General features: G+C 43.1%; 1 long non-coding RNA gene across 1 annotated transcript; it reads right to left on the bottom strand.

Annotated features, from left to right (window-relative positions):
- Positions 1 to 44,278: 44,278 nt before the first annotated feature.
- Positions 44,279 to 68,292, bottom strand: LOC117509199. Its single transcript, XR_004560305.1, has 3 exons — positions 68,119 to 68,292; positions 60,625 to 60,629; positions 44,279 to 44,292 (listed from the first exon to the last, which is right to left on the bottom strand). It is a non-coding gene; the product is annotated as an uncharacterized LOC117509199 (long non-coding RNA).
- Between the last annotated feature and the right edge of the window lie 2,683 nt (positions 68,293 to 70,975).

Genomic DNA, 70,975 nt, shown 5'->3' with positions numbered 1-70,975 from the left:
ACAATTTGCAAAATATAAATTTTACCTGAGGGTCAGCAGAGGGTCACCCCTTTGAGTCTGGTCTGCTTGAGTTTTCTTCCTCAGAGGGAGTTTTTCCTTACCACTGTTGCTCTGGGGGTTGGTAAGGTTACCTGTGTGACGCGCTTTGAGGCAACTCTGTTGTGATTTGGCGCTATATAAATTAAATAAATTGAAAACATTTTGGTATTCAGACTGGGAAATGCATGTTTATAGATTACGACATCACCAAAGTTTTGGGTGAGTAGTAATTCAACTCCACACCTCATGTACGGTGGGTGAGAAAGGGCACAGCACTTCCAAATTAAAAAGACCAGATTGTGCACAAAACACATACTATAGATACTGTGCATCCAGAAAGTATTCACAGCACTGTACTTTTTCCACATTTTATGTTACAGACTTATTCCAAAATGGAGGAAATTCATTTTCAATGAAAATTCTACACACATTACCCCATAATGATAATGTTAGATATTCTTTTAGATTTTTGCAAATTTGTAATAAAAGAAAAAAAGAAGAAGTAGGAGAAATGACATGCACATAAGTATTCACAGGCATTGCCATGAAGCGCACAATTGAGCTCAGGTGCATCCTGTTTCCACTGATCATCCTTAAAATGTTTCTGCAGCTTAATCTACAGCTTAGTTGGAGTCAACCTGTGGTAAATTCAGTTGATATGGCATCATTTGGAAAAGCACACACCTGTCTACATGATAATAAAAAAAAAGACTTAAAAGTTCAGCTACAATTTTACTGAAGTCACATCTATGAGTAGTGACGCAAAAACTCAAAACTTGCATAATGCATAATTTATCCAGTTGCAGCCACATAAGCCTATAACTTGTTCAGGGTTGTCTGGGTTGTTGGTGACTTTTCTTACTTGTCTCCTTCTTGCACAGTCCCTTAAATGGACTGTATTTATATAGCACTTTTCCATCTACATCAGACCCTCAAAGCATCAGACCTTCAAAGGGCTTTACAAATAATGCCTCACATTCACACCGATGTGAGGGTGCTGCCATACAAGGCGCTCACTATACACCGGGAGCAATAGGGGATTAAAGACCTTGCCCAAGGGCCCTTAATGATTTTCCAGTCAGGCTGGGATTTGAACAGAGACTCTTCTGGTCTCAAGCACAGCGCCTTCACCACAAGACCACCATCCCTTGGTTTTTGAGAACTGTCTGCTCCACACAGATTTAGCATAGAGTGCCAAACTGTTTGTATTTGTACATAATTGATGTAATTAAATTCCAAGCTGTATTCAGTGTCTTAGAAATGTTGATTTTTCCATCCCCTGACTTGTCTGAAGAAGATTGGATGTCAAAGTAATGGTTTTGTATGTGTAATACTAAAGGAGGCACTTACTTATTCACACCATCATTTTGGCTTTTACATTTTTATATCTTTTAATTCATGATGTAGAGATTACTTTTCACTGTGAGTTTAATGTTGGGAAGGTGTCGTGACACGGACCCACAAAAGGGGGCGTTAATGAACGGACAATGGATAAGCCAAAAAGTAACAATTTAATGTTGTGAAGCGCACAACGAAGTACAGACAATAACAATAGTGCGGAATGTCAATCATACACAAGGTGGCGTGTGGCAGGCTCGAAGATAGAAAACATCTGGTGATAGAAGAACCGGAACCCACACAGCTTCTGCCACCAACGGATCTGAAGAACACCGGAGCCGCCAAGCCCTGCTCCCCAGGTGGCCACTGTCTTCAGCAGTCAGACCCGGTACTGCTGGCAGAGAACAGAAACAGTTTGATGAGTGTGAGTACGCACACTCAGTAATCCCACAGTCTGTGTTCAGTTAGGAGGGAGAACCTCCACCTCCAATCACACACTCATACAGCTCTTTGTGAAAACACTTATCTGTATGGTAGATGATTTCTCAGCGAGGAGGTGGAGTTGCAGTCCGGCCTTTATGGTGATGGTGATGGGTTGAATGAGTGACAGCTGGTGCTGATGAAGAGCGACAGCTGTCACTCCCAGTGGCTCCGGCGCCCTCTCGTGCTTGAAGCCCGCACTCCAAGCAGGGCGCCATCTGGTGGTGGTGGGCCAGCAGTACCTCCTCTTCAGCGGCCCACACAACAGGACCCCCCCCCCCCCGCCTCCTGGCGCCCGACCAGGCTTGTCCGGGTGCCGCCGGTAGAAGTCGTTCAGGAGAGCCGGGTCCAGGATGAAGCTCCTCTTCACCCAGGAGTGTTCTTCGGGTCCATACCCCTCCCAGTCCACCAAATACTGGAACCCCCTGGCCCTTCCGACGGACGTCCAGGAGCCGGCGCACGGTCCAAGCCGGCTCCCCGTCGATGATCCGGGTAGGAGGCGGCGCCAGTCCGGAGGTACAGAGGGGTGAAATATGGTGAGGTTTGATGCGCGACACATGGAAGACAGGATGGATCCGCAGTGAAGCCGGCAGCTTCAGCTTCACCGCGGCAGGACTGAGGACTTTGAGGATCGTAAATGGTCCGATGAAGCGGTCCTTCAGTTTCTGAGACTCGACCTGGAGTGGTATGTCCTTGGTTGAAAGCCACACCTCCTGCCCGGGCTGGTATGCAGGGGCCGGGGAACGCCGGCAGTCTGCATGGGCCTTGGCCCTCGTCCGGGCCTTCAACAGGGCAGAACAGGTGGTCCGCCACACCCGGCGGCACCTCCTGAGGTGGGCCTGGACCGAGGGCACACCGACCTCTCCCTCCACAAGTGGAAACAATGGGGGCTGGTACCCCAAACACACCTCAAACGAGGAGAGGCCGGTGGCTGACGACACTTGGCTGTTGTGGGCGTACTCAATCCAGGCCAGATGGGTGCTCCAGGCCGTCGGGTGCGCGGAGGTAACGCAACAGAGGGCCTGCTCCAGCTCCTGGTTGGCCCGCTCTGCCTGTCCATTTGTCTGAGGGTGATACCCGGATGAGAGACTCACGGTGGCCCCCAGTTCCCTGCAGAAACTCCTCCAGACCTGAGAGGAGAACTGAGGGCCACGGTCTGACACGATGTCCGCTGGTATCCCATGCAGACGCACGACGTGGTGGACCAGGAGGTCTGCTGTCTCCTGGGCCATTGGGAGCTTCGGGAGGGCCACGAAGTGGGCCGCCTTGAGAACCAGTCCACTATCGTGAGGATGGTGGTGTTGCCCTGGGACGGCGGGAGGCCCGTGACAAAGTCCAGGCTGATGTGGGACCAGGGGCGGTGAGGTACCGGTAGGGGCTGGAGGAGGCCTTGGGCCTTGTGGTGGTCGGCTTTGCCCATGGCACAGGTGGTACAGGCCTGGACGTAGTCCCGGACGTCGGCCTCCATGGACGCCCACCAGAAGCGCTGCTGTACCCCTGCCATGGTTCTGCGCACCCCGGGATGACAGGAGAGCTTGGAACCATGACAGAAGTCCAAAACCGCAGCTCTGGCCTCTGGTGGGACGTACAGTTTGTCCTTCGGGCCGGTCCCCAGGTCCGGCTTCCGTGTCAGGGCCTCCCGGACGGTCTTCTCCACGTCCCAGGTGAGAGTGGCCACGACAGTGGACTCAGGGATGATGGTCTCTATGGGGTCTGACAACTTGGCCTTGGCCTCCTCTTCATGCACCCGGGACAGGGCAGCCGACCGTTGGGTCTTGGTCCCGGGGCGGTATGTAATCTGGAAGTCAAAGCGCCCGAAGAACAGTGACCAGCGGGCTTGCCTGGGGTTCAGCCGCTTGGTGGTCCGGATGTACTCCAGGTTCCGATGGTCCGTGAAAACCGTGAAGGGCACCGTCGCTCCCTCCAACAGGTGTCTCCACTCTTCAAGAGCCTCCTTCACCGCAAGGAGTTCCCGATTGCCGACGTCATAATTCCTCTCAGCCGGGGTCAACCTGCGGGAAAAATAGGCACAAGGGTGGAGAACCTTATCGGACTCCCTGCTCTGGGACAGCACGGCTCCTATCCCTGAGTCAGAGGCATCCACCTCCACTGTGAACTGGCGAGTAGGATCAGGCTGCACCAGAACTGGTGCAGACGAAAACCGGCGCTTGAACTCCATAAACGCGGCTTCGCACCTATCCGACCAGGTGAAGGGGACCTTAGTGGAGGTCAGGGCTGTCAGGGGGCTAACTACGTGACTGTAGGCCTTAATGAACCTCCTGTAGAAATTCGCAAAGCCGAGGAACTGTTGCAGTTTCCTACGGTTTGTTGGTTGGGGCCAATCTCTCACCGCCGCAACCTTGGCCGGATCAGGGGCGACGGAGTTGGAGGAGATTATGAATCCCAGGAAGGACAAAGAAGAGCGGTGAAACTCGCACTTCTCGCCCTTCACAAACAGCCGGTTCTCCAACAACCGCTGTAGGACCTGACGTACATGCTTGACATGGGTCTCAGGATCCAGAGAAAAGATGAGTATATCGTCTAGAGATACGAAGACAAACCGATGCAGGAAGTCCCGCAAGACGTCATTAACCAACGCTTGGAACGTCGCGGGCTCACTGGTGAGGCCAAACGGCATGACCAAGTACTCAAAGTGACCTAACGGGGTGTTAAATGCTGTCTTCCACTCGTCTCCCTCCCGGATCCGAACCAGGTGATAAGCATTCCTAAGATCCAATTTTGTAAAATTTGGGCTCCATGCAAGGGCGTAAACACTGAATCCAACAGAGGTAACATGTATCGGTTGCGAACCGTGATCTCGTTCAGCCATCTGTAATCAATGCATGGACGGAGTCCGCCGTCCTTCTTGCCCACAAAAAAGAAACCAGCACCCATCGGGGAGGAGGAGTTCCGGATCAACCCGGCAGCTAACGAGTCCCGGATGTAGGTCTCCATTGATTCGCGTTCCGGACGTGAGAGGTTGTACAGCCTGCTGGACGGGTACTCAGCGCCCGGCATCAAATCAATGGCACAATCGTACGGACGGTGTGGGGGCAGCGTGAGTGCCAGATCCTTGCTGAAGACGTCAGCAAGGTCATGGTACTCGGCTGGCACCGCCGCCAGATTGGGGGGGACTAAAACCTCCTCCTTAGCTGTCACACTGGGTGGAACCGAGGATCCTAAACACTCCCGGTGGCAGGTTTCGCTCCACTGAACCACAACCCCAGACGGCCAATCAATCCGGGGATTGTGTTTCAACACCCATGGAAAACCCCAAATCACTCGGGACGTAGAAGGTGTTACATAAAACACAATCTCCTCCCTGTGATTCCCAGAAACAACCAAAGTCACGGGCTGTGTCTGGTGTGTGATTAGTGGAAGAAGGGTGCCATCTAGTGCCCGCACCGACAATGGTGACGGTAAGGCCACTAGAGGGAGCCCAACCTCCTTTGCCCATCTGCTGTCCAGCAGATTCCCCTCCGACTCCGTGTCCACCAGTGCTGGGGCGTGAAGGGTTAGATCCCCACTCAGGATCGTGACTGGGATACGTGCAGATTTTCTGGGTTTCCCCGCGTGGGTATTGTGACCCACCCTTAGCCCAGTCTCTAGGTTCAAGGTTCAAAGTTTCAAAAGGTTTATTGTCATATGTACAGTAAGAAACGTATTTCCCTGTGCAATGAAATTCTCTTCTTTGCTGCTCTCACCGGGTGTCTATAATAATAGTCAAAATAGGCATTAAAAAAAAAAAAAAAAAAGCATTAAAAGCATTAAGCATTAAAAAGTAAAGTAACAATAAAGGTGCAGTTACAGTATGAAGTGAAATGAAATAATGTGCAAATAGCAAGATTCAAGTATTAACAGTTAACAGTAAAGTAACAGTAAGGTGCAGTAACAGTGTGAAGTGACCCCAGGGGGTCTGCTCAATCCTTAGCAGCATTCAGCAGTCTGATGGCAGTGGGGTAGAAAGAGTTTTTGAAGCGGGTGGTTTTGCATTTCACACTCCTGAACCTCCGTCCTGAAGGCAGCAGTGTGAACAGTCCGTATTGGGGATGTGTAGGGTCTTTTATGATGGCGGCAGCTCTATTGTGGACTCTCCGATGGTAGATGCTCTGCAGAGATGGTAGTGGCGTCCTCGTGATCTTTGATGCGGTCTTCACTACTTTCTGCAGGCGTTTGCGGTCATTCACCGTTGAGCTGCCATACCACGCAGTAATCGAGGTGGTGAGAATGGACTCAATGATGCAGCTGTAGAAGTTGCTGAGAATCTTGGGTGACATGCCAAATTTCCTCAGCCTCCTCAGGAAGTATAGCCGCTGCTGAGCCTTCTTTACCACCTGTGTGGTGTTAAGTGTCCAAGTGAGGTCACTACTGATGTGGACCCCCAGATATTTAAAGCTGCTCACTCTCTCCACCTTGCGGCCTTGGATAGACAGTGGCTGATGAGGTTCCCTCTCCCTCCTCATGTCCACTATCATTTCCTTGGTTTTATCTGTGTTCAGGGTGAGGTTGTTGACTCCACACCATGTCACCAGGCCTTCCACCTCCCTCCTGTAAGGACGAGTGCTGCTGTTTTGACCGTTTGGGGCACTCTCTCTGTATGTGCTCGGTGGAGCTGCAGAGAAAACACTCTCCACGGATCAGCCTCCTTTGTCTCTGATCTGATCGCTCTTTGGCCCTGCTCGTTTCCATAGCAACGTCAGCAGGGGGAGCTGTCGTCACGTAGAGAGCCCTGGCTGTGGAGCGTGGGGAAGTCGGCTCCCTTTCGGACCCGGGAGGAAGAGAGATGGCTTGTGCCTGACCACGCCCTTCGTCTCGCTCCCGTCGGTGTTCTGTTAATCAGTTGTCTAACCGTATAACCAGGTCGATAAGCCCGTCTAAATCCCGCGGCTCGTCCTTCGCCACCAGGTGCTCCTTAAGGACCAGAGACAGTCCGTTTACAAAGGCGGCGCGGAGCGCAACAGCATTCCAGCCGGCTCGCGCTGCCGCGATGCGGAAGTCGACTGCATACTTCGCTGCGCTCCGAGACCCCTGTCGTATCGACAGCAGCACGCTTGAAGCGGTCTCGCCTCTATGAGGGTGGTTGAACACCTGTCGGAACTCCCTCACAAACTCAGTGTAAATCGTTAGGAGCCGTGAATTCTGCTCCCAGAGCGCCGTAGCCCAGGCGCGTGCCTCTCCTCGAAGCAGATTTATAACGTAAGCCACCCGGCTAGCGTCTGACGCGTACATGATAGTAGGCTGCGAAAAGATGAGCGAACACTGCATCAAGAAGTCCGCGCACGTCTCCACACAGCCTCCGTACGGCTCCGGAGGGCTTATGTATGCTTCAGGGGAAGGTGGGGGGGTTCGTTGAATGACCAGTGGAATGTCTGTCTCTGGCATTCGGTCAGCAGGAGGAGGTGCTGCAGCAGCGCCCTGAGCATGCGCTTCCACCTGGGCGGTGAGAGCCTCCATCCTTCGATTGAGAATAATGCTCTGCTCGGTAACTAAGTCCAACCGAGCAGTAAAGGCGGTTAAGATGTGCTGCAGCTCACCTAACACGCCTCCTGCTGGCGCCTGTGCACCTCGCTCTTCCATTGGCTGTTCAAGCGCTGGTTGACGCCCCTCGGGATCCATGACGCTGGCCGAGAAATCCTGTTGGGAAGGTGTCGTGACACGGACCCACAACAGGGGGCGTTAATGAACGGACAATGGATAAGCCAAAAAGTAACAATTTAATGTTGTGAAGCGCACAACGAAGTACAGACAATAACAATAGTGCAGAATGTCAATCATACACAAGGTGGCGTGTGGCAGGCTCAAAGATAGAAGACATCTGGTGATAGAAGAGCCGGAACCCACACAGCTTCCGCCACCAACGGATCTGAAGAACACTGGAGCCGCCAAGCCCTGCGCCCCAGGTGGCCACTGTCTTCAGCAGTCAGACCCGGTACTGCTGGCAGAGAACAGAAACAGTTTGATGAGTGTGAGTACGCACACTCAGTAATCCCACAGTCTGTGTTCAGTTAGGAGGGAGAACCTCCACCTCCAATCATACACTCGTACAGCTCCTTGTGAAAACACTTATCTGTATGGTAGATGATTTCTCGGCGAGGAGGTGGAGTTGCAGTCCGGCCTTTATGGTGATGGTGATGGGTTGAATGAGTGACAGCTGGTGCTGATGAAGAGCGACAGCTGTCACTCCCAGTGGCTCCGGCGCCCTCTCGTGAGTGAAGCCCGCACTCCAAGCAGGGCGCCATCTGGTGGTGGTGGGCCAGCAGTACCTCCTCTTCAGCAGCCCACACAACATTTAAAGGACAGAATTTTAGAAATTTTAACATAAAAAGCCTGATGTTTTCTTTTTTTTGAATTCTAAAAAAATTCAAACATACAGTGGGGAAAAGAAGTATTTGACCCCCTGTCAGTTTTGCAGGTTTTCCACCTACAAAGAATGGAGAGGTCTGTAATTTTTATCATAGGTACACTTCAACTGTGAGAATCTAAAAAAAAAAAAAAAAAATCCAGTAAATCACATTGTATGATTTTTAAATAATTAATTTGCATTTTATTGCATAAAATAAGTATTTGACCCCCGAGAAAAACAGAGCTCAACAATTGGTACAGAAACATTTGTCTACCAGTACAGAGGTCAGATGTTTCCTGTAGATCACACACTGCAACATGAATTTTGATCCACTCCTCCATACAGATCTTCTCCAAATCTTTCAGGATTGGAGTTTCAGCTCCCTCCAAAGATTTTCTATTGAGTTCAGGTCTGGAGACTGGCCAGGCCACTCCAGGACCTTGAAATGCTTCTTATGGAGCCCCTTCTTACTTGCCCTGGCTGTGTGTTTGGGGTCATTGTCATGCTGGAAGACCCAGCCATGACCCCTCTTCAATTCTCTTACTGAGAGAAGGAGGTTGTTTGCCAAAATCTCGCAATACATGACCCCATCCATCCTCCCTTCAATACGGTGCAGTCGTCCTGTCCCCTTTGCAGAAGAGCACCCACAGAGTATGATGTTTCCATCCCCATGCTTCACGGTTGGGATGATTTTCTTAGGGTTGTTCTCATCCTCTAAACATGGTAAGTGGAGTTGATTCCAAAAAGCTCTATTTTGGTCTCATATGACCACATGACCTTCTCCCATGCCCCCTCTGGATCATCCAGATGGTCACTGGTGAACTTCAAACGGGCCTGGACATGTGCTGGCTTGAGCAGGGGGACCTTGCTGCCCTGCAGGATTTTAAACCATGACAGCATCATGTGTTACTAATGTAATCTTTGTGACTGTGGTCCCAGCTCTCTTCAGGTCATTGACCATGTCCTCCTCCATAGTTCTGAGCTTTCTCAGAATCATCCTTACCCACAAAGTGAGATCTTTCATGGAATCCCAGACCAAGGGAGATTGACAATCATCTTGTGTTTCTTCCACTTTCTAATAAATAATCATAACAGTTGTTGTCTTCTACCAAGCTGATTGCCTGTTGTCCTGTAGTCCATCCCAGCCTTGTGCAGGTCTACAGTTTTGTCCCTGGTGTCCTTCGACAGCTCTTTGGAGTGTGATTGATTTGAGTGTGTGAACAGGTGTCTTTTATACAGGTAACAAGTTCAAACAGGTGCAATTAATACAGGTAAAGAGTGCAGAATAAGAGGGCTTCTTAAAGAAAAAATTAACAGGTCTGTGAGAGCCAGAATTCTTGCTGGTTGGTAGGGGGTCAAATACTTATTCCATGCAATAAAATGCAAATTAATTATTTAAAAATCATACAACGTGATTTTCTGGATTTTGTGGGTTTTTTTTTTTTTAGATTCTGTCTCTCACAGTTGAAGTGTACCTACGATAAAAATTACAGATGTCTCCATTCTTTGTAGGTGGGAAAACCTTTAAAACTGACAGGGGGTCAAATACTTATTTTCCCCACTGTAGATAGATAGATAGATCATATTTTGAGCAGTGTGTGTTATATATATATATATATATATATATATATATATATATATGTATACACAGTGCTTCACTTTAGAATAAAAATAACATCAAATAAAATTGATCTTATTCTTATTCTTAACCAAGAACCCAATAGTCACTCTGTCAGAGCTCCAGCAGTCCACTGTGGAGAGAAAAGAACCTTCCAGAAGGACAACCTCTTCAAGAAACAGGTGGAAAATGCTGGAAAGCATCGCATGTTGGCAATGCACAAATAGACGAAGAAAAAGAGAACAATTCCTTCCATACATAAGCAGTTGTGGTTGTTGTTGTTACTTTTTTCTGTGACTTTTGGTCAATAACCTGGTGTAAAGCATCATGCCTGTGTACCAAATCTGAGGACTTAGAAACCACCTGGAATTTTATTCAAAGCTGAATTTATTCAGTACTGTGCAAAATTGATTTAATTAATGTGGACTATGTGGAATGAATTAATGCATCTCTTGTGTGCCCAGTCTGGATTGTGTGATATTGTGCCTTCATGTCTGCAACATTTGGATGCTGGAACATATCAAATCTGTGTAAACTTTCAACAGAAATAAAATAAAATAAAACAATAATTTCATAGCTAATTGTCAGGGTTTAAATATTTGTCTGGTTTTCTGTTTTATTTTCTTTGGTTTGTTTTGTTACTTTTCCGTTTTGCTGTGTTTTGTTTTTCTGTGTGTTCTCTCTCTTGCTGGGTTTTTCTGCTTGGGGCTGTCTGTCAGTATCTCTCTTTTCTGTGTCTTGGTGATGGGTGTTTCACTTTCTCTGACCACACCCTTGTTCTGGTGCTTTCTATGCACACCTGTTCCTGATTTGCTGATTATCACCTGGGGTTACATAAGCTCACTGGGTGTGTTTGCTAGTTGCCAGTTTGTTGTACCTTGTACCTGCATTCCAGCTCTCGTCCTGTGTTCCTAGTCATGCCTGCCTCATTGCATGTACCTGACCTCTAGCCTGTTGCCTTGACAATGCCGATTGCCTGATGATTTTTGTACTGCTGTTTTTTTCCAGAGTTGTCTGTTCGAGCCATGCATTTGTGTCCAGCAATTCCTGACCATCCAGCCTGATACCAATGACGCATTCGCTTTCAGAACTTGCCTGATGAAACCATTCGCTCATAAAATCAGAAATTGTTTACAGCTGCAGGTTGTCTCCTCCACATTGCGCAGTGGTGAACGCATTTGGAATCCTCCCAAAGGTAATTATTTATAATATATATATACATTGTAATGGATTGATGAGCCATGCTGCACAGAATGCAGCAGCAACCTCAGCTCAGCTGGTAATTTATTGCAGCTGGAAGAGATCGGATCCCTGTAAACTTTCAACATTACGACTTTGTAATGTGTGGGTGTCAGGGTAAATTTAATACTTTCCTTAAATAAATTAATGGAAACCAATTTTACTGGCTCGATATCCAGGTAAGAATGGTATTTTATTTTTATTTTGCAAGCTTTTTTCTGTGTGTGTTCATTCGCATATTGACATTGAATATGCACATGAAACATTTCACATCCTGGCACTTCAGTCTTTTGCCCAATTAGGAAATGGCATGTTGATCTCCATGAAGGGACAGTCATGTTAAGTAGGCAGCATTGGGAGTGAGTTCTCTCGTTCTCATATATCGCTCAAGTCAACTCAACTCAAGTGTCATTGTCATATGCACAGTAAAGAAACATGTTTCCATGCACAATGAAATTGTTACTTTGCCACCCTACACTGAATGCCAAAAAGAAAGAAAAGCAATATCAATAAAATAAATCTCAGTATAAATCTCAGGATAAAAACATGAAAGATAAATAAGCAATGTACATAAATGTGCAGTACACTGCATTTGTTAATTATAAACCTGTGCAAAGTATGCTGTGCAGTGGAATAAAATAATCATAATCAGGAAATTTCACTATATCAATAGTGCTCATTTATTAATGTGTGTGTGTGTGTGGGGGGGGGGGGCTCTCAGAACAACTGTTTAGCAGTCTGATAGCCACGGGGAAAAAAAAAAGAGTTCTTGAATCTGGTGGTCCTGCATCTCACACTCCTGTATCTCTGGCCTGATGGGAGAAGTGAGAACAGTACATGCTGGGGGTGTGTAGAGTCTCTGATAATGGAGGCAGCTCTGTGGTCCTGGTGCTGCCCCGCCCAATTGTTGTTAGAGGGTAGCTTGGCCAAAGAGCAGCTCTCTGCTCTGGATACACAATATTCTGTTTCACTACGCCGGCTGCAATTAATATGAGGGAAATGGAGTTTGTGACTGAGCAAATATGAAAGTAGAAATGTCCAAAGTGAATGAAAACATCTGTTTCTTCTCTGTTAAAGATTTGGTTTGGGTGCTCTTGCTTATTCACACTGTGGCTTTTGGGCAGTATGAAACAAACCAGTCAATTTGCTTTTCCTTCATAGTAGTGCAGCAGATAAGTGAAACAATCATGCAAATGGTGATAAAAAGCATCAAATTCAGCAGAAATACTCCTTAGACACTCCTCTTTTGAAAAAACGATTGGCCACTTGACTTTTCAATCGGTGGTCAGGTAGGGGTCAATTAAGGAATTACACAGAGGTCAAAATAAAAAGATGCTCCAATCATATTGAAAAATATTCCACATTATTTGCCTGATCATAAAGATTCCAAAAAGGTATAGCATAGAGATTAAGGTGATTACAAGCATGTGGTGCTGCCAATATTTTAAGTAACCCAAAAATTCAGTATGAACCAACAAGGAGCCAAGTAAAACAAATCTTCTAAGTGGATGTTTCATTCAAACCTTGCTCAGTAAACTGGATATGTAAAACTAAAACCCAAGGTAGCAGATCAAGAAATAAAGATCACACAAATTAATTTGTTTTTGAAGAATTTGGATTATATTTCAACAAATTTTCATCTGTCAGTCTGATCCTGCATCACGTCATAATGGCTCACCCAATCACTGTGATTTTCATTCTGTGACATCTATGTACCGTGCATCCAGAAAGTATTCACAGCACTTCACTTTTTCCACATTTTAATCTTTCCACATCCACTGTGTAAGAGCTCCAGCATTCACCTGTGGAAAGAGGATAACCTTCCAGAAGGACAACCATCTCTGTAGCAATCCACCAATCAGGCATGTATGGTAGAGTGGCCAGACAGAAGCCACACCTTAGTAAAAGGCACATAGCAGCCCATCGGGAGTTTGCCAAAAGGCACCTGAAGAACTCTCAGACCATGAGAAATAAAATTCTCTGCTCTGATGAGACACAAATTGAACTCTTTGGCATGAATGCCAGGTGTCATGTTTGAAGGAAATCCATCCCTATAGTGAAGCATTGTGGTGGCAGCATCATGCTGTGGGGATGTTTTTCAGCAGCAGGAACTTGGAGACGAGTCAGGATTGATGGAAAGATGAATGCAGCAATGTACAGAGACATCCTGAATGAAAACCTTCTCCAGAACGCTGTTGACCTCAGACAACCCAGTCTCACGGCATGTCTTGATTCAGCAGCACAAAATATAACATTAATCTATTGGTTTGTGATATTGTGATGAAAAGCACCTCATTTTCATCATGGCAGCACAAATTCATTCTAATATATTACATCATGGCTGCACAAAATTAAAAGTGAAGCAGGGGGTGGGGTTGGTTATGGTTAGGGTTGAGGGTAGGAGTAGGGTTAGTAATAATGAGTTAAAAACCCTGTCATGAAAATTTGACTCCTTTTGTGACGGGAGCCCCCCCCCCCCCAAAAAAAAAGTGAGACTGGGCTGCCTCAGATGGGGTGATGGTGCATCTTTCAGCAGGACAATGGGCCTAAGCACACAGCCAAGATAAAAAAGGAGTGGCTTCAGGACAACTCTGTGAATGTCCATGAGTGGCCCAGCCAGAGCCCAGACCTGAGTCTGATTGAACGTCTCTGGAGAGATCTGATAATGGCTGTGCACTGACTCTCGCCATCCAACCTAATGCAGCTTGGGAGGTGCTGCAAAGAGGAATGGGCAAAACGGTCCAAAGATAGGTGCACCAAGTTTGTGGCATCATTTTCCTGAAGACTTCAGGCTGTAATTGCTGCTAAAGGTGCATCAACAAAGTATTGAGTGAAGGGTGTGAATACTTACGGACATGTGACTTTTTTTTTTTTTTTAAATAAATTTTCCAAAAAAAACCCCAAAAAAAAACGTTTTTGTCATGTTGCCTTTATGGGGTGAGTAGAATTGAGAGGGGAAAACATGAATTTACTCAATTTGGGAATAACGGTGTAACATAACAAAATGTGGAAAAAGTGATGTGCTGTGAATAATTCCTAGATACTACACTGTAGACGTTGGAGTAACATGGGGGGGGGGGGGTGATTTTTGCATGCCCCTCATAGGTATAAAGAATTAAGTACTATTCTCACAGTCGGCGTGATGTCACAACTCACGTGATTCATGGACGGCATCTTTTGGTGAAACATGACTTCTGCAAAGTTTGTTGTCTTGCTACTTCCAAGTTTATTTTTGATAATGTCGTATCAGCATGAAGAGAATTTGCCTGATCAGGCACTGAATCGATACAGAAAGAAGATGGAGTTGGCAGGAATACGTAAATGCCCATATAAGATTATTACCAACGACTGGTTAGACGATCCTAAGGGCCCCTTCACACATAACACAATGATGGGTGAAAGACACAGACATGGGAAGAAAATCCACAAACAAAAAACAAAATGGGGAACCACAAAATATTCCACCTGCTGTTGGGAGGGACAGGTGTGCACGATACCGCAGCGACGGTTTCATATACACTTGTGTTCACACGCACGAACACAGTGCAAGCATATGGAAAGTCACGCACACAACAGTGGAGCAAAAACTTAAAAAAAAAAAACAAAAACCACAATTTATAATTCTTAATTCCTGCTATAAAGAGCAGACTTACCCTCTGCCTAGAGCAGGGGTGGGCGTCGAGGGCCGAGACACTGCAGGTTTTCCGTGTAACCAAGCACCTCAGCAGGTGGGTTGCTGATGAGCTTCTGCTCTGAACATAAACACCTGGTTGTCAATGAAATCACCTGCTGAAACAACTGATCTTTAATGAAATCACCTGCTGAGGCGATTGGTTGCATGGAAAACCTGCAGTGTCTCGGCCCTTTATGGCACATGATTGCCCACCCCTGGCCTAGAGCCACACCAGGAAGTAATGAAATGACGTGGTTTACTGTTCTCCCTTTTATGTTTTACATGGATTACCTGATGCGCTTATCTCATGAAGACATCAGCCAAGCTCTCGTTTCATGAAGAGCCAGCCTCTTCTCTCATGAAGAGGTGGCTCCGGTGTCATGAATGCATCAGCTGGCATGACGTGTCCAGTGCGCAGTAATCCACTGGTGACCATGTTGCAAATGTGATATGTGTTTTAACCCTCCTGGGTCCGAGGGCATTTTTTGGCCAGTTCACTCGCCTGTCATAAATGTTTTATTATTGTTGTTACAAGCTCACCCTGCATCCCGCAATCAAGAGATATGTCTCTTTTTTTCAGGACAAAGAATATATATACTATAGTGGTGTTTTATAAATGTAATAAAGGTTTACAATCAGAAATAAGAAATGAAAAAATAAAGCAGAAAATAAATTTCACACACATTTATGGGTGATTCTTAGACTATGGGCACTTATGTCCTTTGATCATATTGTATGAAAAACAGAAAAAAGGGGAAATTTCACACTTTTATAGTTATCTTTACAATGAAAGTGTGTTAAGAAATTTGTTCTAGTAGTCTATGATGACTTTTTCACTTTTTTTCAGCATCATTATATGCAAATATTGCCGTCTTGTGCTTGTCCCACACCCAGACTTTTGATCTTCAATGATAAAAATGAATGGTAAAGAAACGTTTTTTCTAATGTTTTAAAATATCTCTGAATAAAATATCAGTAAAATAATCAAAACATAATTGGGGTATTCAGTGTCATACAACTGTTGTGATTTTTTTAAACAAAATGTAGTTGTCCCACACTATTGCCGTAATTTCCACCACAACACTGTAATGTCCCTTTAAACAGTTTGTATGAAAGATTGTTTGGGTAGTTTCTATGGAGATAAACAGTGAAATCAGAGCATATGTATATAGCGCCAAATCACAACAAACAGTTGCCCCAAGGCGCTTTATATTGTAAGGCAATGGTGTGGTGGAAATTACATTTACAAGGCCAATAGTGCCCGTAGTTAAAGAATCATCCTTATTCAAAACACACAGCAAACTATAATAAAAAACTATTTTGACATTTTATGAATGTAGTTTGGGCTCTTGTACAAAAGAATGTACAAAATAAAGGTTCTAACAATACACAAATGCACATTTTGAACAATATATACAAAATGGTCTATGTGTTGTGTTTGTCTTTATGCCACATCTCAAAGCAATTTCTGTCTGCTATTACACAAAGGCTTACAACACAAACATTTTGGCTTCCATGGAGTTTGACTCCCTCTTGGAATGTGTCCCTGCACTGTAAACAACCTATCTTCATAGTTTGAGGCCCTGTTAACACCCCCATTCATATGCGCAAACAGCACGTCACGAGTGAGAGCGAGAGAGGCTTATTCAACAGTATTCACTGGGCAAGTAGTGAATCATTCATTCCACTGACACTCTTTGGTCGACCGCGTGAGGTTGTATGAGGCCCTCTTACGCTGATCACCTCCATTCATATGTTTAATGTTGTGCTTTTACGCATGGAGCCAGCAGCCAGAGGGCTATTCAAACAGCATCCACATTCACAAGAGTAACACTTTGCTGCTCCTAATAATCTTTGGCCTACCATGTGAGACTGCTCTGCCCTATGACTGGATATTGGAAAACCATGTGATGGTGAACCAATTCCGATTGGACACTCACATTGCGCACGTCATCACACAGCTTAAGACCCAAACCACAACTAAATCTTGTAATGAAAAATACAGTTGTTAAACAAGTGGAAGAAGTCAAACTCCTTGGAGTCTGTATTGACAGCCAACTGTCCTGGGACAAACAAATAAATAATGTAGTCTCTAAAATGGGACGGACTTTGGCAGTGATAAGATGTTCAAGATATTTAACTAAACCAGTGATACCATATGTCATTCAAAGTTTGGTGTTGTCTCAGTTGGATTATTGTGCAGTTGTCTGGTCAAATACTTCACTAAATAATGTAAAAAAATGACAGCTTGTGCAAAATAAAGCTGCACGTGTGGTGTTAAAATGGCTTTAGGACGAGTGTGGATACAATGCATAAGCGCCTCTCTTGGCTTTTGGTGAGGGACAGGTGGCTATATGCAAAAGCAAACTTTTTAAGAAATATTATTACAACTCAGATACCGTCTGTCCTTTACCAACAACTGCCTTTTAGTAAGGATACTCATTTTTATCCAACCAGGCATGCCAAAGGACTGCGTTTCATTTTGCCTAAATGTAAAACAAACCAGAGTCAACGGACAGTGATGTTTCGAGCCATGAGAGAATGGAATCATTTACCACTAAAGTTAAGGGAATTGAGCAGTAGTATTATCTGAGGCAAATGGTTGAAGTATTGTGATGTATTATGAATTGATTATGAATGAATTTATTCTGAATGTATTATGAATTTTCATTATGATTTACAGGCCTTAATGGAAATCTATTATGTTATTGTACTGAAACTGTGATTAAAACATGAATGGACCCCAGGAAGAGTAGCTGATGCAGTTATACTGCAGATGCTAATGGGGATCCAAATAAATAAACAAATAAACACAGCTTCTTCATCACGGAGACATGGCTTCACCCGCAGATCCCCAATGCTGCAGTCGAGCTAGCAGGCCGCACGCTACACCGCCAGGACAGAACCAGTGATTCGGGTAAGTGCAGAGGTGGAGGGCTCTGTTTATGTGAACCGCGAGTGGTGCTGTAGCAGCAGGGTCATTGACTCTCACTGTATCCTGATTTAGAGGTGCTGGCAGTCTCATGCAGACCTTTTTTATCTCCCAAGGGAGTTCACAGTAATCATTGTGTTTGCTGTTTACATCCCACCTGATGCTAATGTTAGCACAGCCCTTAGCCTCTTGCTTGCCTGTGTAAATAAACAGCAGCTGGCCCACCCGGATGGCATTTGTATTGTTGCTGGTGACTTCAACCAAGCGTGTTTAAAGACTGTGCTCCCTAAGTTCGTCCAGTACGTGAAGTGTACCACCAGAGAGGAAAATACTTTGGACCATGTCTACTCAAACATAAAACATGCATACAAATTCACTCCCCTCCCCCATCTCGCTGGATCAGACCATCTCTTCCTGTCCCTCACCTCCACCTACACCCCCCTGCTGAGGCGAACAAAGCCACAATGAAAGACTATCCAAACCTGGCCTGAGGGAGCACTCTCCCAGCTACAGGACTGCTTCTCATGAACTGTATGGGATTTATTTTCCAGCCACAACCTGCAGAAGTACACCAACACCGTACTCTCTTACATTAAGAACTGTGCTGACACTGTCACCATCAACAAAAGGGTAAGGGTTTTTCCAAACCAGAAGCCCTGGATGAACAGTGCAGTCCAGTCCCTATTAAAAAGCCGCAACACCGCCTTTAAATCAGGGGACAGGGCCCTGTACAGCGTGGTCAGGTCCGATCTGAAAAGAGGCATCAGAGAGGCCAAGACTGTCTACAAGAAAAAGATAGAGGACCACTTCGCTGTAAATGACCCCAGAAGGATGTGGCAAGGAATAAATCATATAACCAACTACAGAAGCAGCAACCCAGGAAATGCTAGGTCTGACGCCTCGCTGGGAGAGGAGCTGAACCGCTTCGAAGCAGACAGACCAGCAGCAACTCCACACCCACCACCCTCCAGCACTGGCATGCTAACACTTCAGGAACATGAAGTGAGACATGTGCTGAAGGCAGTGAACCCTAGGAAGGCAGCTGGCCCCGATGGTGTACCTGGAAAGGCACTCAAAGCATGTGCTGACCAACTGGCTGGAGTTTTCACCTGCATCTTCAACCTGTCCCTGTCACAGGCCATACATCCACTCTGCCTCAAATCCTCCACCATCATTCCAGTCCCAAAGAAGTCAGCAGTGGAGTGCAGACATGACGACAGGCCTGTTGCACTTACACCTGTGGTCATGAAGTACTTTGAAAGACTGGTCTCTCAGCACATCAGAGCCTGTCTGCCTCCCACTCTGGACCCCCACCAGATTGCCTACAGGTCAAACCACTCCACAGAGGACGCTATCACCACAGCAATCCTCACCGCGCTGAGCCACCTGGAGCACCAGGGGAGCTATGTGAGGATGCTCTTCCTGGACTTCAGCTCAGCCTTCAACCACATCATCCCAGAGATCCTGGTCCAGAAACAGACACATCTGGACATCTCCACCCCCATCTACCAGTGGATCAAGGACTTCCTCACAAACCGCCCACAGTCCGTGAAACTTGGCCCCCACTTTTCCTCCACCATCACACTCAGCACCGGTTCCCCTCAAGGCTGTGTACTGAGCCCCCTCCTGTTCACCCTTTACACACATGACTGTTCTCCGACCCATCCCACAAACACCATGATAAAGTTTACGGATGATACTACCGTGATTGGGCTCATCTCAGGGGGGATGAGACCAACTACAGAGACAAGGTAAACGGCCCAGGGGATCACTGGTTGCTCTCTGCCCAGGCTGGAAGACATTGCCAGCTTTCGCTACCTCAGCAGAGCTGCCAGCATCAGCAAAGACACATCCCACACCAGCAACCACCTGTTTGACCTACTACCCTCCGGCCAACGGTATAGGTCAATCAAAACTAGGACAAACAGACTCAGGGACAGCTTTCTCCCCAGAGTGATCACTGCACTGAACAATAACAAATCACTCTAATCCACACCTTTCAAGTTTCTTGTGCAATATCTGTAAACCATGTGCAATATTACCATGTGCAATATTCCCGTGCAATATGATTCCACAGTTGTATATAATTGTCATTTTACATTTTACTTGGTCCACATTTTATTTTACCTTATGTTTATATACTCAACAAAAATATAAACGCAACACTTTTGGTTTTGCTCCCATTTTGTATGAGATGAACTCAAAGATCTAAAACTTTTACCACATACACAATATCACCATTTCCCTCAAATATTGTTCACAAACCAGTCGAAATCTGTGATAGTGAGCACTTCTCCTTTGCTGTGATAATCCATCCCACCTCACAGGTGTGCCATATCAAGATACTGATTAGACACCATGATTAGTGCACAGGTGTGCCTTAGACTGTCCACAATAAAAGGCCACTCTGAAAGGTGCAGTTTTGTTTTACTGGGGGGGGATACCAGTCAGTATCTGGTGGGACCACCATTTGCCTCATGCAGTGCAACACATCTCCTTCGCATAGAGTTGATCAGGTTGTCAATTGTGGCCTGTGGAATGTTGGTCCACTCCTCTTCAATGGCTGTGCGAAGTTGCTGGATATTGGCAGGAACTGGTACATGCTGTCGTATACGCCGGTCCAGAGCATCCCAAACATGCTCAATGGCTGACATGTCCGGTGAGTATGCCGGCCATGCAAGAACTGGGACATTTTCAGCTTCCAAGAATTGTGTACAGATCCTTGCAAAATGGGGCTCTGCATTATCCTGCTGCAACATGAGGTGATGTTCTTGGATGTATGGCACAACAATGGGCCTCAGGATCTCGTCACGGTATCTCTGTGTATTCAAAATGCCATCAATAAAATGCACCTGTGTTCTTCGTCCATAACAGACACCTGCCCATACCATAACCCCACCGCCACCATGGGCCACTCGATCCACAACATTGACATCAGAAAACCGCTCACCCACATGACGCCACACACGCTGTCTGCCATCTGCCCTGAACAGTGTGAACCGGGATTCATCCGTGAAGAGAACACCTCTCCAACATGCCAAACGCCAGCAAATGTGAGCATTTGCCCACTCAAGTCGGTTACGACGACGAACTGGAGTCAGGTCGAGACCCCGATGAGGATGACGAGCATGCAGATGAGCTTCCCTGAGACGGTTTCTGACAGTTTGTGCAGAAAGTCTTTGGTTATGCAAACCGATTGTTTCAGCAGCTGTCCCAGTGGCTGATCTCAGACGATCTTGGAGGTGAACATGCTGGATGTGGAGGTCCTGGGCTGGTGTGGTTACACGTGGTCTGCGGTTGTGAGGCTGGTTGGATGTACTGCCAAATTCTCTGATACGCCTTTGGAGATGGCTTATAGTAGAGAAATGAACATTCAATACACGAGCAACAGCTCTGGTTGACATTCCTGCTGTCAGCATGCCAATTGCACGCTCCCTCAAATCTTGCGACATCTGTGGCATTGTGCTGTGTGATAAAACTGCACCTTTCAGAGTGGCCTTTTATTGTGGGCAGTCTAAGGCACACCTGTGCACTAATCATGGTGTCTAATCAATATCTTGATATGGCACACCTGTGAGGTGGGATGGATTATCTCAGCAAAGGAGAAGTGCTCACTATCACAGATTTAGACTGGTTTGTGAACAATATTTGAGGGAAATGGTGATATTGTGTATGTGGAAAAAGTTTTAGATCTTTGAGTTCATCTCATACAAAATGGGAGCAAAACCAAAAGTGTTGCGTTTATATTTTTGTTGAGTACATATATATATATACATACATATATATATATATATACATACAACCCCTGGCAAAAATTATGGAATCACTGGCCTCGGATGATGTTCATTCAGTTCTTTAATTTTGTAGAAAAAAAGCAGATCACAGACATGACACAAAACTAAAGTCATTTCAAATGACAACTTTCTGGCTTTAAGAAACTCTATAAGAAATCAAGAAAAAAGATTGTGACAGTCAGTAATGGTTACTTTTTAGACCAAGCAGAGGAAAAAAATAAGGAATCACTCAATTCTGAGGAATAAATTATGGAATCACCCCTAAATTTTCATCCCCCAAACTAACACCTGCATCAAATCAGATCTGCTCGTTGACATTGACCCTATGCCATGATATTGACCCTATGTGTCTTTTTGCAAGGAATGTTTTCACAGTTTTTGCTCTATGGCAAGATGCATTATCATCTTGAAAAATGATTTAATCATCCCCAAACATCCTTTCAATTGTCCAAAATATCAACGTAAACTTGTGCATTTATTGATGATGTAATGACAGCCATCTCCCCAGTGCCTTTACCTGACATGCAGCCCCATATCATCAATGACTGTGGAAATTTACATGTTCTCTTCAGGCAGTCATCTTTATAAATCTCATTGGAACGGCACCAAACAAAAGTTCCAGCATCATCACCTTGCCCAATGCAGATTCGAGATTCATCACTGAATATGACTTTCATCCAGTCATCCACAGTCCACAATTGCATTTCCTTAGCCCATTGTAACCTTGTTTTTTTTTCTGTTTAGGTGTTAATGATGGCTTTTGTTTAGCTTTTCTGTATGTAAATCCCATTTCCTTTAGGCGGTTTCTTACAGTCCGGTCACAGACATTGACTCCAGTTTCCTCCCATTCATTCCTCATTTGTTTTGTTGTGCATTTTTTGATTTTTGAGACTTATTGCTTTAAGTTTTCTGTCTTGACGCTTTGATGTCTTCCTTGGTCTACCAGTATGTTTGCCTTTAACAACCTTCCCATGTTGTTTGTATTTGGTCCAGAGTTTAGACACAGCTGACTGTGAACAACCAACATCTTTTGCAACATTGCGTGATGATTTACCCTCTTTTAAGAGTTTGATAATCCTCTCCTTTGTTTCAATTGACATCTCTCGTGTTGGAGCCATGATTCATGTCAGTCCACTTGGTGCAACAGCTCTCCAAGGTGTGATCACTCCTTTTTAGATGCAGACTAACGAGCAGATCTGATATGATGCAGGTGTTAGTTTTGGGGATGAAAATTTACAGGGTGATTCCATAATTTTTTCCTCAGAATTGAGTGATTCCATATTTTTTTCCTCTGCTTGGTCTAAAAAAGTAACCGTTACTGACTGCCACAATCTTTTGTTCTTGATTTCTTATAGTGTTTCTTAAAGCCAGAAAGGTGCCATTTGAAATGACTTTAGTTTTGTGTCATGTCTGTGATCTGCTTTTTTTCTACAAAATTAAACAACTGAATGAACATCCTCCGAGGCCGGTGATTCCATAATTTTTGCCAGGGGTTGTATATATATATATATATGTGTGTGTGTGTGTGCGTGTGTGTGTGCAAATTTACCATCAACTTTGTTAATTCAGATAATTTTTACAATCCACATCTTATGATTCACGGAGCTCCTTTTGGGATTCGATGAGGAGTGTTGAAAAAGAGCAGCAGTGACTTTTTCCATCCCTAAAATGATTTTTTAAGTCATCTTTTTTCATGGCTGGGAGTTCTTTCCCAGTAATATAAAGTCCATTAAAAAGTGTGGATTATTTAATCTTGTTGGCATGATGTCAAAATGACTGTAAACAGAACATTTTTCTGTTTTTACTGTGTGCTGCTCATGGCTTGTGTGAAAAAAATATGCGCCAGGTCTATTCTCTCGAGGGCTGTAGCACACATGATGTAACACATGTATCTGGGATGCTTCCAGGACATGGCCCTCCTGTTGGAGGTTTAATCTATTAATATGGAGCCCAAAATCACAATCAACACGCAACTCAGCTGTGACGTGAGTGTGACACTTGCTGTGTACAAATCACAAAATGTAAGTAAACTGCTTCTTTTGGCCACTGACAGACAATCATACATGAGACAAACATTTGAAAGTTCTTTTGGAAAACAATTGCGAAAGATAATTGACTTACTTTAACTTAGCTTAGCTGACTTGCTGATGCTGTTCTTGTCTCACACAGTTCAAAGTGTTGGGTCGAGTAGTCGAAAATAAATGAATATTTAATATAAAGAAGCACCCTTTGTCTTTTCCTTGTTTCACAATGGGTTGCCAGAGCAGATACGAGGTGGATCAGCATGTTGATGTGGCACAAGTCTTACGCCAGATGCATTTCCTAATGCAAAAAATACTTCTTCTTCTTATCTTACATGTAAACTGCAGTACCCAAAGAGGTTATATGTGAGTACTAGAGTCCGTACTCGCACTGAGCCGTTTCCCAGCAAAGAGGCATGGTCGCCATTTTAATTCTGGGCAACCCAGGAGGCAGCGCGCATAGAAGTTCAATGAGTCTCGTCAAGAAACAGGTGGAATATGCCGGAAAGCTGCGCATGTTGGCAATGCCACAAATGGAGGAACAAGGGAGACAATATTTCCTTCCATAACTAAGTGGTTTTGGTTATTCTTGTCACTTCGTCCATGACATTTGGTTGATAAACATCTGGATGATTTCTGCCCGTGCCTCTGTCATCTGAGGACACGGACCATTAACTCTTGACTTACACAGACCACTCACACACATAGATGTGCACCCACACCACTGACTTCATTAATGAAACTCAGTCAATAAAGGATGAGTGTGTGAACAGGTGTCTTTTATACAGGTAACAAATTCAAACAGGTGCAATTAATACAGGTAAAGTGTGCAGAATAAGAGGGCTTCTTAAAGAAAAATTAACATGTCTGTGTGAGCCAGAATTCTTGCTGGTTGGTAGGTGTTCAAATACTTATTTGCAGCAGTAACATGCAAATAAATTATTAAAAAAATCATACATTGTGATTTCCTGATTTTTTTTTTTTTTTTTTTTTTTTAGATTATGTCTCTCACAGTGAACGTGCACGTACGATGAAAATTTCAGACCCCTCCATGATTTCTAAGTGGGAGAACTTGCAAAATTGCTGGGTGTTCAAATACTTATTTTCCTCATTGTGTGTGTGTATATATATATATAAATATATATATATATATATATATATATATATATATATATAAAGTCCCGATTTCAAAAAAAGAAGAGAAAAAAAGGACAGGGAAAGAAAACTAAATGAGGGAAAGCAGCTGCTAACCAAATTATTTGAAAAGAGAGGTGTGCTTGACAGCTAGCTATATTGAGTTGGGGGGTCTGGGGGACCAAATTGCACCATTTTTCTAGAAAATGGTGCAGTTTGGTCCCCCAAACCCCCAACTCAATATTGCTTCCCCAACTTTAAAAAGGGTTCTGCCTCCCAGGTGTGATCTAAGGTATACATGATTTAGACCTGGTTTGACTACGCATTAGAAATTTGGTGTTTGCGTTAATAAAAAAGAACATAACAGTGTGGGTGTGTGTGGGGGGGGGTTGTGTCTTCAATATGGCTAGTATCTAGGGCCCACAATTTGGTGCTACGCCCCTGTCCATCAGGTTCCTGGGAGTGCAGCTCTCTGACAGCCTCTCCTGGACTGCCAACACCACAGTGGTGGTGAAGAAAGCCCAGCTGCGACTCCACTTCCTGAGGGTGCTCAGGAGAAACAATCTGGAGGAGAAGCTGCTGGTGTTGTTCTACAGAGCCACTATCGAGAGCATCCTGATGTACTGCATCACAGCGTGGTACGGGGGGTGCTCAGCAGCAGACAGGAGAGCGCTGCAGAGGGTGATCAAAATGGCCCAGGGGATCACTGATTGCTCTCTGCCCAGCCTGGAAGACATTACCAGCCCTCGCTACCTCAGCAGAGCTGCCAGAATCAGCAAAGACACATCCCATCCCAGCAACCACCTGTTTGACCTATTACCCTCCAGCCGACGATATGAGTCAATCAAAACTAACAGACTCAAGGACAGCTGTCTCCCCAGAGTGATCACTGCACTGAACAATAACAAATCACTCTAATCTGCACTTTTCAAGTTTCTTGCGCAATATCTGTAAACCATGTGCAATATTCCCGTGCAATATGATTCCACGGTTGTATATAATTCTTGTTTTACATTTTACTTGATCCACATATTATTTTATTTTATCTTATGTTTATTTAGTTGTACATATACTCTGAATAATTTATTGTTAAATTTTATTATCTTTTATTTGGCAAAAAATTGCTTGCAGCACAGAAAGCACTTTTTTGAAGTTGCACTCAAATCTCGTTGCAGTGCAAATTACAATGACAAAAAAAGGCGATTCTGATTCTGAAACTGTGTTAACTTCATGACTTTCTTTGCTAACAAAATTTTGACTATTAGAGAAAAAATTACTCATAACCATCCCAAAGATGTATCGTTATCTTTGGCTGCTTTCAGTGATGCCGGTATTTGGTTAGACTCTTTCTCTCCGATTGTTCTGTCTGAGTTATTTTCATTAGTTACTTCATCCAAACCATCAACATGCTTATTAGACCCCATTCCTGCCAGGCTGCTCAAGGAAGTCCTACCATTATTTAATGCTTCAATCTTAAATATGATCAATCTATCTTTGTTAGTTGGTTATGTACCACAGGCCTTTAAGGTGGCAGTAATTAAACCATTACTTAAAAAGCCATCACTTGACCCAGCTATCTTAGCTAATTATAGGCCAATCTCCAACCTTCCTTTTCTCTCAAAGATTCTTGAGAGGGTAGTTGTAAAACAGCTAACTGATCACCTGCAGAGGAATGGTCTATTTGAAGAGTTTCAGTCAGGTTTTAGAATTCATCATAGTACAGAAACAGCATTAGTGAAGGTTACAAATGATCTTCTTATGGCTTCGGACAGTGGACTTATCTCTGTGCTTGTTCTGTTGGACCTCAGTGCTGCTTTTGATACTGTTGACCATAAAATTTTATTACAGAGATTAGAGCATGTCATAGGTATTAAAGGCATTGCGCTGCGGTGGTTTGAATCATATTTGTCTAATAGATTACAGTTTGTTCATGTAAATGGGGAATCTTCTTCACAGACTAAAGTTAATTATGGAGTTCCACAAGGTTCTGTGCTAGGACCAATTTTATTCACTTTATACATGCTTCCCTTGGGCAGTATTATTAGACGGTATTGCTTAAATTTTCATTGTTACGCAGATGATACCCAGCTTTATCTATCCATGAAGCCAGAGGATACGCACCAATTAGCTAAACTGCAGGATTGTCTTACAGACATAAAGACATGGATGACCTCTAATTTCCTGCTTTTAAACTCAGATAAAACTGAAGTTATTGTACTTGGCCCCACAAATCTTAGAAGCATGGTGTCTAACCAGATCGTTACTCTGGATGGCATTTCCCTGATCTCTGGTAATACTGTGAGAAATCTTGGAGTTATTTTTGATCAGGATATGTCATTCAAAGCGCATATTAAACAAATATGTAGGACTGCCTTTTTGCATTTACGCAATATCTCTAAAATCAGAAAGGTCTTGTCTCAGAGTGATGCTGAAAAACTAATTCATGCATTTGTTTCCTCTAGGCTGGACTATTGTAATTCATTATTATCAGGTTGTCCTAAAAGTTCCCTAAAAAGCCTTCAGTTGGTTCAGAATGCTGCAGCTAGAGTACTGACGGGGACTAGCAGGAGAGAGCATATCTCACCCGTGTTGGCCTCCCTTCATTGGCTTCCTGTTAATGCTAGAATAGAATTTAAAATTCTTCTTCTTACTTATAAGGTTTTGAATAATCAGGTCCCATCTTATCTTAGGGACCTCATAGTACCATATTACCCCATTAGAGCGCTTCGCTCTCAGACTGCGGGCTTACTTGTAGTTCCTAGGGTTTGTAAGAGTAGAATGGGAGGCAGAGCCTTCAGCTTTCAGGCTCCTCTCCTGTGGAACCAGCTCCCAATTCAGATCAGGGAGACAGATACCCTCTCTACTTTTAAGATTAGGCTTAAAACTTTCCTTTTCGCTAAGGCTTATAGTTAGGGCTGGATCGGGTGACCCTGGACCATCCCTTGGTTATGTTGCTTTAGACGTAGACTGTGTTTCATAGTTGTTGTATGGCCTTGCCTTGCAATGTGGAGCGCCTTGGGGCAACTGTTTGTTGTGATTTGGCGCTATACAAGAAAAAAGTTGATTGATTGATTGATTAACTGACAATGAGTTTCTGAAATGTTCCTGAGCCCACGCGGTAAGATCCTTTACACAATGATGTAGTTTTTTTAATACAGTGCCGCCTGAGGGATCGAAGGTCACAGGCATTCAATGTTGGTTTTCGGCCTTGCTGCTTATGTGTAGAAAGTTCTCCAGATTCTCTGAATCTTCAGATTAAATGATGGACTGTAGATGATGGATTCCATAAATTCATTGCAATTGAACATTGAGAAACATTGTTCTTAAACTGTTGGACTGTTTTTTCACGCAGTTGTTAACAAAGTGGTGATCTTCGCCTCATCTTTGCTTGTGAACTTCTGAGTCTTTTGGGGATGCTCCTTTTATACCCAGTCATGACACTCACCTGTTTTCAATTAACCTGTTCACCTGTGGAATGTTCCAAACAAGTGTTCTATGAGCACTCATCAACTTTCCCAGTCTTTTGTCATCCCTGTCCCAGCTTTTTTGAAATGTGTTGCACGAATCTATTTCAAAATGAGCAAATATTTGCACAAAAACAATAAAGTTTATCAGTTTGAACATTAAATCTTTTGTCTTTGTGGTGTATTCAATTGAATATAGGTTGAATTTTACACAACGTCCCAACTTCATTGGAATTGGGGTTGTATAGCCTCTTTGGCAGTACCTCATTAAATATGAGCATCTTTGCAACTTGTGGCCATATAAGGGGCAGCACGGGCAGCACGGTGGTTAGGGATGACATGGTGTACTCCGGCTTGCCTCCTATCAGATTGACTTATAAAGTGCATAACTGGCAACCTGCTCAAAAATGAAAGTAAAGCTGCACCCGGCTGCATTCTCAGCCAGAACCACAACAACTGCTGCATCTGCTTCAGATTTTTAACCTGATGGAGGACAATCAAACAGGTTTTGAGCTGTACTCACTTGGACTACCTTGTTTCAAGATGTGTGAACATGACTAAAGGTGTTTGTTGTGTGGGCCGCTGAAGAGGAGGTACTGCTGGCCCACCACCACCAGAGGGCGCCCTGCCTGGAGTGCGGGCTCCAGGCACCGGAGGGCGCTGCCGCCTCACAGGAGCAGCCAGGGTGACAGCTGTCACCCATCACCTGAGACAGCTGATATCAATCAACAGGGAGGTATATCAGCAGGACGGCATCTCCACCTCATTGCCGAGATATCGCTCTACTAAGGAGGGAACGTACTCAGCCGATTGTGTTCTTGACGATAATACTTTGTTGCTTGTGTGTTGGATAGCAGATAGTGAGTAGTACAGCGGGAGATTGTATTGGACTTCTTGGATAAGTACTCACACTCCTGCACTCACCAGTATTTTCCTGACAAGAGGTGGAGGTGGTGTTTCCACCCTGTGTGTTGCTGGGTGCAGCCGCACCCACACCTGACTGTTTCTGTTCCTTGCCAGCAGTACCGGATCCGACGAGCGGAGGCAGTGGCCACCTGGGGTTCGGGACTTGGCGGCTCCAGTATCCCCGGGGTTCGGTGGCAGAGGAAATCGGGTGGTTCCGGTTCGACTCGGACAGACGTCTCCTATCGTCGAGCCTGCCCACACGACACCATTGGAATTCGGTTACTGCTGTATTTGTAATCTGTTGTGTTTGTTGTGTGAATTCACAACAGTAAAACTTTGTGATTTGACTTTCTCCATTGTCCGTTCATTTGCGCCCCCTGTTGTGGGTCCGTGTTCCTACACTTTCCCAACAGTGTTAATAGAAACATGCAGAAGTTACCACATGATGACGATTTGGTGAATTTCTGAAAAGCTTGAAAATTTCACCCCAGTTTTAAAACTGATGGCTGTAACTACTTTGTATACCAAGTTTGTTCAAGACTGGCAAAAAAAAAAAAAAAAAAAAAATGGATGAAGAAGTTACTGTGATGCTTCAAAACATGTCCCAATATGCTATCTGGGATGAAACGGGGAGGAATGATGCTCTGCTGGATAGCCCCATAAGACTGTCCACAAGTCAGGAGTGTTAGAAGGTTCAACAATTGACACAACATGTTCTTTTTTTGTTATTCTGGCATAACTACAAAGTGTACTACTGCCGTACAACCAGTGTGCATGTGCCCAAGGTGAATATCAATATTTTCCTTTTAATGGTGATGTTTTTATCCAGCCAGTCAATGTACATGAGCCCACACGTACAGCCCCTGACACCCCCCCTCCACACACAGCTTTTAGGATTTTCATGAGAGTACTGCAAGTAGAGAACCCACATCTATGCCTGAACAAAGTAACTTGTACTTTGAGTAATTTATTAACTCTATTCTTCTGTTACTTTAACTTGACTTGATTTCTCAAAGAGGAATTTGTACTTTTAGTTGAGTAATTTCTCAAGGTCATAATTGTACTTCTACTTAAGTATAGATTTTCAATATTGCACCCACCACTAGTGCCAGCTTTGGGGGTGGGGATAATTAATCTCCAATGGACTGGCTTCCCAGTCAGTGGAAGTTATAGACTGTCATCTGATTAATGGTAAGGTACTAAGGCATAATCAACTGACTGATGGAACTCAGGGTGCACATGGAACGTATTTCAGTGACAATCCTGACACACAACTAAAATTCAGTCACAGCAAGATGAAAGACTGATATCCAGCAATACATTTTCAAGACTATTATCAGTGTTGATCATTTCAGTACACATTTAATATTCAAATTTATGGTTACATTGGCTGTGTTTGTTTGAAATAAATGTAATATAATAAAATTAAATTACATGCACATAGGAACAGAAGAAATGAGGAAGGGACACATACCTACTCATGTTAAATTAACTGGTGAATCCACAAAAAAATTCATTGAAAAGCCTGTCACACAAATGATTTCAGTAGATTCTGTATAGCCATTTAGATTAAGAGGCTAATCCCATTGTCGACCACTAACTGTAAGGATGAGTTCCACCTTTTCTTAAATTTAATCCGAAAGCCCTCCGCTAACAATTACTTCTTAGACAGATGTAGTTTAATATCACGTGTCACATTTCACTTCAGTGCTCTAAGCAGTGCAGTCTTATCTGTGTTCTTCAAAAGCTTTAGTTACTACAGCATTTGGTATAATCATCACTGAATAAAAGCTGGTGTGTGTGTGTGTGTGTGTGTGTGTGTGTGTGTGTGTGTGTGTGTGTGTGTGTGTGTGTGTGTGTGTGTGTGTGTGTGTGTGTGTGTGTGTGTGTGTGTGCCTGCGTGTGTTCGCATGTGTGTATAGATAGATAGATAGATAGACTGAACAAAAATATAAACGCAACAGTTTTTTGCTTCCATTTTTCATGAGCTAAACTCAAAGATCTAAAACATTTTTCTCTCTATATAAAACACCTATTTCTCTCATTGTTCACAAATCTGTCTAAATCTGTGTTTGAGCATTTTATCTTTGCCAAAATAATCCACCCACCTCACAGGTGTGGCATGTCAAGATGTTGATTAGACAGCATGATTATTGCTGTGCCTTATAAGCAAAACCTCAAGGAAGCAAAACTGCAAACTGTGTGATAAAACAGCATTTTAGAGTGGGCTTCGAAAGACACACCTGTGCAATAATCATGCTGTCTTAGCAGCATCTTGATATGCCACACTAGTGAGGTGGGATGGATTATCTCGGCAAAGTAGTCATGCTCATGAACACAAATTTAGACAGATTTGTGAACAATATTTGATAGAAATAGGTCTTTTGTGTATATAGAAAATGTTTTACATCTTTGAGTCCAGCTCATGAAAAATGGGAGCAAAAACAAAACGTGCTGCATTTATGTTTTTTGTTCAGTGTAGACAGACAGACAGACAGACAGACAGACAGACAGACAGACAGACAGACAGACAGACAGACAGACAGACAGATAGATAGATAGATAGATAGATAGATAGATAGATAGATAGATAGATAGATAGATTTAAATTTATGCCATCATACAGCAGCTAAACATGACATGTTTAGCTGCTAAACATGACAAAGTGAAAAAGACCATGAAATTAAAAATCACAGCTTCAGTGTAAACAAAATGTAACTGAAAAGATGTAAATAAAAAAAAATAACCAGCGACTAGCAGTGTTCCACCACCCGACAACATCCCCAACATCCCCTGACTGGGGATGTTGTCGGGCGGTGGAAGGAATACTTCGAGGATCTGCTCAATCCCATCGTCACGTCTTCCGAAGAGGAAGCAGAGACTGGGGACTCAGAGGCGGACTCATCCATTACCCAGGCCGAAGTCACCGAGGTGGTTAGAAACCTCCTCGGTGGCAAGGCTCCTGGGGTGGATGAAATCCATCCTGAGTACCTTAAGTCTCTGGATGTTGTGGGACTGTCTTGGCTGACACGCCTCTGCAACACTGCATGGCAGTCGGGGACAGTGCCTCTGGATTGGCAGACCGTGGTGGTGGTCCCTCTGTTTAAGAAGGAGGACCGGAGGGTGTGTTCCAACTACAGGGGATCATACTCCTCAGCCTCTCCGGTAAGGTCTATTCCAGAGTACTGGAGAGGAGAATTCGACCAATAGTTGATCCTTGGATTCAGGAGGAGCAGTGTGGTTTTCGTCCTGGTCGCGGCACACTGGACCAGCTCTACACGCTCCATCGGGTGCTCGAGGGTTCATGGGAGTTCACCCAACCAGTCCACATGTGCTTTGTGGATCTGGAGAAGGCATTCGGCCGTGTCCCTCGGGGCACCCTCCAGGAGTATGGGGTCCGGGGTCCTTTGTTAAGGGTCCCTGTACGACCACAGCAGTTGCTTGGTTCGCATTGCCGGTAGTCAAACCTGTTTCCAGTGCACGTTGGCCTCCACCAGGGCTGCCCTTTGTCACCGGTTCTGTTCATTATCTTTATGGACAGAATTTTTAGGCACAGCTAGGGTGTAGAGGGGGTCTGATTTGGGAACCACAGAATTCGTCTCTGTTGTTTGTGGACGATGTGGTTCTGTTGGCTTCGTCAAATCAGGACCTTCAGCGTGCACTGGGGCGGTTTGCAGCAGAGTGTGAAGCATCCGGGATGAAAATCAGCACCTCCAAATCCGAGGCCATGGTTCTCAACCGGAAAAAAAGTGCTGTGCCCTCTTCAGATCGGTGGAGTGTCCTTGCCTCAAGTGGAGGAGTTTAAGTATCTCGGGGTCTTGTTCACGAGTGAGGGACGGATGGAGCGTGAGATCGATAGACGGATCAGTGCAGCATCTGCAGTGATGCGGTCACTGTATCAGACCGTCGTGGTGAAGAGAGAGCTGAGTAGGGGGGCAAAGCTCTCAATTTACCGATCGATCTACGTTCCGATCCTCACCTATGGTCATGAGATTTGGCTCATGACCGAAAGAACGAGATCACGAGTACAAGCGGCTGAGATGAGTTTCCTCCGCAGGGTGGCTGGGCGCTCCCTTAGAGACAGGGTGAGGAGCTCGGAGTCGAGCTGCTGCTCCTCCACATCGAAAGGAGCCAATTGAGTTGGCTCGGGCATCTTTTCTGGATGCCCCCTGGATGCCTCGCTGGAGAGGTGTTCCAAGCACATCCCATCGGGAGGAGGCCCCAGGGAAGACCCAGGACACGCTGGAGGGACTATGTCTCTCGGCTGGCTTGGGAATGCCTTGGGGTTCCCCGGAGGAACTGGGGGAGGTGTGTGTGGATCGGGAGGTCTGGGCGGCTTTGCTTGAGCTGCTGCCCCCGTGACCCGACTCTGGATAAAGTGAAAGAAAATGGATGGATGGATGGATAGCAGTGTGCCAGTGACTGGCCACCGGGATGGTTGCTGTCATTCAGAATGACCAAGGCCATAGTTATACATATCCAGGGGTTAAGATGCATTTGATAGGTGTCACACTTCAAAATATTGCCCTTACTGATTTGTACTGCAAACTTTAGTGGACGTGATTTCTTTGTGGGCAGGCTGTCTGGTCAGCTGACCTACAATACATTAAGAAAATTCACTAGCAGTTAATTAAATTAAGTGGTATGTTATGGTTAGGGCTTTGGGTGGAATCGAACCGTTTCAGACTATGAATCCAAATGCCGGGAGCTGGACACAGAGAGGAATACAAAAGGAAAAGAGATTTATTTATAATAAATAAACACAGGCACTCCCCAGCGCAGCAATTTTCATTGAAGAAAAAACTGTGGTTCAGATAAGTCTAGTTCCACTTAGGCTCCACCCCAAACTCATCCAGGACCATCTGGCCCACGCTCCGTTGAGTCTCCCAGCTCACCCTCCCGATGAGCCTATGGATCTTGGCAGGGCAAAACTGACCCCAGCTCAGTTACCTGGAGAGTGTCTCTATTGGAGAAGAAAAGAACATGTCCGCATCCACTGTCCAGTTCGGACAGAAGATGAGGTTCACCCCTAAATTTTGGGGTACGATGAAGCCAAGCTAAATTCATGGGTGGGTCATCTGGTCGCACTCAACTCCTGGCGATGATCCTCTTTGGGACTTCAACCATCTCTTTTCCTGCACTGGTGGACACTGGAGCTGAGGGCAACTTCCTTAGTAATAAGGTAGTTGCCAAGGCTCACATACCCACACATCTTCTTTCCGATCCATTATCTGTCTCATCTCTCGATGGACCCTGCTTCTGTCTATTACACATCAGACCAAACCGGTCACTCTATCATTTCTGGAATCCACCGCAAAACCATTCAGTTCTTCATGATTCCTTCCACCTCACCTGTGGTCCTCGAGCGCCCCTAGATAATAGAGCACAATCCCCGGATTGATTGACCGTCCAGGTCAGTTACTCAGTGGAGCGACGCATGCTACCATGGGTGTCTACGTTCCTCGGTTCCGCCCAGTGTTTCTGCCAGTGAGGTGGTTCATTCACCTCCAGATCTTTCTCTGGTTCCGTCAGAGTATCGCAATCTCGCTGAAGTATTCAGCAGAGATCCTGCGTTCTCACTCCCTCCTCACCGGCCTTATGATATAGCCATAGATCTCCTTTCGGGTGCTGAGATACCTTCCAGTCATTTGTATAACCTTTCACACCCGGAACGAGAAGCTATGGAGACCTATATCCAGGACTCACTGGTCACTGGGTTGATACGAACCTCATTGTCACCCGCGGGTGCATGCTTCTTTTTTGTGGGGAAAAAACATGGCACCTTGCACCCCTGGATTGATTTTCAGGGACTGAACAACATCACGGTCCGTAATCGGTATCCACTCCCCCTTTTTGATTCTGCATTCAGTTCCTTGCATGGGGCTACTACATTCACCAAATTAAACCTTAGGAATGCCTACCACCTGGTTTGAGTGCGTGAAAGGGGATGAGTGGAAAACAGCATTCAGTGTGAGCTGAGTGATGCATGTGTCTGCCTGTGTAACTTGAGCAGCAAGCTGAGAAATAACTGTCAAAGTACGTGACCTAAGCAGAGAGGTTCTGAACTTGATTCCCCATGGCGTCCATGGTTTCTTGGATCTTCCCCAGGAATTGTCCTTGATGATTCAGGGCCTGCTGGCTGGGGTCTCCGGCTGGGTCCATGTTTTAGCCAGATACTTCTGTTATGGTTAGGGGTCCAGGTGGAACTGAACCATTTCAGACTATGGATCCAAATGCAACGAGCTGGACAGGGAAAGGAGTACAAAAGGAAAAGAGATTATTTATAATAAATAAACAAAAATTGCTGCGCTGGGGAGTGCCTGCAGTATGGAGAGTGGCCCACCCGCTAGTGGTGAAATTAGGGAGCTGCAGTATCCTTAGCCAGTCTTGAAGGAATGTGTCAACAAAGGATTTTGACATGAGGGCCAGGTGGGATGTTCGCCACTGCAACCAGGAAAAAAAAAATTGATGTAACAATTTGCATATATCAATCATCCATTCATGTGTGAAATTTAGCGAGCAGGTGGACACCGGATTGATTGACCGTCTGGGTCAGTTACTCAGTGGAGCGACGCATGCTATCATGGGTGTCTATGTTCCTCGGTTCCGCCAGTGAGGTGGTTCATTCACCTCCAGATCTTTCTCTGGTTCCGTCGGAGTATCGCAGTCCCGCTGAAGTATTCAGCAGAGATTGTGCACTCTCACTCCCTCCTGAAATTAGGGAGCTGCAGTATCCAGAGCCAGTCTTGAAGGAATGTGTCAACAAAGGATTTTGAGACCAGGGCCAGGTGGGATGTTCGCCGCTGCAACCAGGAACTAAGGAAGAAGACACAATTGGTGAGTGGAATGCACTCATAATGCTGGAGGCTCACACAATCACAGTTCATAAAAGATATAAGATTGTTGCAGAGTTCATGAAATACAGTTATTCTTCTTAAGAAATACAGTTCACTATTCAGCAGTAGTTCATAGTTCATAAGTTGTCTCCACAGGTCAGAGGTGTGTCAGTTAAGCAGGGCTTGATACAGCTCGACTGAGTTCTCAATTGTTTGATATCAGAGTTTGTGCAGTTCTTAGACACAGTTCTTGAAATAGTTCTTTATCATAGCACAGTCACAACAGGTACAAGTGAGAACAGGATCTCACTGAGACAAGGGGAATTTAACTGGTGTTTGTTGAGACGCGCTCCACACCGGGAGCCAAGGAGTTCCAAAGTGACGTAGGTAGTTAGTACTAGGGTCCTAGTACTTGGAAGCCATACTGGAATCATCTGGAACAGTAGCAAAAGTCAGTTCACTCTGATGCAGGAATTAGAGGAAGAGACCAGCGTTACCTGAGCATAAGCTGCAGGAAGCTTCGGCGTCATGAGCGCACAACTGGAAGACGCGTTCAAGGTCAGTAGTCAGTAGTCCTTCGGGTCTCTGTGTTGATCATGGAAGCTGGCGAGGCAAAACGAGGAAAGCAAGGCACGTCTCTGGATCTCAAGGATCAAAGATCTGAGAAGTATCTGGCAATTTTCAAACAGCAATTCTGAGTTTATATAGTCTCTCACATAATCAGTCACTCATAGGATTCACATGAGAATAAAAACTGAGGACACCATCTGGTGGGGAGCAAAACACATGACACAAGATAAAGACTGAGTTCAGGGCTGAGTCCAGGGGGAAATCCTGACATGGTAGTTGGTTTTGAGTTGTTCTATATATCTTATTAATAATGCCTAAGCTATTACTTGTTGGAGAAGCCAAAAGAACAGAGTTTTAGTCACAATACTATTTTACTACAAATTTTTTGACCAGTAGTTGTGAAGAAGGTGATGAGCAGTGGTGATGACCCAAAAAGTGAAGACAGAAGAAGAGGACTTTATGCCACATTCATGACATGTAAAATATGAAATTATGAACTCTAATTCTCCACCCAAGTCAAGTTTTAGAGTCTGCACTGGTGCTGCGCTTTTCCAAAGCCGCAAGACTACAGAACCTCCTTGGGTCCTGGATGGCAACCACCCAGGCAGACAACTGATCCATTCCCACATCACTAAAATAACCATCTACACCCTAAAAACTGCTGTCTAAATGAGAAAAAAAAATTGATATAACAATTTGCATATATATATATTTTTTTTAGTTATTTAACTCAGCCACATGGGGTGTGCAGCAAGTACATTCTAAGTGCCAGTCCCAAGCCCGGATAAATGAGGAGGGTTGCGTCAGGAAGGGCATCCGGCATAAAACAAGCCAACCCAACTATGCAGACTAAGAATCAAATTTCCATACCGGATCGGTCGCGGCCCGGGTTAACAATGTCCACCACCGGTGCTGTTGCCCAACAGGTTGCCAGTGGAAATTTGGCTAGTGCTGGGTGAAGACACCGAAGAAGAGGAGGAGAACATTTCCACAAACAGCGGGAGAAGAAAACTAGAAGGGTGGAAATGAGAGTGGGGACTTTGAATGTTGGTAGCATGACTGGTAAAGGCAGAGAGCTGGCTGATATGATGGAGAGGAGAAAGGTAGACATATTGTGTGTGCAAGAGACCAAGTGGAAGGGAAGTAAGAGCAGGAGCATCGGTGGTGGGTACAAGTTGTTGTACCATGGTGAGGACAGGAAGAGAAATGGTGTTGGGTCATTTTAAAGGAAGAGTATGTTAAAAGTGTGTTGGAGGTTAAGCGAGTGTCTGACAGGGTGATGAATGTGAAGTTGGAAATTGAAGGGGTGATGATGAATATCATCAGTGCATATGCCCCACAGGTAGGTTGTGAAATGAAGGAGAAAGAAGATTTCTGGAGTGTGTTAGATGAGGTGGTGGAGAGTGTGCCCAAGCATGAAAGAGTGGTGATAGGAGCGGACTTCAATGGGCACATTGGTGAAGGGAACAGAGGTGATGAGGAAGTAATGGGTAGATATGGTATCAAGGATAGGAATGGGGAAGGACAGATGGTAGTTGATTTTGCAAAAAGGATGGAAATGGCTGTGGTGAATACCTACTTTAAGAAAAGGGAGGAGCACAGGGTAACATACAAGAGTGGGGGAAGTTGCACACAGGTGGACTACATTCATTATAGGAGATGCAAGCTAAAGGAAATCAGAGCCTGTAAGGTGGTGGCAGGAGAGAGTGTCGTTAGACCGCATAGAATGGTTGTTTGTAGGATGACTTTAGAGGTAAAGAAGAAGAAGACAGTGAAAGCTCAACAAAGAATCAGATGGTGGAAGCTGAAGGAGGAAGACTGTTGTGTGAAATTTAGCGAGCAGGTGAGAGAAGCACTGGTTGGAAGGGAAGCAATTTCGGACAACTGGAAAAGTACTGCAGATGTGGTGAGGGACACAGCTAGGACAGTACTGGGTATGACATCTGGACAGTGGAAGGAAGACAAGGAGACTTGGTGGTGGAATGAAGAGGTCCAGGAAAGCATAAGGAGAAAGAGGTTGGAGAAAAAGTTTTGGGATAGTCGGAGAGACGAAGAAAGTAGACAGGAGTACAAGACGATGCCATGTAAGGCAAAAAGAGAAGTGGCAAAAGCGAAGGAAAAGGCATATTGCGAGCTGTACAAGAGGTTGAATAGTAAGGAAGGAGAAAAGGACTTGTACCGATTGGCCAGACAAAGGGACAGAGCTGGAAAGGATGTGCAGCAGGTTAGGATGGTAAAAGATGCACATGGTGATGTGCTGACAAGTGAGGAGTGTGTGCTGAGAAGGTGAAGAGAATATTTTGAAGAGCTGATGAATAAAGAAAATGGGCGAGAGAAAAGGCTGGATGATGTGGTGAGAGTAAATCAGGAAGTACGAGAGATTAGTAAGGAAGAAGTGAGGGCTACTATGAAGAGGATGAAGAGTGGAAAGGCAATTGGCCCAGATGACATTCCAGTGGAGGCATGGAAATGTCGAGGAGAGATGGCAGTAGTTTCTAACCAGATTGTTTAATAAAATCTTGGAAAGTGAGAGGATGCCTGAGGAGTGGAGACGAAGTGTGCTAGTTCCTATTTTCAAGAACAAGGGTGATGTGCAGAGCTGCAGTAACTACAGAGGCATAAAGCTTATCAGCCACAGCATGAAGTTATGGGAAAGAGTAGTAGTAGCTAGGCTTAGAAAACAGGTGAAGATCTGTGAGCAGCAATATGATTTCATGCCGAGAAAGAGCACTACAGATGCAATGTTTGCTCTGAGAATACTGTTAGAGAAGTACAGAGAAGGCCAGAAAGAGTTACATTGTGTGTTTGTGGACTGAGAAAAAGCTTATGATAGGGTGCCAAGAGAAGAGCTGTGGTATTGTGTGAGGAAGTCTGGAGTGGCAGAGAAGTATGTTAGGGTAGTGCAGGACATGTACAAGAATAGTGTGACAGTGGTGAGATGCTCAGTCGGAATGGCAGACCCATTTAAGGTGGAGGTGGGATAACACCAAGGATCAGCTCTGCGTCCTTTCTTCTTTGCAGTGGTGATGGACAGGTTGACGGATGAAATCAGACAGGAGTTCCCATGGACTATGATGTTTGCAGATGACATTGTGATCTGTCAGGAGAGTAGAGAGCAAGTTGAGTCTAGTCTGTAGCGGTGCAGACATGCTTTGGAGAGCAGGGGAATGAAAGTCAGTAGAAGCAAGACTGAGTACATGTGTGTGAATGGGAGGGAGCCCAGTGGAATAGTGCAGTTACAAGGAGTAGAAGTGGTGAAAGTAGATGAGTTTAAATATTTGGGGTCAACCGTTCAAAGTAATGGAGAGTGTGGTAGAGAGGTGAAGAAGAGAGTGCAGGCAGGGTGGAGTGGGTGGAGAAAGGTGGCAGGAGTGATTTGTGACCGAAGAATATCAGCAAGAGTGAAGGGGAAAGTTTCCAAGACAGTAGTGAGACCAGCTATGTTGTAAGGCTTAGAGACGGTGGCACTAACAAAAAGACAGGAGGCAGAGCTGGAGGTGGCAGAGCTGAAGATGTTGAGATTCTTTTTGGGAGTGACAAGAATGGACAAGATTAGGAATGAACATATCAGAGGGACAGATCAGGTGGGACGGTTTGGAGACAAAGTCAGAGAGGTGAGATTGAGATGGTTTGGACATGTGCAGAGGAGGGACCCAGGGTATATAGGGAAAAGGATGCTGAGGATGGAGCCACCAGGCAGGAGGAGAAGAGGGAGGCCAAGCATGAGGTTTATGGATGTGCTGAGGGAGAACATGCAGGTGGTTGGTGTGACAGAGGAAGATACAGAGGAAAGATGGAAACGATTGATCTGCTGTGGCGACCCCTAACGGGAACAGCCGAAAGACAAAGAAGAGGATTTTTTTTTTTGTTATTTCAACTTCGTTATTTCAACTTTCAAATGAGTTAATGCCACAAGACATCTCTCGTTAACTTTAAATAACTTTAGTTAAGTTGAAAAAACTTTAAAAATCTATGCAAATTGTTACATCACTTTTACCTCATTGAGACAGGGGGTTCACTTTTTAGAGTGTATCTGCCACAGCCAGGTGAAATGTGGGCAGCCCCTTAGTGTTTTCCAGCTAATGGGGTCCTCAACAGTCAGCGACTTGCATGCTGGATTATGCACAAAGAAATGGGCCACATGACCAAAATATTGAAGCTGAGGCTCCCCCCCAATGCGATACTCATAGCCAGCGCCACGAGGGGGCATTTGGGGGCGACGCCCCCTCACATCATCAACCTCGCCCCCTCGGATGTTACAGTTATCAAAAAAAATAAATAAATAAATAAAAAGACATACTGGAAAATATAGCAAAATATTAGTTATTCAATAATATCACATATTTAACAAATAAACCAAATTAATTAACTAAAGTAATTAATTTTAAAACAAACGGATATGGCATGTGTCTGTGTTCAAGGGATTTGATAGGTTGAGGGTTGTGCTTGTCAGTGCGGCAGAGGGCGGTGTGTTTCCAACGCGTCGTGACGTCAGACGCGTCGTTTCGGAAGCGGCAAGGGGGCAGAGATTGCTATACCACACTCTGGCTGTTTCCACAATCTGAAAAAAGTTCAGCGATCGCTGTCTTGAACTTCGGTCGCCTGAACCACAAAAAACCTTTAAAAAACAGCAGTAGAATGATTCTCCCATCACCCTGCTGGGAGAAGCTTTTTTCAGCTACTTTTCGGAGTGACACCGACCGAGGGAGGAGGACTGTCGACTTGGTGGGATATCGATCGAACCGCAACAGCGGGCCGACCCGCACGGAGAAGCCGGCCTTCAGGCATCATCCCTGGGCAGAGCGATCCAGGCCGCCGGGGTGATGGAGCAAACCCACTCAGCCCGAAATCTCCCACTTTTTGGATATATGCGAAGTCCCAGTTTGCCCAACGGAGTTTAGTTCTACAGGTTTACTGAGGTGAGAATAATGTAAAAATAAAACATGACGTTTACTGAACTGTGAAGGTTTAATGATCGGCTAATGTTAGCTTAGCTTTTTAGCATAGTTGATCTGAGTGAACACTTTAATTTGTAAATGGTTCAGTCTTTTTTATTTTTACCAAATAAAGCTACAGGTTTTTTCAGACACCACAAAAGCTCAACTTTAAATAACTTATTTTTTCAGGCGTTTTTTCCATCGTTTTTTGCCGTCCCCGTCCCCCCCCCTTTGTTTAGTGTTAACTGTTTAGTGTTTCTTTATATTTAAAGAAATATTTTTATTTGTCCCAATCAGGAACATTTGCTGTGCAGACAACCAAACTTCCATTGATGAGCTAAACACCACGAAGTCCAGTCGAAAGAAAACATCTCTGCTTTTCAGCAACACCACCAGAGTTCAAAGCTTGCAGAAGAGACCTTCATCTTGTCCCGAGAATCCAGCAGAACACCTGCTTCTAAATAAAAGGCTCTTTGAACAGCAACTATTTTATTATTTTTAAAAAAAGCTGTTTCATTTTATATTTTAACAATAAATGAACGGATCATTAAAAATGTCCATGAATCAAAGTCAAAAGACATTTGTACAAGTAGAAGCTCTCCACTTATTGTGCTCAAATTCATATTTTAGAAGTGACTCTGTCCTGATAACATTAAAGGCAATTACATATTTTGACAAAATTACAAGTTTAAATGACTATAAAAAAATTCATCATGAGGTTTATGTCACAGAAATCCTACTTTACAATCACACTGCAGTCAGTGTTAAATTATTTCCTTTTGCATTTATAATAAACATTTGTATTTATTTAGTGTTTGTTTTTCTGGTTGAAATGAGATATAAATAATCTACCAGACTTAAAAAATATACAAGTTTCCATGTTATTTTATTTATCTAAAAATAAATGTCTGAGGTTCCTTATGTTAAACAAGAAATTATCTAATATGAAATAACAGGTGGTTTTAATTTACAGATGAAAGGTTTCTAAAGAACCATTTATTGATTTATTTAACTATTATAATTACTGTCACGATTTCGGCCTGATCTGGGGTTTGATTTGGGTTTTTCCTCTTTCATGTTCTGAGCCTTTTGTCTTTTAGTCATGTATAGGTTATGTCTGATCTTGCTTCATGTTCATGTCAGGTTGTCATGCTTATGTTATCATTAGTTCTGTTTCTGTTATCCTGGTATTTGTCATCCATGTTCACTTAGTCACTTCAGTCCTAGTTTGTTTCTGTTTATTTATGCTTTGGTCTACAGTTCGGTTTATCACATTTTTGGTATTTTGCTTTTGTCACAATCAATCATCAATCAATTTTTTTTATATAGCGCCAAATCACAACAAACAGTTGCCCCAAGGCGCTTTATATTGTAAGGCAAGGCCATACAATAATTATGTAAAACCCCAACGGTCAAAACGACCCCCTGTGAGCAAGCACTTGGCTACAGTGGGAAGGAAAAACTCCCTTTTAACAGGAAGAAACCTCCAGCAGAACCAGGCTCAGGGAGGGGCAGTCTTCTGCTGGGACTGGTTGGGGCTGAGGGAGAGAACCAGGAAAAAGACATGCTGTGGAGGGGAGCAGAGATCGATCACTAATGATTAAATGCAGAGTGGTGCATACAGAGCAAAAAGAGAAAGAAACAGTGCATCATGGGAACCCCCCAGCAGTCTACGTCTATAGCAGCATAACTAAGGGATGGTTCAGGGTCACCTGATCCAGCCCTAACTATAAGCTTTAGCAAAAAGGAAAGTTTTAAGCCTAATCTTAAAAGTAGAGAGGGTGTCTGTCTCCCTGATCTGAATTGGGAGCTGGTTCCACAGGAGAGGAGCCTGAAAGCTGAAGGCTCTGCCTCCCATTCTACTCTTACAAACCCTAGGAACTACAAGTAAGCCTGCAGTCTGAGAGCGAAGCGCTCTATTGGGGTGATATGGTACTACGAGGTCCCTAAGATAAGATGGGACCTGATTATTCAAAACCTTATAAGTAAGAAGAAGAATTTTAAATTCTATTCTAGAATTAACAGGAAGCCAATGAAGAGAGGCCAATATGGGTGAGATATGCTCTCTCCTTCTAGTCCCCGTCAGTACTCTAGCTGCAGCATTTTGAATTAACTGAAGGCTTTTTAGGGAACTTTTAGGACAACCTGATAATAATGAATTACAATAGTCCAGCCTAGAGGAAATAAATGCATGAATTAGTTTTTCAGCATCACTCTGAGACAAGACCTTTCTGATTTTAGAGATATTGCGTAAATGCAAAAAAGCAGTCCTACATATTTGTTTAATATGCGCTTTGAATGACATATCCTGATCAAAAATGACTCCAAGATTTCTCACAGTATTACTAGAGGTCAGGGTAATGCCATCCACAGTAAGGATCTGGTTAGACACCATGTTTCTAAGATTTGTGGGGCCAAGTACAATAACTTCAGTTTTATCTGAGTTTAAAAGCAGGAAATTAGAGGTCATCCATGTCTTTATGTCTGTAAGACAATCCTGCAGTTTAGCTAATTGGTGTGTGTCGTCTGGCTTCATGGATAGATAAAGCTGGGTATCATCTGCGTAACAATGAAAATTTAAGCAATACCGTCTAATAATACTGCCTAAGGGAAGCATATATAAAGTGAATAAAATTGGTCCTAGCACAGAACCTTGTGGAACTCCATAATTAACTTTAGTCTGTGAAGAAGATTCCCCATTTACATGAACAAATTGTAATCTATTAGACAAATATGATTCAAACCACCGCAGCGCAGTGCCTTTAATACCTATGGCATGCTCTAATCTCTGTAATAAAATTTTATGGTCAACAGTATCAAAAGCAGCACTGAGGTCTAACAGAACAAGCACAGAGATGAGTCCACTGTCCGAGGCCATAAGAAGATCATTTGTAACCTTCACTAATGCTGTTTCTGTACTATGATGAATTCTAAAACCTGACTGAAACTCTTCAAATAGACCATTCCTCTGCAGATGATCAGTTAGCTGTTTTACAACTACCCTTTCAAGAATTTCTGAGAGAAAAGGAAGGTTGGAGATTGGCCTATAATTAGCTAAGATAACTGGGTCAAGTGATGGCTTTTTAAGTAATGGTTTAATTACTGCCACCTTAAAAGCCTGTGGTACATAGCCAACTAACAAAGATAGATTGATCATATTTAAGATCGAAGCATTAAATAATGGTAGGGCTTCCTTGAGCAGCCTGGTAGGAATGGGGTCTAATAAACATGTTGATGGTTTGGATGAAGTAACTAATGAAAATAACTCAGACAGAACAATCGGAGAGAAAGAGTCTAACCAAATACCGGCATCACTGAAAGCAGCCAAAGATAACGATACGTCTTTGGGATGGTTATGAGTAATTTTTTCTCTAATAGTTAAAATTTTGTTAGCAAAGAAAGTCATGAACTCATTACTAGTTAAAGTTAATGGAATACTCAGCTCAATAGAGCTCTGACTCTTTGTCAGCCTGGCTACAGTGCTGAAAAGAAACCTGGGGTTGTTCTTATTTTCTTCAATTAGTGATGAGTAGAAAGATGTCCTAGCTTTACGGAGGGCTTTTTTATAGAGCAACAGACTCTTTTTCCAGGCTAAGTGAAGATCTTCTAAATTAGTGAGACGCCATTTCCTCTCCAACTTACGGGTTATCTGCTTTAAGCTACGAGTTTGAGAGTTATACCATGGAGTCAGACACTTCTGATTTAAAGCTCTCTTTTTCAGAGGAGCTACAGCATCCAAAGCTGTCTTCAATGAGGATGTAAAACTATTGACGAGATACTCTATCTCCCTTACAGAGTTTAGGTAGCTACTCTGCACTGTGTTGTTATATGGCATTAGAGAACATAAAGAAGGAATCATATCCTTAAACCTAGTTACAGCGCTTTCTGAAAGACTTCTAGTGTAATGAAACTTATTCCCTACTGCTGGATAGTCCATCAGAGTAAATGTAAATGTTATTAAAAAATGATCAGACAGAAGGGAGTTTTCAGGGAATACTGTTAAGTCTTCTATTTCCATACCATAAGTCAGAACAAGATCTAAGATATGATTAAAGTGGTGGGTGGACTCATTTACTTTTTGAGCAAAGCCAATAGAGTCTAATAATAGATTAAATGCAGTGTTGAGGCTGTCATTCTCAGCATCTGTGTGGATGTTAAAATCGCCCACTATAATTATCTTATCTGAGCTAAGCACTAAGTCAGACAAAAGGTCTGAAAATTCACAGAGAAACTCACAGTAACGACCAGGTGGACGATAGATAATAACAAATAAAACTGGTTTTTGGGACTTCCAATTTGGATGGACAAGACTAAGAGACAAGCTTTCAAATGAATTAAAGCTCTGTCTGGGTTTTTGATTAATTAATAAGCTGGAATGGAAGATTGCTGCTAATCCACCGCCCCGGCCCGTGCTACGAGCATTCTGACAGTTAGTGTGACTCGGGGGTGTTGACTCATTTAAACTAACATATTCATCCTGCTGTAACCAGGTTTCTGTTAGGCAGAATAAATCAATATGTTGATCAATTATTATATCATTTACCAACAGGGACTTAGAAGAGAGAGACGTAATGTTTAATAGACCACATTTAACTGTTTTAGTCTGTGGTGCAGTTGAAGGTGCTATATTATTTTTTCTTTTTGAATTTTTATGCTTAAATAGATTTTTGCTGGTTATTGGTAGTCTGGGAGCAGGCACCGTCTCTACGGGGATGGGGTAATGAGGGGATGGCAGGGGGAGAGAAGCTGCAGAGAGGTGTGTAAGACTACAACTCTGCTTCCTGGTCCCAACCCTGGATAGTCACGGTTTGGAGGATTTAAGAAAATTAGCCAGATTTCTAGAAATGAGAGCTGCTCCATCCAAAGTGGGATGGATGCCGTCTCTCCTAACAAGACCAGGTTTTCCCCAGAAGCTTTGCCAATTATCTATGAAGCCCACCTCATTTTTTGGACACCACTCAGACAGCCAGCAATTCAAGGAGAACATGCGGCTAAACATGTCACTCCCGGTCTGATTGGGGAGGGGCCCAGAGAAAACTACAGAGTCCGACATTGTTTTTGCAAAGTTACACACCGATTTAATGTTAATTTTAGTGACCTCCGATTGGCGTAACCGGGTGTCATTACTGCCGACGTGAATTACAGTCACAGGTATTGGTCATTATTTATCTCTGATTATGTTCCATTTATTATTTATCTGTTAAGTCCTTTTATTTATATCTTAGTCACTGGCTGTCATTCTGTTCATTATTCAGTCTTAGTTTATACTGTCATCTCACCATTGTTTATTGCATTCACTTTTATATTTTGATCCATCTCACTCCGGTTATAGTTAAGATAATTGATTTCTTTGTTTACTGCCATCTTAGTTCTGTCAGGTATGGTTTATATAATTCTGTTTTAGCTCTGTTCATTGTTCTATGTTTCTTTCATGCCAGCCCAAATATGTTCCCACTCCATATCACTGCACCAGCCATTGTGTTTTTGTCTCACACTTTGTCTGCTTTGTATTTTCACTCACTCCCGCTCTTGCACTTGCTCACGTGTCTTTGTTACTTTCATCACTCCACTTTGTTTTCCTGCCTTCACTCTCTTGCACTTACCTTTGTCTTCCCTGGGCACACCCCTTTCCAGAATCTTCCCTGACACCTGTGTCTTATTCCACTAATTACATCACCAGTTATTTAAACCATCACAGTCTCACAGCTCACTGCCAGTTTGTTGTTGCTCTATGCACACATCCCAGCCTTTGTATTTCGTCCTGATTTCTTGCCTTGCTGTGCACCATGTTTTGCTTTGTTTTCCTCGACCGTGCCTTTTTGCCTCACCCTTGATAACTCTGTTTGCTCATGCCTGTGAACCCTGCCTGAATATGACTGCATTCTTGCCAAACCCATATTGTGCTTCTGCTTCGCTGACTGCTCACCTGTGTGCTGAACCTGAGCCTGGAATAAAGACTTTGATTACTGACACACCTAAACCAAGTCTGGGAGTCTGCTTCATGGGTCCAACCGCTCCTGGTGTTGGGCAACCGCCCGCCTTGACAATTACAAGTGTTCTAAACTTTTTTTAACAGTAATCAGAAATTTTGAGGTAACAAACAACAACAAAAAAACATTTCCAATGATTTTTCTTCAGAAAACTGCTCTCTAAATGAGTAGTCCTGTCACACGTTAATGTTTTGTACAGATCAGTGGTTTCTGCACCAATCGGATTGGTCCAATCCATTTTGTACAGATCAGTGGTTTCTGCACCAATCGGATTGGTCCAATCCATTTTGTACAGATCAGTGGTTTCTGCCACGAGTCTTCCGTGTTTTGGCCCAACGCGTCGTTCCTATTGGACAGCACGAAGGTACATCACAGCTCAGAGTGTCGAAAGTTGGCGCACCTCATCTCGACAGAACACCGGCTCTGTGTGGTATGCAGGAGATCACTTGACCGAGGGTCTATACGTTCAAATAATAATTAAAAAAATACTGTCATCACTCTTTACTCTTAGTCAGTCAGTCTCTTACAATGGTGTAGCCTAAATACACGAGCTTTCCAGGAGCGCACCCAATTCATTACGTACGCTCAGAGGCACGTCTCCTCCGGTGCGCACTTTTTTCTGGGGGGGGGGGGGGGGGACCGACCCCGCCCCCTGTGATAAACTCATCGCCCCCTTAATATTTTTTTTCTGGCCCCGGGACTGGCAATACTGCTACATGTGACACTGCTCATCCTCTTAGTAACCACTTGTCTGATACAAAGTCATTCCAGTGGTTCCAAAGTATCCTTTGGAGACACCTAGTATCAAAGACATTCCATCCTCACCTTAAATCATTGGTTCGTGTCTAAATCCAAAAGAAAAAAAAAATAAATAAATATATATATATATATATATATATATATATATATATATATATATATATATATAAAAAAATAATAAATAATAATAATAAGGATTTTGTTGGGGGGGGGGGGGGCTTGGAAATATGGGCCAAAATACTGTGCTCTAATTTATCCAACTTGTCATCATGAAAACGACAGTCATGACATCCTCTATCATGACTGTTGAAACAAATTACAAATTCCATTTAATTACTTTCAAGAAATTATTTACTTTTGTCTCTGATATATTTGCATTATTTATATCTTAATGAGGTTGCCAGTTTTACAGCTTTTGCAAAGATCACAATTATACTCATCCAAGAACCAGATATAAAGGGGCAATGGATGAGAATGAATGGGAATAGAAAATGAATTAACCTGTTCAAGTCAAATGACACTTCACTATCCTGACTACATGTAACCCTATTACTGACCATACAATCTACATGTTCCTGTGCAATGATCATCCAACACTTGGAACACTGTTCTACATCAAACAGAGCACCAATCCCTACGTGGCACTGCTGAAGTTCCATGGCTTCCTTTATCATTCTAAAGCGTGTGCTCACATGCATGTGGGAGAGAAAGAGGAGAACAACGGTTATGTGAATACGAGTCCACTACTGCCCATGTGTTTGGGCTTGTGTCCAAGTTGGGCATGTTCTCCTTCTTGTTTTATGTCGCGTATTTTTACCACAACAACGCTGTTGAAGCCAGGAACCCAGTTTTGATGAAGTGTGTGTTTATTTGCCTTTGTGTATGGCCATACATGTGTGTGTGTCTATGTATTTATAACACAAGGACAGTGATGTGTAGAGGAGTTGCATACTGATTAAGCAGAAGTGGAAGAGAAGCCCTCTGTGCCGGCAGACAGAGCCGCACACCAACATCAAGTCATTTGCCTCATTCAAGAAACACGCACGTTTCATCCCGATTTTTTCAGACCACTCAGCATGCAGTGTCTGCTCCTCAAAATGTTTTTGAAATAAATAAAAAATCCTCTTCAGCTGGAGAACAGGCTGCTTAACTTTCACCAGGGACTAATAGGTTTTCCTAATTATCATTACCGTCATATAGAAATAGAGATATGCCATAACTCAGCACGGCCTCTCAATCAGCAGAGGTCATTAGAGAAGGAGAGAGGGAGGAAGAGAGGAGATTTGAATGACAGCAGGATAATGGACAGAGGGAACAAAAACAGAGAGAGAGGGAGTGAGAGGGGGAGGACAAGAAAGATCAATACAGTCTGTACTTTGAGAATCTGCACATCACAGATCAGGGTGAGAGAGCAGAGTAGGTGGAGGAAGAGAAGAAAAGTAAGTTTTGACAGTTTAGTTGCTTGTATTTACACGAGAAAGAAAGAAGGGACAGAAGGCAAGAATGAGAGATGAGAGAGATAAGGATGAGCATGCTATGGGATAATGCCATGGAAAGAGAGGAGTGAGAAAGACAGACTGAAGGGGCCTTTGCAGTCTTCCTAAAAAAACCCAAAAGACACTGTTTTCTTTCTATCCGTCCGAAAGCTCACAGTGTGTGCACACAACCGACACTATTCCTTTGCAGTGAGCTCTTGGCACCTGACAAAAGTTCACCCGCTCCCTGTTACTATGGAAACAAGGAGATTTGTTGTTGCTACCCGTGTAGTCTTCCAGCCAAATGAGAGGGAGAGAGAGTTAGAGATGAAACAGCAAATTGAACTTTAAATTAGGGTGTTAATTTTATTAGAGGATTGACTAAATTAGAAAATCCAGGCTCAAATTAAAATCTATATTTATTTACATACATTTTTCGAGGAATGTTTGGTCAAGAGTATTTTACAATATAGGGCTGGCTGCACATCTGTGAATTTTGGTAGTACTCGGTTCAGCAGCCAGTGGGCTGTCAGCAATTGTGAGGTACCAACAACACATTGCACAACAATCATCTGCTCTTGTCTTGTTCCTGTTCACCATCTTCTGAGTGAGTAAATGGAGCTGAGGTAGAGATAAATATACTGATAGTAGACATAGTAGACATACAAATAGTAGATAAATGTACTGATAGTAGACATAGTAGACATACAAATAGTAGAGGTCCAAAGTCAGATCTCATGTAGTGGCGTAACTGCATGACAATAATGAAAAAATACCATTGTAATCCTAGTACAGGATTGCTTGTGCATACCTCATAAAAAACTGGAGTCTTTGGCGTGTATGCCAGCTTTCATGTTTGGAGGAAACCAGGCACCACCCCTACAGTGAAGCATGGTGGTGGCAGCATCATGCTGTGGGGATGTTTTTCAGTGGCAGGAACTGAGAGATTAGTCAGGATTGAGGGAAAGACAAATGCAGCAATATACAGAGACATCCTGGATGAAAGCCTGCATCAGAGCGCTCTTGACCTCAGACTGGGTCAACGGTTCATCTTTCAGTAGGACAATGACACAATGCACACAGCCAAGATATCAAAGGAGTGACTTCAGGACAACTCTCTGAATGTCCTTGAGTGGCCAAACCAGAGCCCAGACTTGAATCAGATTGAACATCTCTGGAGAGATCTGAAAATGGTTGTGCACCGACACTCCCCATCCAACCTGATGCAGCTTGAGGGGTGCTGCAAAGAGGAATAGGCAAAAATGCCAGAAGATAGATTTGCCAAGCTTGTGGCATCATATTCAAGAAGACTTGAGGCTGTAATTGCTGCCAAAACTGCATCAAGAAAGTATTGAGCAAAGGGTGTCAATAGTTATGTTGTGATTTCTTGGGGTTTTTGTTTTAATAAATTTGCAAAAAATAAATAAATAAACTTTTTTCATCTTCTCATTATGGGGTGAGATGAGTAGAACTTTGAGGGGAAAAGTTAATATACTCAATTTTGGAATAAGGCTGTAACACAACAAAATGGAAAAGTGAAGTGCTGTGAATACTTTCTGGACGTGCTGGAGGCTCCATGTCCCCATGACCCTTCAGAGGACTTAGCAGGTTTTGAAAATGGATGGATGGATGGATGGGTGGATGGATGGATATGCAAACAACTCACCTTATTTGTTAAATCCATCACTACTGTATAAAATGATAAAAAGTCTGCACGTTGCACTCAGATTTGTCTTCAGAATAAATATAACCAGCTTGAATGTTGTCACTTATATGTGAGATCACACTTGAAAGCTTTCCCCAGAAATTTGTAATATGAAGGTGCTGTACCTCTGGTGGAAGTGAGGCAATTCTGGAGCTCTAGCATTTTGCAAATGTTAAAGACATAACTCATCAGGTGAAATCAATATTCCCTTTAAGACATCCTGTAAGCAGCACTAACTAATCCAGTTAATGTGGGAAATGCATGGTCTTCAAAAATAATGGGTGAAATAGACAAAATGAACTTTACAAAAAAAAATGAGACATTTTTAAGATTATGGAGTTTAGTAATGGCAGGCAGTTGATAACCAGCATTTCACAAATGTCCTCAGAGAATTATGCTCTCCCTATACACAATAACTCAAAAAGTAGAAGGAAACTTTTGATTAAATTTTATGGTAAGATGGTCCTTCGGTCATGGAAAAGTTGATTAAATTTTCATAGTGAAAGGATAGGTTTAATTTTTAGGGACCTTACTCATAATACAATTTGTTAGCATTCAAGCCAGTGTTCTCCACACCTTTGGCAATTATTTTGAGAAATCCTGTTTTCAACAAATTGCAACAAAGGAGATACCTGCTATCAATCGAGCACCTGCAGTAGACCTCTAAATGAAATCAAACCACAAAAATCTTAAACATAGAATGGAGTTACTATATTAATACATTCTCATTTTTAGCAGGTATTGTGAAGGCTTTGCATCTGTCTGTCTGTCTGTCTATATGTCTGTCTGTCTGCTGACCAATGACTGCCCCACATTGCACAACACCATCCTCCTCATCAAGTTCCCAGATGACACAACCATGGTGGGTCTCATCAGCAACAATGAGACCAACTACAGGAACAAGGTGAACCAACTGACCTCATGGTGTGATTACAACAATCTCTTCCTGAATGTGGAGAAGACAAAAGAGATTGTTGTGGACTTCACAAGAGCACGCACCCAACACTCCCCTCTGACAATCAACAGTGCTGCTGTGGAGATGGAGAACAGCACCAAGTTCCTGGGTATGCACATCACAGAGGATCTCTCCTGGACCTCCAACACTACAACACTGGACAAGACAGCTCACCAACCACTTCCTCCACTTCCTTCCAGCCATTAAACTGCCTCTTCAGCCTGCTACCATCAGGGAGGAGACTGCGGAGTCTCTTGGCCAGGACCAGCCGAATGAAGGACAGTTTCACTCATCAGGCTGTCAGAGCACTCAACCCCATCCCTGGTCTTCTCCCATTTCCGCTGCTGCCCCTCACATATAAACTCTGGATCCTGACACCTCCCCTGTCCCCAACCACTGACTTCATACTCCTGACACCCACCTCACAAACACTGAACATATCTTCAAGGACTGCTTATGCACTACATGCACTCTAAATTAGTTTGAATAAGCTCATCAAAGTTGAATCACTGCTCAATTTGACATACCGCTACCACCACCTCACTGACCACTGCTGTCTACTGTATTTATACTTTCAGTTTATGTACTACTGTGTGTTGCGTTTTCCTTGTTTGCATGTTTGTTTTTTTACTTCGTATTGTCTGTCTATTTCAATTCTCAATATGTCTGTGTATGCATTGCAGAATTGACAAATAAGGTTGACTTGACTTCAGTTGAATTGGCTTGTGCACTGCACAAAGCACATCAATGGAATGACAGCTTTGATGATACGTAAAAGCAAGTCCCTTTTATTGCTCCTTTGCTTTCACTTGGGTTTGCCACAGCAGATCCAAGGTGGGTCTGCATGTTGATTTGGCACAAGTTTTACAACAATGCCCTTCCTGACGCAACTTCACATTACATTACAGTCTCATTCTTGATGATATGCTTCCCTGCATTTTTTTTCTTTTTTAGTGTCATCCTACTTCTCACATAGACTATATTACTGAACTAATATGGCTTGTACTTCATAGACTTTTATTATTATTTAATATACCCATTGCCATTTGTAGGGTCAACTTCAACCATGACAGTCACAATAAGGTTTTGTTTTTTTTTTTGTTTTTTTTTTTTGGAAAATGTTGGTTAAGCAGCCAAAACTCAGAGATACTGCTCTGGATTTTTACCTCATTGAGCTATATGGCAAGGATTCCCACAACCAAAGTAGAAACAAAATTGATTTTCACTTTAATGAATAGGACTAGCCTAACAGTGGATGCTGCACTTGCCATACCTCAGAAGTTGGATAAAAGATTTCAGAGTGTGAATTCCAACTTCCAACTTGGGTTTTCTTTGATTTTTCATTGATTGAAATTTGAAATTACCAGTTTCCAATGAATGCTGCAGAAGTTATAGAATACATATGTCATTGTATAAGGCTTGACCCCATATCTGAAAATCAAAGGTTATGATTGGATGCAGAAATGTGTTTCAATGGGGCAATGCTCTCTAAACATTCTATCAGGTAAATAGGGTTGCATAGTGTGTACAATGACAGAAATATATATATATATATATATATATATATATATATATATATATATATATATATATATATATATATATATATATATATATATATATATATATTGCTGATATCCTGTAGATGACTAAAAATAGAAGGAAAACTGACTGACAAACAAAAAACTGACATGGTAACAATTTTAGAAATGTGGCTTAGCATTAATCAAAAGCAAAAAGTTTTGTGTTCAATTAGGTTTCGATTCGAAATGAGGCCTCAGGGGGTGTTTTCGCAAGCAGAATTCTACATCTGCCACATCTATTGTATGAAACTCAGACACCATGCAAAACTTCTGTGTGTTCTCTTTAAGCCTGCTAATAAAATGCAAACAAACAACTGGAAGGCAACGGTGATGAGTAATATAATGTCAATTCCTGTGTGAATTTGTTCATATACTGGACTGGTGTGTGTATATATATATATATATATATATATATATATATATATATATATATATATACACACACACACACACACACCCAGTGGTGATCTTCTCGGCAGATGTGATTCTCGACTGCAGACTCTTCCTGTGCTGTGTGGTTGCTGTACCAAACCTCACAATGAGGGGCATGCATAGAACAGACAGATTGTTGCTGAATAGAACTAGTCAACAGCTCCTGACGGCCCAGTCACACGGCATACGACGATTCCTGAATGAAGGGAAAAAGTAAAAAAGTCACAAATCATCGATAAAAGGTGGATGAATGAGCTTTTCCCATCACCGAATAGCCTGTGAATCAAGAGCGCAAATGGAACGAAAGACGAACAAAATGAAAATGAAACTACGCTGATCTCCACACTTTAAACGAAATGCGCCTGGGGCCACTGCTGGAGCAGTGTGTCTCTGCTTCCTGATCTGCATTCCAGGACTCAGCACTGGGTCCTGGAGTGCTGAAGCGCACGATCTGACCCACTGTGGAGATCTGTGCTCACGTCGGTGGATCCAACTGCTCTGGTTCCTTGTCCAGAACAAAAGAGGGATCATCTCCTTCATCATCAGAATCCTCACTGTGTGGTTCAGACTGACGACACGCTGCACACTCCACGGCTGCTGTATCACTGTATTATGTTACTAAGCCATATATATTAATTTAAAAATTAATTAAAAAAATTAAACTGAGTGGATTCTTGTCATTTGATTGGTGCTTTGTATGTCACATGACATGGATTAATTCATCCCATTTGTGTTGCATTGCATTCAGAGTGAGGCTTGGTTCCATTTAGACATAGACATAATTTGAGATAACTGACACTGCTCATTCTTGTAAGATACAGACACACACACACACAGAAAACAAATCCACTGTGCTGCCTGTTAGCAGGAAGAGAAAGAAAACCTGGACTCATTTCTGACCTGACTTTTTTCTTTTTTTTTTTTTGCTGCACTGAAGAGGTACAGTTGAACTGAGCTGGTTGCATGGGCGCGTGCGCATGCACGGGACAGCGACATGATGATTTCATTGCGTTAACTGACGCTGCTAGACACACACACACACACAAAATCCACTCCCCTGTAAGCCGTCTGGATGCATGAAGATGCATGAAATGCTGATGTGATTTTTGGCTGAACTGAGGAACTACACAAAGTCTTTTTACACAAAGTCCGAAGTCAGTGCACAGCATCACTGGACTACACATCACAGTGGAACACCAGAATGTAAGTCCCTTTTCTGTTGTTTATAAATTAATAAAATATCAAATGACGATCTATTTTAGCCGTTATATAAAACAAATAATGAATGTTTTTACATTCTTTCAATGGTACGAATATTTCATGAGATGAAAGCTGGAACATACCATTCAACGAGGCGAAGTGTATAAGTGTAAAGGTGACTGTATATATCAGAGCCGTAAATTGATCAGTCCGTGTAAAGGCCGCGCATTGACTCCCCATGTGCAGTTATTTACACCAGCTGCAGCTGATCCACAATATGAATTCTGCCTTCCAGAACAGCTCTTATATAATCTTATGAATCATCTACCTGTTGCCACATGTGCAGAAGGGCTGGATTGTCATTCCTACACTCATATTGTTATATTTAATAAAAAATAGTAAGGGCACACAGGAAGGCGATGGCTGCTGCTGCCACTGCTGATGATGCTGCATTCATGTACCATCGGAAATTACTCGACTTTTTTGTTGTTTCAAATTCAGCAGTTGCTTGTGGCAGGAGTGTGGTTTTCATTTTATTTTTGGTACAAGCTCAATTCCAGTGAAGTTGGGACTTGTGTGAAATCTAAATAAAAACAGAATACAATGATTTGCAAATCCTTTTCAACCTATATTCAAGTGAATACGCCACAAAGACAAGATAGTTAATGTTCAAACTGATAAACTTTATTGATTTTGTGCAAATATGTGCTCATTTTGAAATAGATGCCTGCACTGGGACAGTGGTATGTTTACCACTGTGTTACATCATCTTTCCTTCTAACAGCACTCAATATGCATTTGGGAACTGAGGACAGTAATTGTGTTGTCATGATTGGGTATAAAAGGAGCATCCCCAAAAGGCTCAGCCATTCAGAAGCAAAGATGGTGTGAGGATCACCACTTTGTGAACATCTGCATGAAAAAAAATAGTCCAACAGTTTAAGAACAATGTTTCTCAACATTCAATTGCAAGGAATTTAGGGATTCCATCATCTACAGTCCATAATATAATCAGAAGATTCAGAGAATCTGGAGATGTTTCTACATGTAAGTGGCAAGGCCAAAAACCAACATTGAATGCCTGTGACCTTTGATCCCTCAGGTGGCACTGCATTAAAAACCGACATCATTGTGTAAAGGATCTTACTACATGGACTGAGGAACACTTCAGAAAACCATTGTCAGTTAACACAGTTTTTCGCTTCATCTACAAGTGCAAGTTAAAACTCTACCATGCAAAGCGAAAACCATACATCAACAACATCCAGAAATGTCGCCGCCTTCTCTGGGCCTGAGCTCATTTGAAATGGACAGACACAAAGTGGAAACGTGTGCTGTGGTCTGATGAGTCCACATTTCAAATTGTTTTTGGAAATCATGGACATCGTGTCCTCCGGACAAAAGAGGGAAAACACCATCCAGATTGTTACCAGCGCAAAGTTCAAAAGCCAGCATCTGTGATGGTATGGGGGTGTTAGTGCCCATGGCATTGGCAACTTACACATCTGTGATGGCACCATCAATGCTGAAATGTACATCCAGGTTTTGGAACAACACATGCTGCCATCCAAGCAACGTCTTTTTCAGGGACGTCCCTGCTTATTTCAGCAAGACAATGCCAAGCCACATTCTGCATGTGTTACAACAGCATGGCTTCACAGTAAAAGTCCAGGTACTAGAATGGCCTGCCTGCAGTCCAAAACTGTCGCCCATTGAAAATGTGTGTCGCATTATGAAGCACAAAATACGACAACGGAGACCCCGAACTGTTGAACAACTGAAGTTGTACATCAAGCAAGAATGGGAAAGAATTCCACCTACAAGGCTTCAACAATTTGTGTCCTCAGTTCCCAAATGCTTATTGAGTCTTGTGAGAAGGAAAGGTGATGTAACACAGTGGTAAACATACCACTGTCCCAGTTTTTGAAACGTGTTGCAGGCATTCATTTCAAAATGAGCAAATATTTGCAGAAAAACAATAAAGTTTATCAGTTTGAACATTAAATATCTTGTCTTTGTGGTGTATTGCATAGGTTAAAGCGGATTTGCAAATCATTGTATTCTGTTTTTATTTACATTTTACACAACGTCCCAACTTCATTGGAATTGGGGTTGTAAAATAATTCATTGTATCAACACAAAAGATTAATTCTGACCTATATAAGGTCAAAAGAAAAAAAAAATCCACCTATGATCTCCGAACAGTCATTCGGCAGTCACTGAAATAATCACATGGGGCAAGGGATTACTTTGGGAAACCTTTGCCAAGCAAGACAATACAAAAAGACATTAAAACTTTACTGTGCAAAACGAAGACCTATGTTAACATTGTCCATAAGCAGTGTTGACGTCCCTGGGCACTGGACCAAAGATAAAAAAGGACCATCCAGACCACCCAAAGAAGTCTCAAAGCAAACGTGTGTCTTAATATGGGGTTCAGTGAGTGTAATTTTAAAAAGTAATTTAAATTCTGTGATGGGCGTATCAGTGGAGAAAAGTGCACTGAGAATTTAGTGGAACATATGCTGCCTTCAAGGTGGTATATTTTCCAGGAAAGTCTAGACATTTAAAAAAAGGAATTGCAAACCAAATTCTGCACACATTTCAAAGGCATTGTTATGTACATACTGGACTGGACTGCTTGCACTTATGACCTATAACCTGTAATATGTGGAGTATTTTGAAACATAAATGCACCACCAACGAACCCTGCTGCACACCTTAAGATGTGTTTGTGGGAAGAATGAGATCAAATAACACCTGATTTGTTTAATTGATTAGTAGCCTCAATGCCAAAATGTTTGAATGATGTGAGAAGGAATGGCAGCATTATAGTGTGGTAAATATTCTCCATCCTATTTTTTTTCCCCCCTTTTGGAATGTGTTGCAGGCATGGAATGCAGGAATAGATAAATATGAACAAATCAAGTTGACCTAACAAACCATAAACTATCTTGGGTTCATACTGTCCGCAATGAAATAAAAGGAAAAGTAAACTTAAGAATCACCGGTCAGTTCGTGGCTAGCACTGCTGCTTTACAGTGAGAAGGTCCCGGGTTCACTTCTACCTGGTCCTTTCTGTGTAGAGTCGGCATGTTCTTCCCATGTTGACATGGGTGCTCCGGCTTCCTCCTACTTCCACACACATGCAGGTTCGGTGAATTGGTGACTCCAGATTGACTGTAGGTGCAAGTAAGAGTTCAAATGAGTTTCTCTGTATGGGTAAGTCCCAGACATCCCAAGTTCCAAAACCTCATTTCAGGGAGATGCTTATCGACCCCCCCCCCCCAGGCCACCCAACCCCACAACCAACCCCCACCATGCCCCATACATACACACTTAAGGCCAACAACTTTTCAACAACTTTTTATTAACTACCAGTAATTTCTTAAAAGCAAAACAGTACAGTATTGGTCTGTATACATTTCAATTGTATGTCCATGTCCTTTCTATCTTCCAGGCTGCAGAGAACACCTGTCATGCTTTGTATTTTTCCTGGGACTTTTTCAGGTTCTCATTGTATGTACATGCTGCTTGCTTTGCAGACTTGAGCAATTTCCCTGACACTTCAAGGTCATAGCACTCAACATCATTGAATTTGTTAATCTTACAGGACATCAGGTTCACAAAAGTTTGGTGAGACATCTGACACCTGAATTCTGTTTTGATATGACGCACCAAACTGAATGCTCTCTCCACATCACAATTGGAATTGGGCAGAACCAACAACAGCTTCATTAGTTGGCAGAGCTCTTTGAATCTGACCTACCCTGTGCTAACTGATTTGATTTTGATAGTTTCCCCCAGAACTCATCAATTGACAAATTCCTGTAATTTGGAATGACTTTCTCCAAATTGGTGGAGGAATAATCCAGCACCTCTAAGTGTAGCTGTTCCTTCGCATCTGCTTTCACAACATTGGGGAATCTCTCTGCCAAAGTCAAAATCTGATCTGGTGTCACATCATCTTGGCCCTCTGGATTAACAACTGACATATTTGTCAAGATTTGGTCTCTCACTGGGAACTTTTCCTTTACTTTTTGGAAGCTCCTGACATAGAATGATCTTGCATCTTTGAAGAATTGCTTTGTCTTGTCAGAAGGGATTTCTTCCTCGATTACTAAGTGTCTCCTTGTCAAGAACCCAACAAAAAGGTTTTCATCTGCACAGTGGACTTCAGGGTTGCTCACATCTATCTCCAGCACATTCTGCTCTCTCAACACCTTTGGCACTATGAATCTGCTTCCGATGTCATGCAGGAGCTCTTCAATGCTGTCATTTAATTTGAAGAGAACGGGTGCCTTGTTTTGAAAAATCAAATTAAATTTATCAAAAGACTGTGTGGCATTGTGGAGAAAGCAAGTGTAGATTTTCATCATGGGGTCTGTCAGCCTCTTCTCAATATCACAGGACGTCTGATTTTCACTGTGTGATTCAAAGTAAGAACTAAAAGCAGGCCACTGGTTTAGCAGATGGTCCAACCTTTTCCCCAAAGAAAGCCATCGTGTAGGGCAGTGCTTCTGTACTCTCTGCTGGGCTACATTACAGAACTCCTGAAACTCTTTCAGTTCCTCTCTTCTTTTTGAACTTTTCTCAAAGTAGTAGTAAATGTCAATTATCAATTCTTTGGGTGACATTGAGAGCTCTTTTGCAGCAGTTTTGGCACATATGTTAACCAAGTGACTAGGACAGCCAGCACTGTATATGTGAGGGGCCTGTGCTTTCACTCTTGACAAGACAGAGTTGTTTTTGCCAATCATGACATTGCAATTGTCACTGCTGAATCCTATGCAGTTGGACCATCCAGTGCCCTTCTCTTCCATGGATGATGCGATGCAGTTGAATATATTTTCAGCTTTGGCATCATTGCATACTGGCATATCAATAAATCCAACGGCCACCTTATCCTGTGCTTCACTGTAGTACCTGGCTAAAATAGCACATTCTTTCTCACACATGATGTCATTGCTTTCGTCAACCAAAATACTGTATGGCTTTTTTTCTGTGCAAATTAGTTTGTACATATCCTCTGAGCATTCAGGTTCCAGGGCCAAATTCATTATGGCTGTTGCTTTGGTGGAGGAGCAGGCATAATGTTTAGCTATTTCTGAATCTGGAAACATCTTCCTGAACAACTTGCCAGTGTGCCTACAGACATTGAATGGCACATTGTGTTCGACAACAAATGATGTGAAATACACCTCAGCTGCAGTGACCTTCTCAGTGAGACTTTGCTTTTCTGCAGAAAAGAACTGAGATATATTGGAGCAGCCTTCCCTGAGCTTAGCCTCCCTAATATGGTGTTGTCCCTAAAGAATAAAGCAGATAATTAGGCCTATCATTTCTACATATTTTCTACAATTAATTTACCCTTAGCCTACATTGATCAACATATTAAATTGGGGATTTTTTAAATGCTTAGACAGGCTGGATATAGATAGTTAGATAGCTGGCTAGTTAGATATAGGCAGGGCTCTAAATTAACACCAGCCAACCGGCCAAATGCTGGTGAAAATTCAGTTTGGCTGGTAGAAAAGAATATTTGCTAGCCACTTTGACCCATTAGTAAGTGTGTGTTTGGCTAGTAGATTAACATCTACTAGCCATTTTGGCTGGTGATGAAAAAAGTTAATTTAGAGCCCTGTAGGCCTATAGTAACTACATATGCATTAATCCTTAAAAGAAGTCTTTAATATGTTTTGCTTAATTTTATAACAGCATTTAAACTACAGAAATAAAATGCAGGTGATCTGGTGTGTTAAACTTAGCCTACCTTGACATGTCTTTTATAATCATTGAGTCCACCGTGGGTAATACTGAAGTCACTGTTGCATACAGTGCACCTCGCCACAGTGTCATCATTCTTCACCTTAACTAGACAGGGATATACTTTAGTATAGTCTGCTGTAAAATGAGTCTTATATTTTTGTTTTTTACTGGAGGATTCACCCTCTGCCATCTCGCAACATGTGCTGACTTGAGTGTTAACTAGGTGACGGTTGGAGAGAGTAAACCAAAGCCCTCCCACACCGAAACTTATTGGCTTATTTTGCTGACTAAACCAATCAGCGCGCTCTCTGGCAAGCAGTCGCCCTGAATACTCGCTGAACAAATCACTCGCTTTGGACAGACACGCATTCACACAGGTTCCAAGCAACCTCTCTCCTCCCCCTCCTTGATTTTACTGTAAAGCACTTTTGACACCCGCTGGCTACTGTAATGGCCTATGTACAGTAAATAAATGTTGAATGATTGATATGTGAGCATATCTGCTTATTATAGTGCTTGAAAAAGGTCTTCCAAAGTAATCCCTTGCTCATGTGGTTATGCCAGCTTTCAGTGAATGACTGTTCTTCATGTCTGTGGTATCAGAGATCATGGGTGTTCAGCTTTGGCTTGCACCATTGCCCTTTAAACAGTGAAATTACTCCAAATTCTTTGAACGGTTCATGATACCAGTTGAGGATTTCAGTAACCCTTGGTTGCGATGCTGCCATTATATACTTAATATTATTTTATGACATAATTGTTGATAACATGTCTGTGTTCTATCTGTGAGTCATTATGAATGATTATTATGATGGCCTGAGACCTGTTTATGTGATTTTGTTCTTTCATGTTTTACAGGGTTAGAATGTCTAGCGAGAAGCCTGTGTTCAACTCTAAGGGCCCCTTCACACAGTATAAATTTGGTCGAATTGCACATGAAGCAGGAATTGTATGCAAAACGTGTAAAATCGTAGCTGCCTCTAATGCCTTGTACACCTGTTGCTACAACTATTTGTACACACCAGCGGCTGAAAGACAGAGTGTGCCCTGTGCGAGCCCATCGAACCCCCTCGTGGCAGGTGTTGGCCAAATTCCAGCTGAGACACACAAAGATCTAACACTGCTCGTTTGGCACTTAGAAAATGTGTGGCCATTCACATTATTAGCATGACAACAGTCAGCAGACAATCACTGTCGAGCTGGATGTGAAATTTCTCTAAGTGCCTCCACGAGTGTGGCTTTGCAAACAGACACAGTGACACATTGGTGTGTGCGCTGAACTGACAGGGGGTGTGGCTGCCCACAGGAGCGGATGTGGAGATCTGGGGTTCTGGACGTCTTGATTTGACCTTGGATTGACCAAATTCATGTTTTATGATGAAATAACATTACCAAAATCATCAGAGACATGGAACAAGAGTGACCCCTGGTGGAAAAATTTTTGTTTCGTCCAAGTTGTAATAAAAAAGAAATAAAAAAGGAAATAATCCAATGTAGTTTTGGCTGTATTATTGGTTTTGTTGTTGAAAAAAATGTTTCTTTGATTGTGTAATTACAAGCATGGAGTTTTAATCTACATTGTCTTTGGGTTTTATATTGACTACAGATTTTAGAAAGTCTCAACAAATATATATATATATATATATATATATATATATATATATATATATATATATATATACGAGGGCTGTCAATAAAGTAACGGTCCTTTTTATTTTTTTCAAAAACTATATGGATTTCATTCATATGTTTTTACGTCAGACATGCTTGAACCCTCGTGCGCATGCGTGAGTTTTTCCACGCCTGTCGGTGACGTCATTCGCCTGTGAGCACTCCTTGTGGGAGGAGTCGTCCAGCCCCTCGTTGGAATTCCTTTGTCTGAGAAGTTGCTGAGAGACTGGCGCGTTGTTTGATCAAAATTTTTTCTAAACCTGTGAGACACATCGAAGTGGACACGGTTCGAAAAATTAAGCTGGTTTTCAGTGAAAATTTTAACGGCTGATGAGAGATTTTGAGGTGATTCTGTCGCTTTAAGGACTTCCCACGGTGCGAGACGTCGCTCAGCGCTCTCAGCCGCCGTCGTCAGCCTGTTCAAGCTGAAAACTTTCACATTTCAGGCTCTATTGATCCAGGACGTCGTGAGAGAACAGAGAAGTTTCAGAAGAAGTCGGTTTCAGCATTTTATCCGGATATTCCACTGGTAAAGGAGATTTTTTTAATGAAAGACGTGCGGACGGATCCGCGCGTTGGGACGCAGCGACGCGGTGCGGCGGCACAGGAAAAACACCTCTGTGTTGATAACCATTTGTAAAATCCAGGCGGCTTTTGATGGCTTTCAGTGGAGTGAGTATATGAGAAATTGTTTAACAGGCAGGACATGTTCCAACTTGTCCTTAAGGCTTTCAACAGAGGTGTTTTTCCTGTGGCGGAGCATCACGGCGGCTGCGTCCCGACGCGCGGACCCGTCCGCACGTCTTTCATTAAAAAAATCTCCTTTAACAGTGGAATATCCGGATAAAATGCTGAAACCGACTTCTTCTGAAACTTCTCTGTGTGGTACAAATAAAATTTATTATTATTGTTATTATTATTATTAATCTGAGACAGCAACTTCACTGTACATATACCCATCCGCATCCATTCGAACCACCGTAAGCTGCGGTTTTGTCAGAATCTGTCTGGAGTGGGTTTATTTAATTCTATTCGCTGTCCTCAGTAATGCTGTATCTCACATTAACAAAGGCCAAAATAAATCCCCTGCAGACAAGGAAGTAATTCATGCTTAAATTCTTGCAACTTAGTCAAGTGTCATATAATAATTGTTCATTGAACTTTATTATCACTTTATTTGGGGAGGTGATGGTCTAGTGGTTAAGCATTGGGCTTCAGACCTGAGGATTCTCGGTTCAAATCCCAGCCTGACTGGAGAATCACTAAGGACCCTTGGGCAAGGTCCTTAATCCCAAAGGTGCTCCCAATGTGTCATGAGGACCTTGCATGGCAGCACCCTGGTGTCAGTGTGTAAGTCTGTTTGAGTGAATGTGTGAATGTCAGCCCATTGAAAATGTGTGGCGCATTATGAAGCGCAAAGTACGACAATGTAGACCCCGGACTGTTGAACAACTGAAGTCGTACATCAAGCAAGAATGGGAAACAATTCCACCTCGAAGCTTCAACAATTAGTGTCCTCAGTTCCCAAACGCTTACTGAGTGTTGTGTTGAAGGAAAGCTGATGTAACATAGTGGTACACATACCACTGTTCCAGCTTTTTTGAAACATGTTGCAGGCATCAATTTCAAAATGAGCAAATATTTGCACAAAAACAATAAAGTTAGTCAGTTTGAACATTACATATCTTGTCTTTGTGGTGTATTCAATTGAATATAGGTTGAAGAGGATTTGCAAACCATTGTATTCTGTTTTTATTTACATTTTTCACAACCTCCCAACTTCACTGGAATTGGGGTTGTATGTGTGTCCATGTCCAGTACTGGTTGGTCCCGAAGAGATATGACTTCCAGTCACTGGTGCAGCAGGCAGAGCTTCCTGAGGTTAGTCCGACACTCTGGGCTGCAGGGCTAGCTTCTGTCAAAGGTCTTGTCAGTGCCTTGGACAGAGAGAAGACCAGCTGGAAATAACTGCACCTGAAGCATTAGTTCACTAACAGTGAATCAACAGGGAAGCAGAGAGAGATTTGTTAAGGTCCATCACTTACCTTAACTTTCATAGCACAAATAACTAATACAGAGGGATTTATGATAATTTTGAAACAGAAAAAAAATGTGCAGTTACTTTTGTCAGACACAGAAACAAACATAATGAGAAAGTGTGTTCAGACTGTTGACTGGTAGTGTTAAAAGTTAAAAATTTGAAGAGGAAATCTTGCTCTCTGGCTATGCAAAACGCCATGCTTGGACAGATCGATCTGATACCATGGCATGTAATTCAGTGTCCCCATGGCCTGTTGCAGAGGGTAATTAAATCTCTTTTTGCCATGTGCCTCATCCCATGGAATGAGGGGGAATGTTTCCCCATGTTAAAGTATAGGCATGTGCTGTGCATACTGAAGGCCCTTATGTAAAGTTAGTGGGTATGTACATACATACATAGATATGTATGGCCACCCCTGAACCAACCATCCATCCAGCTACAAATAGTTAAGTAAACATAAGTTACGAATTTGAACTTGATAAAACTATAAATCCTTGAGTGGTTCGAAATCTCACACCCAGATTCCCTATTACTCTTGTGAATATTTCCAAAACTATTTCTAAACACAAACATTGCCATGGGACAAAAAAACTAAAATTTTGGTAGGTGCGGCTTTGTACTTTTTTGTCATGAAGCTTGGCTTTAAAGCAATATTGCAGAAATAATGTCTTGCAGCTTTGCTACTGATAACTGAGGTATTTATGCTTTTTATTTGGGATAACAGCCATATTTCAGTAGTTTGCAGTTTGCTGAGTATCCTGTTTTCCTCTTCATTAATTTTTGAATGAAATTCTAACATAAGTAAAGGTTTTAAAATGTTTATGTATGTGTGTGTGTGTGTGTGTGTGTGTGTGTGTGTGTGTGTGTGTGTGTGTGTGTGTGTGTGTGTGTGTGTGTGTGTGTGTGTGTATACACCTGTCAAAAGATGCAGAGTTGCAGAAGGAAGAGCAGACACTTCCCTCAGGAATGACACAGCAGAAGGACACTGTGGGTGTGTTCGTGTATGTGTTTTAGAATTTATGCATATTAATTTTCCTCTTCATTCCATATGCTGTTTCTTCCCATAGGGGTCTAACATCTGTGCCACGCTTATAAGGAAAACAACATAATCGGAACACTTATATATTGGCCATCTGCATCTTATAGTTTATGCAGTCATTTCTGTATATCACAGACACACAAAGACCCAAACACAGCAATGAATTAAAGTACAAATGCAACACCGAAGTCAAACTTCTGGGACAACTTTCTGTCTGATAGGAGTGACTGAGACATCAAAATTTATTGTGATGTTCCCACATCATAAACTATATTAATTCTCCAAATTTGAAACTTATTTCCGAAAGGTAGACTAGGGATGAGCGAGTACACCACTATCTGTATCTGTATCTGTATCTGTTCAATCAACTAAATTATCTGTATCTGTACTTGTAGTGGGCGGGGCCTAAACCAGAAGTGGGCGTGGTTTAACCCAAAATGGCTGGGACTTAAATCAGTACATTATAAGTCTGAAATTGATATGGATTGATCAGAAGTTGCTATATTTATTGTTTGTTTGAAAACTATTTACAAAACAGCCTCAAAATTGAAATTCAAACCAATGTTCAAAAACATTGATTTGAACAACCTCAGAATTGGCATTCAGTGTCATAGGAAATTATGAACTACTAAGTATGCATGAACAAGAGTTGTCATACTCAACACAACTTTCTTTTTTTAAATTTTATGATCAAACTATGATTTTTTTTCAATTATTTATTTATTTTTACTACCTAAAGCCATTTTTTTTCCACACAAAGTTAAACAATATTGATTAAGGTGTGTGTCTGTGTCTGTGCGCGCATGTCTGTCTGTGTGTGCATGGCTGTCTGTCTGTGTGTGTATGTGTGTGACTGAGGGAGAGAGAGAGGTTGTTGACCAATGTGAGAGAACAGAGAACTTTCAGAAGAGGTCGGGATCAGCAGTTTATCTGGACATTCCACTGTTAAAGGAGATTTTATTAATGAAAGACGTGCGGACAGGTCCGCGCGTCGGGACAGGAAAAGCGGCACAGGAAAAACGCCTCCGTGTTGATAACCATTTGTAAAAATCAGGCGGCTTTTGATGGCTTTCAGTTGAGTGAGTATCTGAGAAATTGTTTAACAGCTGGACATGTTCCAACTTGTCCTTAAGGCTTCCAACGGAGGTGTTTTTCCTGTGGCGGCGTGTGGCGCCGGCTGCGTCCCGACGCGCGGACCCGTCCGCACTTTCTTTCATTACAAAATCTCCTTTAACAGTGGAATGTCCAGATAAACTGCTGATCCTGACCTCTTCTGAAAGTTCTCTGTTCTGTCACAACGTCCTGGGTCAACAGAGGGTTAAATTTGGAAGCTTTCAGCTCGAAACAGGCAGACAGCGGCGGCTCAGGGCGCGTCGCAACATCCCGCTCAGTGAGAAGTCCTTAAAGCGACAGCAACAGTCCATAATCTCTCATCAGCTGTTAAAATTTTCACAGAAAACCAGCTGAATTTCTCAAATGGTGTCCACTTCAATGTGCCTCACAGTTTTTGAAAAAATTTTGATCAAGCAAAGCGTCAGTCTCTCAGGAAGTTCTCAGACAAAGAGATTCCGATGGGAGGGGTGGACCACTCTTCACTCAAAGCCAGCCCACAGGCGAATGACGTAACCGACAGGCGTGAAAAAACTCTTGCATGCCCACGAGGGTTCAATCTTGTCTGATGTAATCGCACGTGATTCAAATCCATATAGTTTTTGAAAAAAATAAAAAAGTGCAATACTTTTCTAACAGTCCTCGTATAAAGACTTCTAAAGTTGGTATTGATTAATCAAACAAAATGCTTTGCATATAATCATTCCATTTTATTGACATGTGTCCTTATAACTGATGTGTGTTTAAGTGTGATCTTTCTGCATTATCAATATGTTGATGGTGAAATATTCTGTTTCAAATAGGTGGTGCCCCGAGTAAATTAAAAAAATAAATAATAATTATTAAACCCTAAAATGGTTAATTATTTTGGTGACCCATTAAATGAGTCCTAAGCCAATCTAATTCAATTTGGGAGTTTAACTACTTATTCATTACATTTTATTTTGGTGCTCCCGTGTGAAACCTGAATATTTGCTACATCTTTATGGTCCCCCATTGCGAGGCTCTAGCAAATATTTGTTACATTATAATGGTCCCTGTGTGAGACCTCAATATTTGTTATACCGGTGTTGGCCAACTCTTTAATGGCTTGTCTATAGGCCTGTCCCCTGATTTAGCTCCCTAAAGAACTTTGCTGTTGTACTAGCTACAAAGCCCCTACACCCCACCTCCACCGGGGGCACTCTTATCTTCCAGCCTCTGTCATCTTCCTCAGCTGCTAGGTTGGAGTTGCACAGCTTCTTATGCTCATATGCTTCTTTGATGGTGTCCTCCTAGGGAACTGTCTGTTCTTTGATGTAGGCAAATTGTCAGGAATTAGACGAGAGGACAAGGTCTGGTGGCAGGGTGGTTGTTGAAATCTCCGGTGGGAAAATGAACCTTTAGTCTAGGTCAACTTGCATCTGCCAGTCCCTGGCTACATACATTGGGGCCAGATCAGGTTTAAGGAACTAACCATTGGCTTGCCCCCCTACCATACAAACAATGGTGGGTGTCATCGCACATCCTGGTTGTTGAAGGGTTGGGCGCTGATGAATGCCCTCTTGCACTCAAGTTTATCAGCTAGACACCTGAGGACGTAGTTATGTCTCCACGTGTATCTGCCTTGAGTGAGGCTGGCCCTACAGCCAACCAGGATGTGCTTGAGTGACACAGAGGTAGCACATAGGGGGAAAGATGGGTCCTTTCTAAGGCATCATTGCAGATTTGCGGGAGAAGCCAACACATCATACACAACTTGGACGGTGAAGCTCTGCCCATTATTTTCCATGACGCAGAGTTGGCTCCAAGTCAGGTTCCTCTTCTTGACATCCTCCCACCTCACACAGTGGCCCTGTTTGGTTTGTGCTATGACTATGATGCATCTGGCTTCTTCCTCATGTCAGCGCACCTCCTCCACCAACATGGCCGACGTTTGTTTGCAGATGCAAGGCCAAACTCTCCTCTGCCTTGTTGGACATGGGTCAATATGTCACAATAGAGAAGAGCATATTTGGCCTGTAGCAGAGCTTTGGCTGGAGTCCACTTCTTCCTTGTTGCTAGGGTCAGAGCGGCGCCTCTCACCACGGGATCCTGGGAGTCACTGAGTGACATGTCCAGCCTTGCCTTGGCACACTTGAACTCTTCAACGACACTAGGAATTGACAATGACAGGGCTCCATTGCTGTAAAATCCAATGCCATTAAGTCATTTGGGAAGTCTGAGCCACTTACTCACGTGAGAGTTCATGAGCCTTTCCTATCAATTGGCATGACTGACTGAGACCTTGTACATAGCCAGTGGCCACAGGAGTCTCGGTAGCAGCCCAAACTGGTAACACCAAAGGTTCAGTTTCCCTGGTAGTGCAGTGTTGTTGATTTGCTGGAGGCCATTTGCTATATCCTGCTGGATTGGAAGTCTCTCCATTCCTTTTTTGCAGTTTGTATCTGGTGCCAAATGATACTGGCATGCTTGAGATATGGTTTCTTTGCAAGGATGTAGAGAGCCTTTGGGCCAGGACACTCTCTTCTCTCATCTCTCTTGCTTGCCTCTACTGGTGGTTGGCTCTCACTGCGGTATTGTATCACTTCCTGTTCCGGAGCACAGCGGTGTTTTGCTGTATCTGTTAGCTGTTTAATCTGTGCAGTTAGATTGATCTAGTTATCTAGATTACGATTTGTTTCACAGTGTAATCTTCATGTGCCTTACACTCCTTCTGCTGAATCACCTCTAAATTATTTACACATTATTCACTTTGCGTGTTTTTAGGAATCCGCTAGCTTAGCGCAGCTACTAGCTCTTAGCCGATTTAGCATGGCGGCTTCTCCTGTCTCTCCTGCACTTTTCTGCTCTGGGTGTGAAATGTTTAGTTATTCCTCAGCCTCCTTTAGCAGTAATGGTACTTGTAATAAGTGTAGCTTATTCGTAGCTTTGGAGGCCAGGCTGGGCGAATTGGAGACTCGGCTCCGCACCATGGAAAATTCTACAGCTAGCCAGGCCTCTGTAGTCGGTGCGGACCAAGGTAGCTTAGCCGCCGTTAGTTTCCCCCTGGCAGATCCTGAGCAGCCGGGAAAGAAGGGTGACTGTGAGGAGGAAGCGTAGTTCTAAACAGAAGCCCCGTGTACACCGCCAACCCGTTCACATTTCTAACCGTTTTTCCCCACTCGGCGACACACCCGCCGAGGATCAAACTCTGGTTATTGGCGACTCTGTTTTGAGAAATGTGAAGTTAGTGACACCAGCAACAATAGTCAATTGTCTTCTGGGGGCCAGAGCAGGCGACATTGAAGGAAATTTGAAACTGCTGGCTAAGGCTAAGCGTAAATTTGGTAAGATTGTAATTCACGTCGGCAGTAATGACACCCCGGTTACGCCAATCGGAGGTCACTAAAATTAACATTGAATCGGTGTGTAACTTTGCAAAAACAATGTCGGACTCTGTAGTTTTCTCTGGGCCCCTCCCCAATCGGACCGGGAGTGACATGTTTAGCCGCATGTTCTCCTTGAATTGCTGGCTGTCTGAGTGGTGTCCAAAAAATGAGGTCGGCTTCATAGATAATTGGCAAAGCTTCTGGGGAAAACCTGGTCTTGTTAGGAGATATGGCATCCATCCCACTTTGGATGGAGCAGCTCTCATTTCTAGAAATCTGGCCAATTTTCTTAAATCCTCCAAACCGTGACTATCCAGGGTTGGGACCAGGAAGCAGAGTTGTAGTCTTACACATCTCGCTGCAGCTTCTCTCCCCCTGCCATCCCCTCATTACCCCATCCCTGTAGAGATGGTGCCTGCTCCCAGACCACCAACAACCAGCAAAAATCTATTTAAGCATAAAAATTCAAAAAGAAAAAATAATATAGCACCTTCAACTGCACCACAGACTAAAACAGTTAAATGTGGTCTATTAAACATTAGGTCTCTCTCTTCTAAGTCCCTGCTGGTAAA

The sequence above is a fragment of the Thalassophryne amazonica genome, chromosome 4 (genome assembly GCF_902500255.1).
Source record: "Thalassophryne amazonica chromosome 4, fThaAma1.1, whole genome shotgun sequence".
NCBI lineage: Eukaryota > Metazoa > Chordata > Actinopteri > Batrachoidiformes > Batrachoididae > Thalassophryne > Thalassophryne amazonica.
Note: the sequence above shows the minus strand (reverse complement) of the source record. Positions and strands in the feature narration are given on the sequence as shown.